The following is a 72,089-nucleotide window of genomic DNA, read 5'->3' as shown; positions in this document are numbered from 1 at the left end:
CGAGGTGGCTAAGAAAGGTCTCCCTAGAATGATTGGAATATGCTCATCTTCCTCAATCTCCTAAACCACAAAATCTACGGGAAAGACAAACTCTCCAATCTTTAGAGGGACATCATCAATTCTCCCCTTAGGAAGCTTAATAGAGCGATCGGCCAACTGAAGTGTTATATTAGATGGTTGAAGCTCACCTAGATCAAGCCTCTTGAAAACCGAAAAGGGCATAATACTCACACTAGCCCCTAGATCACACAAAGCATTCTCAAACACCATCTTCTTGATCTTGCAAGGAATCGAAAAATTTCCCAGATCCTCCATTTTCTCCGGAAGCTCACCATGGACAAGAGCACTAAAACACTTCCCTCCTTCCACCGAACTACCCTTATCAAAATCTTCCTTCTCCTCTAGTATCTCCCTAAGAAACTTGGAGTACTTAGGCATTTCGAGAAATGGCTCGGTAAAGGGTGTGAAATCATGGACTTCCTTAAGAACTTCAAGGAACTTCCCAAATTGCTCATCCATTTTGAATCTCAAGTATTTTTGGGGGTATGGTAGATCTGGAAATCTCTCTAGCTCACACATCTTTTCAACCATACTTTCTTCTTTTTCCTCATCCTCACAATAAACTTCCTTAGACTCAACCCTCTCATCTTCATTCTCCATAGCACCACTCTCATCTTCTCCCTCCATTGAACAAGAAACTCCCTCACTAAAGTCGTTCCCACCACTAGTGGCAATAGAGTACACGGGTTTCTTTGGTTCAACACCTTGGGAAGGTAAAGATGAAGGACTAGCATAATCCTTAAGAGTGTTTGCTAGTTGGGTTATTTGAGTCTCAAGCATCTTATTGTGAGTCATCATCTCATTGAACTTCTTATCACTAACCGCCATATAGGTGTTAATGATCTTGGTTTGATTATCAATCAATTCCTCCAATTTAGTCCTAGGAGAAGAAGGTTGTAAATAGGAATTTTCACCTTGAGTCTTTGGAACAAATCCGGGTGGGGGACCTCTTTGAGCATTGTTTTGAAAATTGCCCCTTTCTTGATTGTTCCAAGTACCCCTATTTTGATTTTGACCATAACCTTGATTATGGTTACCACCACCTTGATTATGGTTACCATTACCTTGGTTATGATTTCCATAACTTTGGTTTTGATTACCATAGCCTTGGTTTTGATTACCATAATTTTGGCTTTGATTTTGGCCACTATAACCTTGGTTATTATGGTTACCACGAGAACCTTGATTCCCTTGGTTCCTATAGCCACCACCATGATTATAGTTGTCAAAATTACCTTGGTTTTGGTAATTCCTATTCCATTGGCCTCTTTGATTATCAAACCTTTGAACATTGTTGTTTGACACAAAATTCACATGCTCACACTCATTGTTATCAAACTCATCAACACATTCATTATTGCAATTGCTAGAATCATGGTCATATGATCCACATGCATCACAAAACAAACATCCCATAGGCATATTATGTGTAGTACAAGGAGTTTGAGAGTTAGAAGAAGTACCTCTCCCCTTAAATTGGGAGAGAAGATTTGAAGCTTGAGAAGAGGAAGAAACACTCTCCAACTTGGCTTTGATTGCGGTCATCTTCTTTCCCAAGTTTGTCATTTGAGAGGAAAGATTGTTGATGGCATTGAGATGGTCCACCGAATACAACGAAGATTGCTTGCTTGAAGAATCTCTTTCCCCATCTTGCCAATATCTATAGTAAGTCACCACATCCTCTACTATGTCCACAACTTCTTCTTCGGTCTTGTTCATGATAGGACCACCGGCCCCTCCATCAAGACACGATTTGCCTTGAGGACTCAAACCACCATAGAAGATTTGGATCACTTGATATGTTGGAATTCCGTGGTGAGGACATTCTCTTTGATACTCCTTGAATCTTTCCCATGCTTCATAAAGACTCTCATTTGGCTTTTGCTTGAACCCTTAAATTAAAGCCCTTGCCTCCGCCGTTTTCTTTTGAGGATAGAAACGGGACAAGAAAGCTTTAGTGACATCATCCCACGTTCTCAATGAATTGGGCTTCACCTCTTTATCTAGCCATTCCAAAGACCTTCCTATGAGGGAGAAAGGGAACAACTTATGGCGGATAAACTCTTGAGACACTCCATTAACCTTGATTGTGTTACAATATTTTTCAAACTCCTTAAGATGGTTCAATGGGCTCTCATTCTTAGCCCCACTATATTGTCTCCTCTCAATTAGGGTGATCATTGCCGGCCTAATTTCAAAATCGTTTGCCGGTGTTGAAGGTGGAGCTATGCCGCTCTCGAACCTATATGCACCGGGCACTCCCAATTCTTTCAAGGCAACTCTTGGTTGTTCTCCCATGACTTGCTCTTGTTCAACCTCTTCTTCGCTTGAGGAACTATAATCCAATGTCTTGTTTGCTACTCTCCTCCTTGAGAGAGTTCTTTCAATCTCTAGATCAAAGGGAACAATTGAACGATCTCAGGACCTATGCATACAAAACTCAAAGAAAATATAAGTAGCACGGCTACAAGTGTAGCCTAAAGTGTAAAATCTTTTTGTATTTTGCAAATAAAGTGGAATAGACTCAACAATAACATGCACTCAAAGCACCATTCCCCGGCAATGGCGCCATTTTGATGGGATGAAGAACAGTAGGTCGTTGGGCTACCACCCCACCCAATCAAACAAAATTTGTAACTCAACAAACCCCTATAAAGTGTAGTGGTAAGTCAAGGTCGAACCCAAAGGAATGGAGGTCGAATGTATGTTGCCTAAGTCAAGCTATTCCGAAGTCAAATAAAGGGGTTTATGAAGGAAACTAGAGCTAGAGCTAAATGATGCAAGAACTTGTATGAAATCAATCTAAAAGACACTAGGGCAATGGATCCACATGTAATTGTAATGGAGAATGGTAATTTGGGAGGTCAAACCGAATAAGTCAAGTGATATGAAGGAAGATCAATCATGTATCCAAAAGAGCATACCAAGATAATTCTCTTAGAGGTCTAACTAGCGTCAACTACGCTAAACACTACCTAGGAAACGTCACAAGGCACCTCAATCGTGAAATTGCAAGTTACTAATCAATGGTCCGTATCATAGCAAGCTTACAATGCAATCTTGTGCAATAATCAAAGATGGCCAAACTTCAATCAATCACACACATGCACATGAATTATCAACCAAATTTAATCATATCATCAACTCCATCAATTATCCCCAAATTACTCTACTCCATCACTCAAACATGCTTCACCAATTCCCTAGCTAGAAAACTACTCACTAGCCATGGAAATCAAGATCAAAACTACACTAATCATCAATTTCATCATCAACATATTTGAAATCAAAGATCAAATCAACAATCAATCAAAAATCAATGAAACTTCAATCAAACATCAAACAAACTTCAATCAATCAACAATAATATGGAAAACAAATGAAATCAACTAAAATCAAACTTGTATTGAAATCAAGAAGAAGATCCTTACAAAACTTTGATCTAAAGATCAATTACAATGAAGAATTCTTGAACAATCAACCAAAAACCATGAGTTTCTCTCTCTTCAATCCTTGAGTTTCTCTCTCTAAAATTCTAATAAAAAACTAACTATATGAATTATAATCTAAAGCTTATCCAAAAATAGAAAGAAATAACTATATATACAAAGAGGAGGTCGGTATTGACGCCCAAAAATAGACCCACGTCGGTGCGGGCGCTTGGAGGAGAGAGAGTGGCGCGTACGGGAACACACCCAGAAAGGTGCGCCCGCACGCACCAGGTGTGCGGCCGCACTCGACTAATGTGCGGCCGCACACTCCCCGAGTGCGCCCGCACCAAACTGGGTATATCCCCCTTCTTCTCTTCGTCCTAGCTCAAGTGGTGCACACATCCTAGATGATGATGATGGAGGACAAGGTAGGCAGAAACTTCCTTGGAAATCTTGAAGAATATAAGCCATGAGAAAGGCATAAACAAGGCCTTGAAGCATGCTCCTTGGATCCCCCTTTGACTTGAAACTTCTTGCACAAGCTTTAGGCATGAAAAAAATGAAAGATCATGGAGAAGAAGCTCGGGAATTCTTGGACAATCAATCACAACCTACAAACAAAGGATAAATATCAAGTAAAAGAGAAAAATAACAAGTAAACTAGAAAATGCATAAAATGGAGAAACTAACTACAAAAGGCACAAAATGGAGAAAATAAGAATAAAACTAAGGGAAACTAAAGAAAAGAGTAATAAAATGAAATGAAATTCATCCAAAAAGGGATCAAATGAGTGCCATAAATGTCACTCATCAAAAGCATGTTTAGATTTGATTAATTCCTAGTTTCATGTTAGGATGTTTTTAATGCTTTCTAGTATCATGTTTAGGGTGCCTTTTACTCCTTTCTAATATCATGTTAGTACCATGTTAGGCTTAAAGCTTTGATTTTTATTTCTTAGTGACATGCTAGGGTTTGTTATTAATCTTGTTAGTATCATGCCTAGGATCTTGCTATCATATTTAAGCTTTATTATTAACATGATGATTATTATTGTTATTATGATTATTTATTGATTGTTATCATGTTGCTTGATATATATTATTGTTATTGCTTGATCACACCTTTTATGCTTGTTTAAAGGGAATTTGTACTTGAAATCACGCTTAATAAGATAATTAATAATTTGGTTTAGGCTAATGTGATTTTAACTCAAGTGATCACCAATAATAGTTTTATTTGTGCATTAATATTCAACCAACATAGATAAACAGGTTTAGGGTTAACCTAATGTTTGCATGTTAGTCAGAAAGCGCGCATGAATACGAGCAGAACAAAGTAGAGGCTTATCTTATAGGGCGGGTCCTTTCTTTTGTAGATTGGATTCGTACCCTCATCCCCGAACCCTGTTTGTTTCAAGTCCTTATGGAGTTAACGATCTCCTAGATTGTTTTTTGGGTTTACAAGTTCCTAAAACTTGTTGGCGACTCTTTTTGCTCTCTTTTCCTTCCCTTTGGAACGCCACCATACTTTAGTGTATGATCACAGTGGGGTTCAAGCTTGGGGTTATAGTGCTTGAAATATTCCCTACAAATAGGAAGATGCTCCACACTATTAAAAAACCAGGCGGAAATATTCTCTCTAATTTGCAAATAATATCAGGAATATTTTCTTCCAATCGCACCATGTTAGTAATTTTTAAGGTGGTGGAGCAAAGATCTCTAAAAAATTTGCTCAACTCAGTAATAACATTCCACACATTCAAGGGTAACAAGTCTTTAAATACCGCTGGTAGCAATCGTTGCATAAAAACATGACAATCATGACTTTTCATACCGAATAGCTTACACTCCTTTAAATCAACGCATCTACCTAAATTAGAAGCATATCCATCAGGAAACTTTAATTTCTTCACCCATTCACAAATAAGTTTCCTTTTCTCTTTAGGCAACACAAAAGGAGCATTCGGTTTTAAAGTCCGTTTTTCCCCTTTATTATTAACAACATCTTGCACCTCCAATTTTCGTTGTTTACAATACTCCCCCAAGTTTCTTCTTGCTTTCACATTGTCTTTAGTTTTACCCTTAACATCCATTACATTGTGAAACACATTATCAAATACATTTTTTTCAATGTGCATGACATCAAGATTGTGGCGTATCAAGAGCTTGCTCCAATATGGAAGCTCCCAAAAGACGCTTTGCTTTGTCCAATGGTGGAACTTTCCATATCCTTCTGCCTCGTTATCATCATCCCTTATTTGCTCAACAGTTTTTGGAAATAAAGATACTCGATTCCAAATGTCCTCACCACTCATTCGTGGTGGTGGGGAATCATTCTCAACTCTGTCTTTAAAAAAAACACTCTTATTTTTTCGAAAATTATGATCATGGGGTAAAAACTGACGGTGACAATCAAACCAACTTTGTTTTCCACCATTTTTAAGAGTGAAAGCCTTAGTGTTTTCCATACAATATGGGCAAGCTAATCTACCTGACGTGGTCCATCCTGAAAGCATGCCATAAGCCGGAAAATCACTAATCTTCCAAAGCAATGCAGCCTTCAATTGAAAATTTTGTTTTTGCGAGATGTCGTAAGTCGGTAACCCAACCTCCCGTAATTGCTTTAACTCTTCAATAAGAGGTTGCAAGTAAACGTCGAGATTCCCTTTAGGATTCTTCGGACCTGGAATTATCAAACTTAGAAACATAAAAGGTTTCTTCATGCACAATCCAGGTCGAAGATTATAAGAAGTTAAAATGACGGACCAACAAGAATATTGCCTTCATGTCTTTCCAAATGGTGAAAATCCGTCGGTACAAAGACCTAGTCGGACATTTCTAGGCTCTGCAGCAAAAGAAGGGTACTCTTCATCTAGGTCTTTCCACGCCTCTCCATCACTTGGATGAGACATAAGGCCATGAACTCGAGGATATCTTTATGCCACCTCATCTGCTCCGCAGTAGATCTTGTTGCATATAATCTTTGTAATCTTGGGCCTATAGGAAAGTAAATAAGAGCACTATGGGGAGAATTGTTGCCACTTTCTCTAAGTGTCTTATAACGACTTCCTTTGCAATACAGACATTCTTTGAGATCTTTGTGTTCCTTCCAAAATAACATACATCCATTTGGACATACATGAATCTTTTGGTGCGGAAGTTCTAGCCCTTCAAGCAATTTCTTAGTGTTGTAAAAACTATCTGTTTGGGGTATTTTCACCCATGACAAGTGGACCAGTGAGGAGGTGCCATGTGTCAGAGGCTGGCAGGTCACCCTTGACCAATCCCCAGCTGACACGTGGCCTCTCCAGATACTCTCTTAGAATTGCGGCCTTCATGGGCCCAATTCCCCAAAAATCCGCTATTTGGCGGCGCAGCCCATCAGTTCTAGGTTAAAATATCCTAGGAAGGGGCACTTTTCCCAAGGACCCTATAAATAGGGAGATACTCCCCCAAAATGGGGGACATTCAGAAATTCACAATCATTTATTGCACCCTACTTTCTCTCTCATCAGAGAACTCCTGAGCTTGGAATCCAAGCAGATCCCCACCTTAAATTCCGCACTTTTCCCTCTCCTTTAAGTTACTAACTTGAGCGTTGGAGGCGGAGCACCACCCAAACGGTGTCTTCGTTGATTTTGCAGGTACAGAAGCCAGCAGGACCAGTCTTCGAGTTGTAACTCTCCCAAGGGACAAAAACACCCAAAACATTTGGCGCCGTCTGTGGGGAGAGTACCTCAAGATGGTTCAAAATTCTGTACCAGTTTTCAATTCTACCTCTCTACGTCCGGGTACTCAGACGGGTAACCCGGAAGACTTGCAACCGGTTATTCAGCCGGAAGGATTTGAAATCCCACAGCCTCCACCTCAGCCTCAGCCAGAGGTATTCAATGAGGAGGAGGATGAAGAAGAAGACAATGATGTGGAGACCTACATATCTAAAGATGGTTCTCTCATCTCTAAATCCATCCGTTCCAGAGACCAGCTGGAACGAAATCTAGATCAGGCGGGCCCAAGCAGCTGGCCCACTGGGAGGTCAGACGGGGAAACCCGGAAGACCAGAGGAGAAGCTCCAGTCACCCGGAATGAGCTCATGAAATTCATGAACTCCTTCAAGGGTGAAATCAAGGAAATGATTAACAACAAGGCAGGCTCTTCCAAGAGTCAGCCGGCTAAAAAGACTCCCAATGATGGGAAGAAGAAGAAGCCGGTCAAGGACAGGCAGCCAACTCCTCATCCAAAGGAGAAGGCAGCCGCAAAACTTGACTGGTCTAAGATTCTGATGCCCCGGCGACCCCAGCCGGAGGCCAAAAAGACGTCTACCTTCGATGCTAGAGAAGTCATCAATCGAAGGAGGCAGCAGCAGTCTGAGTCAGCTTCTACCTCAAGCTTTCCAGACAGCTTCAAGGAAGCTTCTGCAAGGAACTCTATGTCTTTGCATGAGAGTCGGACAGGCGGTAAATCCGTCAACACCGAACCTCAGCTGATGATTGGGTCTATGCCATACGCACCCCAGGCGCAGTATGGGCAGTATGACCTCCAGTTCATGCAGCCACCTCCATTCGGAGGTCAGGCGGCATATACTAATGTCCAGCCACTGGACTGGCAGCTCCGGCTGATGAGGCTAGGCGAACAGCCGTCTGCCTTTGCGGCCAATATAACCGAGGCGGCTCAGCCGGCCAAGGTTAAAAACATTGTGGTTGGTGCTTATGATGGCACCACCAATCCTGAAGATCACCTGATGGCATACACTAACCTAATGTGTTTACAAGGTTGGGACGATGCCACCTGGTGTCGTTATTTTCCGGCTACACTGAAGGGCATTGCCCAGTAATGGTTTGGCAACTTGCCAGCCGGATCTATTGACTGCTTCAAGAAGCTAGCCTTCTTGTTTGCCACCAACTTCTCAATGAACATCCCTGCTAAGAAAACAAGTTTAGACTTGAGCACCATTAAGCAGGAAGAGAGAGAAGGGCTACGCTCATATGTCAAGCGATTCAACCTGGTCAGAATTCAGATCCAGGAGCTGTTTGACGAGGTAGCATTAAAGACTTTTTCAAGGGTCTGAGAGACAGGTCGACTTTTAAGTTCGACCTTGTCAGAAAAGGGGCATTTACGCTACAGGCGGCCCTGAGGGAGGCAGAAAGCTATATACAAGCAACCGACCTCTGTACGCCTGGTAGCCAGTCAGACTCCAAGAATTCTGACAAACAAAAAGTGAGCCGGTCTGCTCAGCCGGCAAAGAAAAAAGAAGAGAGCAAGAAAAGAAAAGAAGTCTAGGCGGTCAGTGATTCTGAGCAGCCGTCCCAGAAGAAGAAGAAAGAGTTTAAACCGTACGTTCCCCGGTACGAGTTTAACAAAGATTGTAACTCCATCCTCATGGAGGTAAAGGACCGGCTGTCCATTGAGAAGCCGAATCCAATGAAGAGTTCCGTCCAGTCTCGGAACAAGAACAAATATTGCCAATTCCATGAGGAGGTTGGCCATGACACCAACGACTGCTTCAGTTTACAGCGGACGTTGGACCGACTGGCTAACAAAGGGAATCTGAAGTCCTATATTTCTAAGTCCCCAGCCGGGGCAAAGAAGAAGAATAAGGGTCAGTCCTCTAAGGCTACCCCCCAGCCTGCTAGTAGTTCGGAAACCGACAGGGATCCGGTCTTCACCATAGTAGGCGGATTTTCTTGTGGTGGTCCTACCATCCGGGGCACCAAAAGCCATCTTCGAAAGATGGATAAGAATGATGAGGAGCAGGCGTTTGCCAGCTCCACTTTTCCGGATGTCCTCAATACTGAGAAGGACCGGGGCAGCGTCCGCCGCCCGCATGACGACCCGATTGTTATTGAATGCAAGGTCGCTAACCAGTTAGTTGGGCGCATCCTTATCGACACCGGCAGCTCGTCAGACATCATCAGCCTCCGGTGCTTGCAGAAGCTGAAATACAACTCCAGCAGCATGCATCCGGTCACCCACCCCTTGGTTGGTTTTGGGGGTGGGATGGTCTATCCAGCCGGTAGAATTGACCTACTCATCCGGTTGGGTGAGAAGGGCCAGGGACGACATATTGTCGTAAGATTCTTGGTCGTTGAGGAGTTGACTGCCTAAAACATCATTCTTGGGAGGCCAACCCTCAACGAAGCCAAGGCTGTAATCATCCCTTCTCTCATGCTCATCAAGTATGAGAGGGATGATGGTTCTGTTGGTTCCCTGAACGGGGATCAGAAGACGGCCAGGGAGTGTTACCTCTCAGCCGTCAAGGATACTGTGGCCGCAGACGGCCAAGGGAAGGAAACAATAGACCTCGACAACGTCAACAATGTTCCTTCACCTCCACCAGCAGCCAAAAAAAGAGAAAAGCTGCAGAGCTGGCGGTGGTGAAGAAGGAAAGGAAATAGCAAATCACTGACCAGTGAACGGTCAGAGGAGCTCCGTCCCCAACCGGCTGGTGAAAGTATTGATCTTGTTCTGGACGACAGCCGTCCAGAGCGAACTGTTAAGGTTGGGACGGTTGCTAATGCTGTTCTGGGTGCAGACTTGCACCTTCTGCTGAAAGAATTCAAAGATGTGTTTGCCTTTGAAGTGGAAGAGATGCCAAGCATCAGCCCGGATCTCGCTGTCCACAAACTTGCCGTGGATCCAAAAATGAAGCCCATCCGGCAAAAGAAGAGAAACCACGGTGAGGAAAGAAGTCAGACGGCAGCTGCCGAAGTAAAAAAGCTGTTGGATGCCAGGTTCATTCGGCCTTGTAATTTCCCCGACTGGGTGGCAAACGTTGTGCTTGTAAAGAAGCCGAATGGTACCTGGCAGATGTGTGTAGATTACACAGATCTCAACAAGGCATGCCCAAAGGATAGTTATCCACTTCCAAAAATTGACAGCCTGGTCGATTCAACAGCCGGCCATGCCTTGATGAGTTTTATGGATGCCTATTCCGGTTTCCATCAAATACCTCTGTGGAAAAAAGATCAAGAAAAGACGCCCTTCGTCACTGATCAGGGGTTATTCTGTTATACTGTGATGCCGTTTGGCTTGAAGAATGCGCCGGCTACGTTCCAACGGATGATTAATACAGTCTTCATTAATCAAATTGGGAGGAATGTAGAGGCGTATATTGATGACATGATAGTCAAATCCAAACAGCAGGCGGATCACCTTGCTGATCTCCGAGAAACCTTCACCACACTCAGGCGACATAAGGTTATGTTAAATCCTAAGAAATGCGTCTTTGGTGTTGAGTCTGGGAAGTTTCTCGGATTCCTGATTGATCAAAGGGGGATAGAGGCTAACCTTGAGAAGATACATGCGGTAATTGACATGAAGTCACCCCGCACTGTCAAGGAAGTTCAGAGACTCACCGGTTGCCTGGCCGCCTTGGGGAGGTTCCTCAGCCGGTCAGGTGACAAATGCCTTTACTTCTTCCAAGCAATCAGGAAGAAGACTAGATTTGAATGGGGGGATGATGCTGAGGCGGCATTCCAAAAATTGAAAGAACACTTGGACTCTTTGCCAAGGCTTGTTAGTCCTTTGCCAAGAGAGAAGTAGTACATGTACCTAGCCGTCTCAGACCATGCTCTCAGTGCCGTTCTCCTTGCTGAACGAGACGGTACGCAGCTCCCGGTATATTTCATTAGCCATGTGTTGAAAAATGCTGAACTTCGGTACCCCATGGTGGAAAAATTTGGTCTTGCTCTATATATGGCCTTCAAAAAGCTGAAGCCATACTTTCTGGCACATCCGGTGGTAATCTACACCGATCAGCCCCTCAAGCGGCCAATGTCCACTCTGGAGTCATCCGGCAGAATGTTGAAATGGGCTATTGAAATGCAAAGTCTTGAAATCTCCTACGAACCAAGGAAAGCAGTGAAAGGTCAGGCGTTTGCCGACTTCATTGTTGAAATGACCCGTCCGGTTCTCCCGGATAATGTGGATCAGGTTTGGAAGGTGTATGTAGATGGGAGCTCTACAAAGAACGGTTGTGGTGCAGGCAGAGTTTGTGAATCTCCAGAAGGAGATAGATATGAGTATGCACTACGGTTCAAGTTTCAGGCCTCGAATAACGAGGCGGAGTATGTAGCCCTGCTAGCCGGAATCCGTATGTGTAAGGCAGCAGGGGCAACAAGGATTGACGCCCATTCTGATTCTCTATTGGTTGTTAGCCAGTATGAGGGCACTTATGAAGCGACCCATTCGACAATGATCAAATATCTTCAGGCTGTCAAAGATGAGGCTGGGACACTTGAGGAATTCAGATTGAATCAAGTGCCCCGGTCAGATAACCACCCGGCGGATGCACTGTCAAAATTGGCATCATCCGCCTGCCATGATACGCCTCGGTCAGTCTTTTGGGAAGTTCTTGAAAAAAGAAGTATTTATGAAGAGCCCATTGGAATTCTGGATCGAAGTTCTACTTGGATGGATGGCATCCGGGCGTATCTTGCAGACGGCACGCTCCCTGATTCACCTCAGGAGGCAGTCGTCATGAAAAAGAGAGCAGCAAACTTCGAGTTGAGGAACGGAGAACTCTTCAAGGCTGGTTTTCTCAAGCCCTTGTTGAAATGTGTTACCCTAGAAAAGGGGAAAGAGGTACTCGAAGAGCTGCATGCGGGATTTTGCGCCTCCCACATAGGCGGCAAGTCCCTAGCCGTCAGAGCCAGGCGGCATTATTTTTGGCCTGCCCTTGAGGCAGACGCCAAGGAATTTGTGAAGAAATGTGATAAATGCCAGAGGTTTGGCAAGCTAATACATCGCCCGGCTACTGATTTGACGGCAATCCACAGCTCAGTCCCGTTTGCTAAGTGGGGCATGGACATATTGGGTCCTTATACGCCTGCTCTAGGCGGAAAGCGCTATATTTTGGTAGCTGTGGATTACTTCACCAAATGGGTGGAGGCGGAGGCAGTTAAGAATATCAAGACAAAGGATGTCATCTCTTTCATATGGAAGAATATTATCACCCGGTTTGGGGTACCTATGTCTATGGTATTTGACAATGGCCCTCTGTTTGAGACGCCTCAGCTCAAGACTTAGTTAGGAGATCAGGGCATCTCAAGTTACTTTGCCTCAGTCGGCCGTCCTCAAGCAAATGGTCAGGTTGAGGCATTCAACAAACTCATCTCAGACGGCATCAAAAAGAAAATTGAAAGAGCCGGTACTCCTAATTGGGAAGGCCCCTACCGGATCTATGAAGAAGTTAGGGATGGCACATACTGCCTGGAAACCCCAGAAGGTAGACGCCTGCCTAGAACTTGGAATGTAGACAACTTAAAAAAGTACTACTTTTGAGTATTGTAAAGTTTTTTGTAACAAGAAGTATTAATGACAAATGCTTTTGTTTCATTTATTGTCTTTTTATTTCTGTCTGGGTTTACCCATACTAATGTTGAAAAGTTCAGTAGCAAATTTAATATGAGAATAACTTGAGGCCAATGGATAGATAAAAACTAAGTTTGATACTTAGTATATGAAATCAAAAGTCCATAGTGGCAAGAGGCTAACAGCCGGATCCTTAAGCTAAGCACAAAATCGTTTAGTGCTATCAGCCGGTCTACAGCGAGACCTAAGGCCAAGGGCCAGATGGTTGTCCATTTTCTCAAATTCGTCTATTCCAATATGGCTATAGGCGTCCGGCAACACCCCTCCGGGTGCAATCGTCGCAGAGAACAGCCACCTTGCTTGTTCTATAAGCCCATGCAGGTGGCAAAGATTGAGTGGCTAAAACAGTCAACTCAAAGCTGTCTGCCCATGTTATTTCTCCTAAGTAATTTTTGGTTGTGAATTCTCCGGCTGTCTACAAGTATCAGCCGGAGTATCATCGTAAGTTTTTTACTTAGAGAAATTTTCTTCAAGTTGCGCACTTTTAGGGCAAACCCTTTTTTGCGTAATGGCTATAAAGAATACCCAGACAGTTTGATACCGACTGGGGCAGAGGTTGTATGTCTGTCATTCGTCCGGCGGTGTACTTGGTATGGGGAAATCACTATTGTAATTGATTGCCTTACAAACATCCCATACTCTTTGAAGTATGAGAAGTTTCCAAGGCAATCAATCCTATTTCAGATTAAACCAACCACACAACCGCCCAGGGGCAAGGATAGCCGGATTTGTACCTACCGCATGCTTTTCATAAGTTAGGCAAATCCACAAGTATATATATTAAGCATATGTGCAAAAGTGAAAAATTGAAAAAATTGAAAAATTATGCAAGTATAAGAAAACCGACTGGGTCGGTGTACTTCATAAAATAAACTGGCTCAAGGCTAGGAATAATTGTTAACCGGATCTATATCCGGAATACAGAGACAGAGAAAATAAAGTTACATAATTACTCGGTGCACAGGCCGAAAAAGCAAAAGGTTGGCATACAGCCGCTGAAAGAGTAAGGGTGGTTGGCATACTGTCGCAGAGAAGGAGGGGAGCTACGCTGCTGGCTGTTCCGGCTGGGCTGGAGTCGTTGAAGGAACATCATCCGGAACCACAGCCTCTTCAGGCTGGCTGTCCTTGTTCACTTCCTTTATAATCTCGTCCAGTTCCGGCTCCTCTGTGTCCGAAACCTCAGCACCGTTCTCCATGCCCCATTCCTTGAAGCGAGCCGGAGCAGGATCCTGGAGAACCTTGGCATCGTACACCTCAGTGGCGTAGTTGCACCTCAGCTTGTAGACTTCAAAGTCTACTTCAGGATAGAGAAGCCCCCAAGCGTATCGGAGGCGGATCTCATTGTCCCGCTCATTCTCTTTGATGAGCCGGGCCTGCTTAGCTTTGAGCTCCTCAGCATGTTTGCCCTTCAGAGTGGCAAGCTCAGCAGTCAGCCGGGACTTGTCTGCCCTGAGGGCAGTGCTCTCTTGATCAACCCCCTCCAAGGCCTTGAGGTTGGAGCCGGCAGTTTTCAGCTGAAGCTCCAAGTCGCTGATCTTGTTGTTGGCTTCATCATTAGCAGCCGTCAAAGTCCTAACCAGCTCCTCCTGTTTCAACTCGAGGGCTTTAATCTCAACATCAAAATTTATATAGGCATATTCAGCAGAGTTGAGATTGGCTTGAGCCCTTCTCTTGGCATCAGTTACCTCTTCCTGCTTCTTCCAGAAAGGCAACCGGAGCCCATCCACCCGAACCATAACCTGAACAAGGTCATCCGGGAAACTAAACACTTAGCAAAATTGAAAGACAAAATGAAATGAAAAGAAATGAAAAAGATAAGGGGCAAGTTTCACTTACCTCCGCCAGCTGCCCCAGAATCTGGTCGAAGTCGACCTCGTGGCGGTTGGGTATGGAGTTCTTCTCCGACTGGGTGAGAGTTCTCACCATCCGTTTGCCAAACCCCGCCAGGTCCGGGGCAGAAGTAGCATCTGCAGCATAAGAAGGACTTGGTGAGAGACTAGCAGCATATTTGGCATTCATTCTTTGCGGCTACTCACAGAACCCCCGGAAGGGTCAGTCATAGTCTTGACGCGCATAAAGTCAAGCGGCCAAGGAATTTCAATCTTACCTCTGGAGTCGACCCTCGCCGGCTCCTCTCCTACGGCTGCAGCACCACCTACAGCCTTCGATGGCTCGCCATCCTTCGATGCTTCATGAGCATCCGGCTTTTTCCTTGACTTCTCTGAGTTTTCACTCAGAGTTGCCATGGCTTCGGGGCCCTTACCCCCGGTTGTAGGAAAACCTTTGGCGTTAACGCCAGAGGACGTTGAGGTGGCCTTCCTCTCGGTTTTAGCAACCGGCTTTTGAAGGTTCTCATCCCCAGGTCTTTTCAAGACCTTTGTCACTGAACGGGGAAGAATGCCAGTTGAAGCCTGCAAAAACGCAAGGGAAACATAAGTCATCCGGAATCAGAAGAATTTGGAAAATTTCAAGGAAAGTTGGAGTTATCTTACCCCTCCTTTTTTGGCCTCTTTGGCCTCGATGGTGGCCTTCTTGGCCAAGATGGTTTCCTTGCAGAGCTGAGCCGCAGATTTTTTAGGGGTCTTAGCCGGATCGACCATTTTCCTTGCCTCCTCTGCAGAAAAACATAAAAGTGTTAGAACAAGAACAAGTTCAAAGCAATAAAATCTAAATTAAAGACGGAAGACCGCCGGGTGGGTAAGTGTATCTACCCTTTAGAAACATAGGGCTTAAACCGCAGGCGGACAAGAATCTTTCATCCGCAAAGAAATCCGGGTGGGGGATCCAGTTTCTTGGAACAACTATGTGAGTCCCATCCCCCAAGGGCTCAGTTGTTGTCTTGAAAAACTCCGGCTCCATTATTTGCTCCCGGGCTTTGACAGTAAGGGCTGTAGCGCCGGAGAATTCTGTTTATTCTTACTTGAGGGGAGGAGACCAAGTACCATTTGTCTTTCCAGCCTCCCCACTTGGACACCTTGTCCAGCGTCATCAGGTACTCCGGGAGCGTGGAAATAGTGTACCACGCTCCATATCCGCCTGGGGCACTTTTGAGATAGTGCACGTGGGCGAAGGCGGTGAAGTTGGGCTCAATATCCTGGAGCTCGCAGGCGGCGATATAGCTCAAGATGTTGACCCAAGAGTTAGGCGTTAATTGCCATACTCCCAGGTCATATCCCTTCAGGATCTTCCGGATGCCTCTGTGAAGGGGGAAGCGGAGGCCGGCTTCTATTACCGCCTCATAGCAGACAAAATAATTGTCTGCATTTTCAATATCATCCCCCCAGGCTAGAACAGCATGAGCCGGAGGGACGATGATGTCCCAGTCTTCCCCAAAGGGGTGTTGTTGTTTGAAAGCCTCAAAGCCGCTTTCAAGAAGGGCCCTGTCTCCAGGCTTCATCCGGGTCTTAGTAGGATCCGGGTTCACTTCTTTATTTGCTGTTTGGCGATAAGCCTCAGCAAGGTTCTCCCCCTCAGCCCCGGATCCTTCCTGCTCCTCAGCCGCTTCTTCAGCTGAGTTATTTTGGTCTGGGGAGGAGGCGGTCTCCTCACTGTCTCCCCTTGAGTCGCTGTTGCTGGAGGTAGACGGGGTGTTCTCAGCTGAGTTACTTTGATCAGCCGCCTCGTAGTCTTCCTCCCTCACAACTTCACTTGCGGGCACTTCCCTAGTGCGCCGCCTGCTGGGCTTGGCAGCCGTTTTCTTAGTTCTGGCCATTGTGTCCTGCACAGACACAGAGAGGGAAGAAGCCGGAGATGAGCAAAGCACTCCAGAAACTCCAAACAAGGCACCCCCGGTTCTAGACTTAGCTGTCCCTGGTGACCGGCTGAGCGTCCTAGGCAGTGCCGTGTGTGCAAATGGAGAGATCATTTTATTTTTGAAAAATTAATGTATACAGCCGGAATTCGATGTATACAGGCTCAGGAAAAAGAAAAGAAAAAGAAGGAAGCTTAGAGAAGGAAACGGATAGTTACCTTGCTTTGGGTTCTGAAAAATCTGAAAATAGCAAAAGCAACCGGTGACCGGGTGACTTCGAAAGAGCACACGGAAATCTTGAGTTGGCTTAAACGCAACCGGGATCAAAGCACCTCTCTCTAAAAAATTCTCTTTCTCTCTCTAGAAAAGTCAAGATTTGTAAAAGTGAAGAGGAGAGAGGGGGGGGGGGGTTAATCCCTATTTATAGGGGGTGAAACGGCACGAATCCCCGTCATCACTGTCAAAAAATAGCCGTTTTTTACTGTTCACCCTTCGTGGGTTGACACGTGTCACAGGCACCACGTGGCCTGCCACGTGGCACCTGTAAGGGGTAAATGTTTGGGGTATTTTCACCCATGACAAGTGGACCAGTGAGGAGGTGCCACGTGTCAGAGGCTGGCAGGTCACCCTTGACCAATCCCCAGCTGACACGTGGCCTCTCCAGATACTCTCTTAGAATTGCGGCCTTCAAGGGCCCAATTCCCCAAAAATCCGCTATTTGGCGGCGCAGCCCATCAGTTCTAGGTTAAAATATCCTAGGAAGGGGCACTTTTCCCAAGGACCCTATAAATAGGGAGATATTCCCCCAAAATGGGGGACATTCAGAAATTCACAATCATTTATTGCACCCTACTTTCTCTCTCATCAGAGAACTCCTGAGCTTGGAATCCAAGCAGATCCCCACCTTAAATTCCGCACTTTTCCCTCTCCTTCAAGTTACTAACTTGAGCGTTGGAGGCGGAGCACCACCCAAACGGTGTCTTCGTTGATTTTGCAGGTACAGAAGCCAGCAGGACCAGTCTTCGAGTTGTAACTCCCCCAAGGGACAAAAACACCCAAAACACTATCTGTCATCTTGTTTTCATATGGGAACATGTCTTTCATTAAGGAAGCAACACCATCTATAGCTTTATGTGGAATGTTATACTCGCACTTGATGTTTGCCATCCTTGCAGCAACAGACAATACAGATAACTTGGTGCCATCATACAATGGCTCTTCCGCTGCCTTCAACATGTCAAAGAACTTCTTGTAACTAGCATATGGCTCTTCTTCAATATTTTCTAAACCCCCTTCTAGTCCAAAGGCATCTAATACCATGTTTCTATATGGGTTCAATGCATCCTCGGTGGATATGGAGCTGCTACTTTGGGATTCTCTTTGGAAGTGCAGTTCACCATGAAAAACCCATTGGAAATAGTTAGGTAAAAAACCATGCCTATAGAGATGCTCCTTAATGGTATCAAGATCTTGATAAGGAATATTTCGACACTGTGCACATGGATATTTCATCACACCATCTATCACGACATTGTCTTGTGTGGTAGCAAATGTAATAAATTCATTGACCTTTTCAGCAAAGGTTGGATTAAGGAATTTTCCTTCTAACCGTTTATACATCCATTCTCGATCCTCCTTCATTATATAGCAGTTTCACTAAAAAATAAATGATACAAGAAGCATAGATAAAGTAAGTAAAGCACTTAGAAGAATGACATTCTTTTAGGTCATTTAACTATTTAAGGTCATCAAAATGAAAATTACTGTTACCAATTAACATCATATGTATTTATAACTTGCTCAGAAAATAAATCACAAAAAAAGCATGTTATAAGGTTTTAAGGTGTTGTAGAACCAAAATCAAGCAAATTTGACCGAAATGGAAAGAAGCGTTCCCGTTTTCTACATGCTCCTTCTAATGAAATTATAAAGGCTTGAATCATATCAAATATATGTATTTGTAACTGCCTAAGAAAATAAATAACAAAGAGAAAGCAATTTATAAGGTTTTATGGTCTGGTAGAACCGAAATCAAGCAAATTCAGGCAAAATGAGAAGAAGCGTTCCCATTTTCTACACGCTCTTTCTAATGAACTTGAAAAGGATTGATTCATGTCAAATATATGTATTTATAACTTCCTAAGAAAATAAATCACAAAAACAAAGCATGTATTAAGGTTTTAAGGTCTTGTAGAACCAATATCAAGCAAATTCGGGCAAAATAGTAATAAGCATTCCCACATTCTACATGTTCTTTCTAATGAAATTATAAATTCTTGAATCATGTCAATATACATATTTATAACTGCCTAAGAAAATAAATAACAAAGCAAAAGCAAGTTATAAGGTTTTAAGGTCTTGTAGAACCAAAATCAAACAAATTCGGGCAAAATGGGAAGAAACGTTCCCATTTTCTACATGCTCTTTCTAATGAACTTATAAATTCTTGGATCATGTCAAATATATGTATTTATAACTCCATAAGAAAATAAATCACAAAAACAAAGCAAGTTATGAGGTTTTAAGGTCTTGTAGAACCAAAATCAAGCAAATTCGGGCAAAATAGTAAGAAACATTCCCAAATTCTACATGCTCTTTCTAATGAACTTATAATTGTTTGAATCATGTGATATATATGTATTTATTAATGCATAAGCATAGAAATCACAAAAACAAAGCAAGTTATAAGGTTTTAAGTTGTTGTAGAACCAAAATCAAGCAAATTTGAGCAAAATGGGAAACAACGTACCCATTTTCAACATGCTCTTTCTAATGAACTTGAAAAGGCTTGATTCATGTCAAATATATGTATTTATAACTTCCTAAAAAAATAAATCACAAAAACAAAGCAAGTTATAAGGTTTTAAGGTCTTGTAGAACCAAAATCAAGCAAATTCGAGCAAAATAGTAAGAAGCCTTTCCATTTTCTACATGCTCTTTCTAATGAACTTATTAATTCTTGAATCATATCAAATATATGTATTTATAATTTTCTAAGCATATAAATCACAAAAACAAAGCAACTTATAAGGTTTTAAAGTGTTGTAGAACCAAAATCAAGCAAATTCGGGCAAAATGGGAAAAAGCGTACCCATTTTCAACATGCTCTTTCTAATGAAATTGAAAAAGCTTGATTTATGTCAAATATATTTATTTATAACTGCGTAACAAAAGAAATCACAAAAACAAAGCAAGGTATAAGGTTTTAAGGTCTTGTAGAACCAAAATCAAGTAAATTCGGACAAAGTTGTAAGAAGCATTCCCATTTTCTACATGCTCTTTCTAATGAACCAAAAAAAACTTGAATAATGTTAAATATATTTATTTATAATTCCTAATCATAGAAATAAAAAAAAGCAAGTTATAAGGTTTTGAGGACTGGTAGAACCGAAATCAAGCAAATTCGAGCAAAATAAGAAGAAGCCCCCATTATTTACATGCTCTTTCTAATGAACTTGAAAAGGCTTGATTCATGTCAAATATATGTTTTTATAACTTCCTAAGAAAATAAATCACAAAAACAAATCATGTTATAAGGTTTTAAGGTCTTGTAGAACCAAAATCAACCAAATTCGGCCCAAATGGTAAAAAGCGTTCCCATTTTCTACATGCTCTTTCTAATGAACTTATAAAGGCTTGAATCATGTCAAATATATATGTATTAGTAACTGCATAAGAATAGAAATCACTAAGACAAAGCAAGTTATAAGGTGTTTTGATTCAAAAAGTTTTGTGTAAATGTGTTTGACTTTCGTTTCACTCTATTAGCTATGTAGAAAGCATTTGACATTCATTTGACTCAATTAGCTTTTTATGAATGTGTTTGACTTTCATTTGACTCAATTAGCTTTGTTAATTGCATTTAAGTTGAATTTAATTCAAAAAGCTTTATTTGAATGTGTTTGACTTTCATTTGACTCAATTATCTTTGTTGAATGAATTTCACTTTCATTTGGTTCAAAAAGCTTTGATTGAATGTGTTTGACATTCATTTGATTCAAAAAGCTTTGTATGAATGTGTTTGACTTTCATTTGACTCAATTATCTTTCTTGAATGCATTTGGCTTTCATTTGATGTAAAAAGCTTTGTTTGAATGTGTTAGATTTTATTTGAGTCGAAAAGCTTTGTTGAATGCATTTGACTTTCATTTGGTTCAAAAAGCTTTTTTTGAATGTGTTTTACTTTCATTTGACTCAATTAGCTTTGCAGAATGCATTTGACATTCATTTGACTTAATTAGCTTTTTATGAATGTGTTTGACTTTCATTTGACTCAATTAGGTTTATTAATTGCATTTCACTTTCATTTAATTGAAAAAGCTTTGTTTGAATGTGTTTGACTTTCATTTGACTCTATAAGCATTGTTGAATGCATTTGACTTTCATTTGATTCAAAAAGCTTTGTTTGAATGTGTTTGACTTTCACTTGTCTTAATTAGCTTTGTTGAATGCATTTTACTTTATTTTGATTCAAAAAGTTTTGTTTGAATGTGTTTTACTTTCATTTGACTCAATTAGCTATGTCGAATGCATTTGACTTTCATTTGACTCAATTAGCTTTGCATGAATGTCTTTAACTTTCATTTGACTCAATTAGCTTTGTTAATTGCATTTCACTTTCATTTGATTCAAAAAGCTTCGTATGAATCTGTTTGACTTTCATTTGACTCAATTAGCTTTGTAGATTGCACTTGACTTTTATTTGATTCAAAAAGCTTTGTTTGAATGTGTTTGAATTTCATTTGACTCAATTATCTTTGTTGAATGCATTTGATTTTCATTTAATTTTAAAAGCTTTGTTTGAATGTGTTTGACTTTCATTTAACTCAATTAGATTTGTTGAATGCATTTGACTTTCATTTGATTCAAAAAGTTTTGTTTAAATGAGTTTTCCTTTCGTTTGACTCATTTAGCTATGTCGAATGCATTTAACTTTAATTTGACTCAATTAGCTTTGTTTGAATGTGTTTGACTTTCATTTTACTCAATTAGCTTTGTTAATTGCATTTCACTTTCATTTAATTCAAAAAGCTTTGTATGAATCTGTTTGACTTTCATTTGACTCTATTAGCTTTGTTGAATGCATTTTACTTTCATTTGATTCAAAACGCTTTGTTAATGTGTTTGACTTTCATTTGACTCAATTAGCTTTGTTCAATGCATTTGACTTTCATTTGATTCAAAAAGCTTTGTTTGAATGTGTTTGACTTTCATTTGACTCAATTAGCTTTGTTGAAGGCATTTGACTTTCATTTGATTCAAAAAGCTTTGTTTGAATGTGTTTAACTTTCATTTGACTCAATTAGCTTTGTAAATGCATTTGACTTTCATTTGATTCAAAAAGTTTGGTTTGAATGTTTTTAACTTTCATTTGACTCAATTATCAATGTAGAATGTATTTGCCTTTCATTTCACTCAATTAGCTTTGTACGAATGTGTTTGACTTTCATTTGACTCAATCATCTTTATTGAATGCATTTGACTTTCATTTGATTCAAAAAGCTTTGTTTGAATGTGTTTGACTTTCATTTGACTCAATTATCTTTATTGAATGTATTTGACTTTCATTTGATTCAAAAGGCTTTGTTTGAATGTGATTGACCTTTATTTTAGTCAAAAAGCTTTTTCTGAACGTGTTTGAATTCATTTGATTCAAAAAACTTTGTTTGAACGTGTTTGACTTTCATTTGACTCAATTAGCTTTATTGAATGCATTTGACTTTCATTTGATTGAAAAAGCTTTGTTTGAATGTGTTTGAATTTCATTTTACTCAATTACCTTTGTTGAATGCATTTGACTTTCATTTGATTCAAAAAGCTTTGTTTGAATGTGTTTGACTTTCATTTGACTTAATTATCTTTGTTGAATGCATTTGACTTTTATTTGATTCAAAAAGCTTTGTTTGAATGTGTTTGACTTTCATTTGACTCAATTAGATTTGCATAATGCATTTGACTTTCATTTGATTCAAAAAGATTTGTTTGAATGTGTTTGACTTTCATTTGACCCAATTATCTTTGTTGAATGCATTTGACTTTTATTTAATTCAAAAAGCTTTGTTTGAATGTGTTTGACTTTCATTTGACTCAATTAGATTTGCAGAATGCATTTGACTTTCATTTGATTCAAAAAGATTTGTTTGAATGTGTTTGACTTTCATTTGCCCCAATTATCTTTGTTGAATGCATTTGACTATCATTTGATTCAAAAAGCTTTGAATGAATGTGTTTGACTTTCATTTGACACAATTATCTTTATTGAATGCATTTGACTTTCATTTGATTCAAAAAGCTTTGTTTAAATCTGATTGACTTTCATTTGATTCAAAAAGCTTTGTTTGAATGTTTTTGACTTTCATTTGACTCAATTATCTTTGTTGAATGCATTTGACTTTCATTTGATTCAAAAAGCTTTATTTGAATGTGTTTGACTTTCACTTGAGTCAATTAGCTTTATTGAATGCATTTGACTTTTATTTGATTCAAAAACCTTTGTTTGAATGTTTTTTACTTTATTTGTGTCAAAAAGCTTTGTTGAATGCATTTTGTTGGGGTTTGGTGAGTCCGACTCACCGCGGAAACAACCCCACTCGAGGAGTCACTCGCAATAATTAAAATCATAAAGCATAAATAAATATTCACAAAGAAAACATAACGAATCTTACCCTCAGAGCGAGCTTCTCCCAAAAACCGGGGCTCTTACTTGAAAGCTACGAGCACGTCAAGCGCCGCGCCTCCGACGGATCCACCCACAAAAGGGCGAACACAACTTTATGGTCTACTACCTTGGGTTAGCAAGGTTCGACCAAAACCCGAGTGTTATATGAGTTTAAGAGTTTTCCCAAAAATTATGGAATGCTCTTTTTAACTCTCACTCAAGCACTTTACTCCAAATCCCAAGTTTGGTATTTATAGAGGAAAGTATGAGTGGGAATTTCTATCCCATCAATGTGGGATCATGAAATTCCACAAATTAATTTAAAGCTAAATTAAATTGAAATTGCAAACTAATAGTAAATCTACAAGTGGCATTACCAGGTGAGATGGGTTGGTTAGGACCACAGGGAGAGTAGGGGACCATACTTGCTCCCCACTCAATACTCTCCTTGTGCCACATGTCCTCACTCACTTACTCCCATTTTCCATGCTTCCCCTTAATCCACGCCCTATGGCCCGAGCCAAGCCACGAGCCAAGCCCGAGCCCGGCCCGAGACCAGCCCGCACCCAACTGCTGCTATGGTGCGGTGTGGCTGCTGCTGTGGCGCGGCGCAGCTGCTGCTGTTCCTAGCGGCGGCTGGCCGTGGCTGCTAGCAAGGTGCACTAGCTCACACCAGCCAGCCATGCTAGGCTCGGCTTGGTGCTTGCTAGCCACCTTTGCTAGGACATTTTTGCCCCTAGCATTCGGATGCTCGGGGCACTCCGATGCTAGGGTTATTTTGGGAATATGGTCGACTTATTATTATTTAGCGCGTCTCGTCATTTATTATTTTGACTCGACTTCCGACAATCAGTTTCGACGCTCTAAGCTCGAATTACCGACATCTAAATATTTAACACTCAGGCGACGAATTAATTTCTTCCGAACGAATTCGTCGAGTTGGTTCGTATATATTTGCTTGGGTGTGACCCGAAGGGTTCAGTCAAGATTAAGCTGTAATATTAATTATATTAATATTACTGATCGGAAGCGGCCTCCACCCAGGCATTTCGATCACTTGACCTTACTGAATATATTAGCTTTCTAATAATTCTGAACCCGCTATCAGAATAATACACTTGTTCGAAGGACACCATTCCTTTCAATCTCCCACTTGTCCTTCCGGACAAGTGTGCATTTAGTGTATAGCCCTTATCCTATGTCTCTTCATGAACTACAGAGTAAGATTACTAGTCATCTCTGTTACGTCCAGAAGTGTTTCTCGAAATCCGAGTTTGACTATCAATAAGCAGATGATTTCTAAAATCCATCTGAGCACGGCCATGCATTTTTCACAGTCTCGCTCTTCGAGAGGCCTTGTAAACAACAAGACATGTTCCCTATTGTTAGTAGGGGGACATTTCCATTCTTGTAATGTAGCTTCTCTTACTAAGAGGACTCACCCGCCTGATATCTGTCTTTATAATCCCCAGTTACGGCAGACGTTTGGCGGATACCAAAGCGGACCAGTACTCAAATAAGAGATCTCCCACTACTCATGGTCAAAGGAAAAGAGTTCCGATAGTAATAATGAGAAAATACTTATGACGATTTTTAAATCTCTTAAAGTATCCTCATAGGTCGATCCAGTATGGTTCTAAACCAATACCTGTGCAAATGATTTGTATCCTCATAGCACAAGAAACGGTGCTACAAATCATACTACACACTAATCTCTGATGGTCATTATTCGTCCACAAAATATGGCCTTGATTAGGGATAATTTTCGATTAAAATATTCAATGTTCACTTAATAGTTGTTTCTTTATCCAAGCCATTGACTTGATACCCTATTTTACTCTAAACGTTTTTTCTCATAAAGTTAATAATCGAATGGGCTCATTATTTAATTCTAAACCACAATTAAATAGTTTTGTGGAATATTTAGAAATATTTTATTCCACTATGAAACTTCACAATGTTTCATCTTATGATAAATGGTTTTTCCCAAATGTTTAAAGAGTAATACTCTTCATAAAACATTCATAGAAATCACACCCATATTTGATATGCTTGATTTCTTTCATGCAATTATGAATGTTGTCGTTCACTTATTGCAAAGGTTTAGTTCAAATTACTTTGCAAACCTTAGCATCTTCATTATCCACCATTTCCATAATAAGATGATAAAATTTTGAGAGTGTTAATGGATTACATGTGGTTCAGGAGTTATTGTCCAAGCAATGGCTCCCACTCATTTTCATGATTTGAGACCTTCTACTTGACAACCTACAATCATCAACGTTCAACAACGAACTTTTCCATTTAACATCTTTCCTTATTATTGCCTTTAAGGCAACAATATTCTCAACCTATATTTTAGTAGATTCCCTGATGATGCCTTGCTTGGGTTTCACTCCATGCGACTCACAACGATTTGGGATACCCTAATCACTTGTGAGCATGGAAATTTTCCTCAAATTCCCGCACATTATACATGGATGCACGTCCATTTTACCATTCTCAAGCCACGACACTTCTTGCCTCGTGCTTATAAATGGCTTCCTTTCTAAGGATCTAGTCCTCGTTAAGGTTTGTGCTTGCAACATCAAAACTCAAATTATATTTGTTTCCATGCGTCAAGAACTTCATCCTATTACTTATCTAAGTTCTATGGATGTTCTTGACTATAATCTAATGATCTAATACTTAGATTAATGTCGATTGGTATTATATACGTACTTCACATGCTCTAAGCATTTAAGTCAACTGACGATTCCATATCATAGCCTTACATGATGGATTTAATTCTAGAATGATTCTCAATTTTATTCCATCCATGTGACATATAGCTCATACAGTTACACTGAGTCTTGCCAAATTGTTCGCTATATGATATGATTGAAAGTCTCTTACTAGAGTCTTTCTTGTTTGATTTAGTACTTATCCTAGTTTATACTTAGTTCAAACATTTACTTAGCTTCATACATATGGGTCGAAAGCCTTTCAAAGTCCTTCATGTTTAACATGGTAATTTCCTTTACCCATTTAAACATTTTAATTAAGTCCATACCATAGAACTTAATTCCCAACATGTACTAAGTATCGTCTTTAGCTCGGTCCATTGTCGAAAATACTTTCAAATCTAAGCATTTAGCATTTGATAGTTGTTTCACAATAGAGTTCGTAAGCATCTTGTTGGACCATTACTTTTGCTCCCACTAAACTTCTTGTTCATAAGAATTTCTATGTTTCTCCATAAGTCAACCCTCTTATTAACTTTATGAGAAAACACGTTCCAATTCCTTCATGCAATGCTTCCTTTAATCCCATGACGGATTCCATGTGCTTGCTTTCAAATCTATCATTATTTAGATTTTCAAAACACTTAGACTATTTCATAGTCACTTCCAAAATTCCATTTTGGGAAGGCGGTTTTGGTATCTAATTTGCCATATTTCATATACGCAATTTTTCTAGATCAATCAGGAAAAGACTTGAGCATTCCGATTGGTGAACGGGATTTTATTAAAATCAACTCATTGAAATTAATTATATCCTTTACAACCAATCTAGCTATGTATGCATATACATTTCCACATTGGTTAGTTTTCTCCTTGAAAACTTATTTGCAATCGATGGGTCTTTCACCTTTCATGTAAATTAATCAAGTTTCAAACATGATTTTCAAACATAGAGTCTATTTCGGATTTTCATGGCTTTTAACCATTATTCGGAATTTGGATTTGTCGTAGCTATCTTACAAGACATTATTCCTTTACTATCTAATAGTAAATAGTATGCTTGTAAGTCTTAGGTTTGTTTCTAACTTAATAGAAAATTTATAGGATTCAATCCAAGCCTTTGGTGAATTCTATACCTATACGGGGCAATTGCATCAAACACCGAGTTTTAAGGCGCTTTCAAAGCCCTTTTATTATGTTGATCTTACTCCAACATCTTTAATGTTTTGTGAGTAATGAATTCACTTTTAAGGCACTTGTAAAGTCCTTTTGAGTATTCTTGATCAAACATTATCACGAAGTCCTTTAAGGTCTTCCGAGATTCTTAGTTCTAGTTTGTTGCTAAGCTCGATGGTCATCGAGTTCATTTTCCTCCCACTTGTCGTTTTGGAAACGTGTTACTTTCCAGAAAGACACTATTTAGAGCAACAAACAATTTTTGTTCTCAATTAGGATGTGGAGGTAATACCCGTAGTCTCACTTGAATGCTTACAAAGAGACATGTATATTGTCTTTGGGTAAAAGTTCGTTGTGAAACAAATAGTTAGCTCCTACTTGAGCTATCTTAGTCTTTATTGAGCCATTCAACTCCCACTGAGTCACCTAGCTCCCACTGAGCCACTTTGCTCCCACTGAGCTAGTGAACTCCCACTGAGACTAAGAGCCTTAGACATATACTTGAAAAGACTTTTAGAAGTTATTTCTATCCATAACTAAATATGGCGTCCTTTCTTAGCTTCGACATTTTGTTTAGTGTAACATTAGTCATTTGTGCAAATCTTTAAGAACTTTATAGGAAGGGTTGTGAACCATCATCATCCGAGTCATTTTCAAATGACACCGAGGTCTTTGTAAAGACACACCATGTTCTTTGTGGAGTTATTTATGAAAATTTCCATTCATAACTTTGAGATAGTCATGCTTGGCTCAAGCAAGCATCGCTCAATCTAATCTAGACGTTTTGCTATCTTGCCAAGTCGATTCTGTACTTCACTGAACTCTTGAGCTACTCAAGTCAAGTTTGTTCACATTTGATGAATATAGCCATATCCTTTCAAATTCTTCGTGAAACGTTGAAGTAATTGAATCCTCTTTAGCCTTCGGAGTCAACTATCTATACCAAGAACAATAGCTCTCTGTTTTGTCGGTTTCAACAAGTAAGACTTGCTTGTCTTAGAACGATTCCAATTCGAGCAACTATCAAGAGCCTATCTAATAGAGCCTTGAGTACGTTCTTGTTGATGTGACATTGCTAAAGATGTTTGGAACGCAAATCAAGCCCATGACTTGAACTTAAAGAGTTTATCATGTTAGAGAAATGTTTATTTATAATCAAGCATTCTTAACTCAACGCTTAGATAACCATCCCATTCAAATAAATCTCGCAACCATTGCTCATTGCTTTGAATGTGAGTCTTTCCGTGTGTAAACGGATCAATTGCTGATTATGGAACATAATAACCATTACTTGTTCCAGCCTTTAGCTTAAAAGGTCTTTAAACAAAGCATACGACCTTACAACTGATGTAGCTCTTCTTGCTTCATTCTAAGCTTGTAAGTCGATAACTTAGCTTAACTTCAATAGTTTGAGGTCACTATCATAGTGGAACACTCAAGCAGTATCCGATACTTGTGAAGATAACGAATTGCTAAGTAAACTACAATAACATGAACTCATGAGTTGAAATGAAATCTAATTCCTTTTCTTCGTTCCTTCTTTCCTATATTTCTTATTATACAATATCTCATAATCTTACTTTTAGAATCATTTCTTTAAGTAACTTGACTCTTATACTTTGTTAGGCATAATCAAGCACCTAGTGCGCCGTTAAACAAAGTTCCATCTTTTCCATTAATTCTTACTCGAATTACTACATCAATGAGTCCTACTCAATTGTGATGCGAAAAGATACGTTGGTTGTCAAACATTGACAATCTTGAGTTTGCAACTCAATACCTCATGTTTTATCAAAACTACCTATTATTTTAAATACATGATGTCCAACCGTCCTTTCGGACTTAGTTATAAAAGTCATTTATGAGAATTGTATTTTAGAAATGCTTTTCCTTTCTTTGAGAACTATTCTCAAGGATTTCCTTTACCAATCATCGAAACAATATTATTTGATTTAGAATACTATAAATATAAGTGCAAAGTATAACCATTTATCAAGAACATAATAAGTTTGAAATTTAATAGCATTCATGCAAACTTCAACCTTATTAAACGACTTATTTACGCATAAGAAAATGTCCCTATTTGGCGAAAATAAGGCGATTCCAAGATCCGAAGAAACAAAGAGTGGTTAAGCATGCTTTGGCTTGTCTTAAACAATCAATCTTCTAGGGTAAGCATTGCCTTGATAATGGCTCTAAGCCACTCTTGGTTAGACAATCGTCGCATCTAATGCATCTTTAACGATGTATCTCTTTTGCCACGGTATGTGAGGACTCCTCACTCATACCGATGAGTTAAACCAAAACCAACGTGCACACCCGGTGTGCCTTACGCCCCTTGGAGAAGTGATGGCACCTCGCTTTGGCGTAGCCTACCATCACCATCGTCCGGTTAGTAAGTGTTGTTTTGGAAAGGCAAGTTTGACTCAATATTATTAGGGACCTAGGATTTCTATGTTGGTTGATTTAAGTGAACTTAACTAATCATCACAACATCAAGAAAACCTAAACATGCATCTAACGAATAATTCACATATATATAAGCATAAAATATAAAACGAAATTATAGATGCATATTGGCAACTAGCATGACCCCTTGAATTCTTCATATCTTCAAAGGGTCTTCATTTGCAATTCAAGGCTTTGTCTTCCAAGATACGCCGTCTTCAAGACTTAACCAAACTATGCAAATACTAGTGTCTACAACTAGGAATAATCTAAACATTAAAGTACAAAAATACTTAACGGTGCGTAGACCGTATTTAGATTTACAAAAATCTATAACAGCACGTAGTCCGTATTTCTATCCTAGTCGGGTCCCAGTAGTTGCCATTTCATAAAACCTGTGAGAGAGAATATATATATTCCATTCATCCATTAACTATTTGTGAATGGCCCATGCAATTTACAAAATTAAAACAAAGTAAAATGCATTTAAACAACGCGCGCACTAGTAACTAATCTAGGTGGTTAATCCGATTAACACGCCTAATTAAAACTAGTCAAAGTTGTTTAACCGATTATATAATTTACGTCATTAATAATTGAAGCTCCCACTAAATTCCGCATTTCCTTAATTAATCTAATTAATTAAGTCGGTAGCACCCAAACTTGTCAAAATGAAATATTGCCAATGCAGCACAAAACCGAGGCCTAGCCTCCCAAAATTTTAATTAAAATAAACAAAATTAATTAAAATAAATAAAACGGCAAAATCATTTAGCCTACCACGGCTAGTCACCTCACCGCACCAAGCATACGCAAACGCCAAAAACGAACACACGGCCCACGGCCGCGAGCTGCTGCCGCGCGTGTGGCCACAAGCGAGGCGGCGCAACCACCTTGGCAGCCACATACGGGCTGTTGTGCAGCCCGGCTTGCCATGGTGGTGCATTGCCTCGTTTTGCGTGCCACGGCCTCAGGATTTGATCCCTTTTTCGCGAGACAAAAATAATTAATTCTAAATTAATTTTAGAACTAATTTAGAGAGCAAAATAAAATTTTAAACAAGTCTAACTTAATAAAATTTCCAAAGTGCAATAACCAAAATAATTCCAAGAACCATATTTATTTAAATTGCTTTAGCTTGGTGCAAAATAAAATTGAGGCAATTTCTCACTTTCAATTTAATCAATTTAAATTAAACTTGAGAATTTGACAAAGTAAAGGGAAGTTGGAAAAATATGAACTTTAATGTTCAAAGGAAAATTCCAACATCTAAAATTTGTGAATCCTTGAAAATTATATCTTCCAACATGAAGATAACCAAATTTCTAACACAAAAATCGAAACTTTATGTTTCCAATCAACTCAAAATGATTAAAACAACAAAGTTCAACACAAAATAACATGGAATTTAGTGGTTTTTAAAATTTCAATCACTTCTCACAAATAAAGATTGAATCTTTAACACTTAGGAAGCTTCAAAATTAAAACTTTCACACTAAAAAGCAATTAGTTTGCAATTATGTGAAAATAAATCAACATTTAAGCATCAAATACTACCAAGTAAGTGTGCTTTAAGGGGCATAAAAATGCAGAAAATAATGCAAATAATCAACCATATAATCAACAATTTATGCCATTAATTTAAAGGTTAGAAAAGACTTAAAATTTTTCGTCAAAAACGAAAAACCCCTCGAAAAAGGCATTTCTGGTCAGAATTTGGCTAAAATCACATTCCCTAAGGGAAAAAACCTTTACAGAACACGTTTTCCACCCAAAATTCACTAGTCTTGGGCGAAAATCTGGGTTCTGGGCCAAACTCGACATTAAAAACGGGATTAAAATAAATAAAACCGAGCTACTAATCTAATTACTTACATAAACTAGAAAAATAAGCCAAAATAAACCTTGAAAAAAACATGATTATAAAAATAACCGAGCGGGGCTCCGATACTGCTGTTGGGGTTTGGTGAGTCCGACTCACCGCGGAAACAACCCCACCAGAGGAACCACTCGCAATAATTAAAATTAAAATCATAAAGAATAAATAAATAATCACAAAGAAAAGATAACGAATCTTACCCTCGAAGTGAGCTTCGCCCAAAAACCGGGGCTCTTACTTGAAAACTACGAGCACGTCAAGCGCCGCGCCTCCGACGGTATCCACCCACAAAAGGGCCAACACAACTTTAAGGTCTACTACCTTGGGTTAGCAAGGTCCGACCAAAACCCGAGTGTTATATGAGTTTAAGAGTTTTCCCAAAAATTATGGAATGCTCTTTTTAACTCCCACTCAAGCACTTTACTCCAAATCCCAAGGTTGGTATTTATAGAAGAAAGTATGAGTGGGAATTTCTATCCCATCAATGTGGGATCATGAAATTCCACAAATTAATTTAAAGCTAAGTTTTAATTAAAATTGCAAACTAATAATAAATCTACAAGTGGCATTACCATGTGAGATGGGTTGGTGAGGACCACATGGAGAGTAGGGGACCATACTTGCTCACCACTCAATACTCTCCTTGTGCCACATGTCCTCACTCACTTACTCCCATTTTCCATGCTTCCCCTTAATCCACGGCCCTATGGCCCGACCCAAGCCACGAGCCAAGCCCGAGCCCGGCCAGAGCCCAGCCCGCACCCAGCTGCTGCTGTGGCGCGGTGCGGCTGCTGCTATGGTGCGGCGCGGCTACTGCTGTGCCTAGCCGCGGCTGGCCGTGGCTGCTAGCACGATGCGCTAGCTCGCACCAGCCAGCCATGCTAGGCTCGGCTTGGTGCTTGCTAGCCACCTTTGCTAGGACATTTTTGCCCCTAGCATTCGGATGCTCGGGGCACTCCGATGCTAGGGGTATTTTGGGAATATGGTCGATTTATTATTATTTTGCGCGTCTCGTCATTTATTATTTTGACTCGACTTCCGACGATCGGTTTCGACACTCTAAGCTCGACATACCGACGTCTAAATATTTAACACTCAGGCGACGAATTAATTTCTTCCGAATTAATTCGTCGAGTTAGTTCGTATATATTTGCTTGGGTGTGACCCGAAGGGTTAAGTCAAGATTAAGCTGTAACATTAATTATATTAATATTACTGATCGGAAGCGGCCTCCACCCAGGCATTCCGATCACTTGACCTTACTGAATATATAAGCTTTCTAATAATTCTGAACCCGCTATCAGAATAATACAATTGTTCGAAGGACACCATTCCTTTCACATTTTACTTTCATTTGATTCAAAAAGCTTTGTTTGAAAGTGTTTCACTTTTATTTGACTCAATTATCTTTGTTGAATGCATTTGACTTTCATTTGATTCAAAAAGCTTTGTTTGAATGTGTTTGATAAGTGACTTTTATGTCACTTTTAGGGTGTTTATTGAGTCGTATTCCGACTTATTTTCCAAAAATTTCACACTTTTTATCCTTTATTTCTATTATTTTATTATTCTCGTCTTTTATCTTTATTTTGGTGTATTTTTGCCCTTTTTATTAGTTTTTAGTTTATTTTTGTAGTTTTAGTTAATACTTTCCCTCTTCACTCTTTTTATTTATTTTATTTTAGTTTCTAGTTTGTTTCATTTTATTTTATTTTATTTCTTTTAATTTTATTATTTCTTTAGTTTTAGCAATTTATTTTACTTTATTTATCTTGTGTTATTTTATTTTATTTTAGTCTTTGTCCCAATTTCCCCTCGTGTTTTGGGTTGTAGGTGTTCTGGGTTTCAAGTTCAAATCGTGTTCGGGGTCCGAAAGGTTCAAGGCAAATGCACAATGCTCCCTGCTCTTCCCCTGCTGCCACCTTAACCATCACCACCCCACACCTTATCCTCTACCACACACACACCAACAACACAAGCAGCTCAATTCCCCTGCTCCCCTAAACAACACCAATTTCAACAACACCAGCATCTCACAGCAACGCATCTCCACCTCACACCTTCACCACCAATCCCAGCCACGCACTTCACCCCGCAACACCACCAACTGTAACAGCAACTACGCTCCACAACCACCTCCAATCTCACCATTAAAACCAACAGCAACTGCAGCAACAACACGCAGCAGCACCACTTACCAGCCTCACCTCCCATTTCGCCACCAAAATCACCACGCACAGCGCTCTTGCTCACCTCACACCAAGAACCACTATAACACCTCCAATCACCACCCACCAATAACCGCAATCACCCATTTGAGCCACCTGACCTCAATTAACAGCAACCCGCAAAACCCACACTCCTAAATTTGCACCAGTCACACACTGAAATTCACCCCACGCAAACCACCAACACCAACAGCAACCAGCAACCAGCAACCAGCAACACCATCAGCCATCGCAACCTGTAGGCGTCGTTTGAAGTACGCCTACGTAAAAGCATATTGTGAATATTCTTGGCACTCATAGGAAGTGGGAATTGACATAACGATTAGGGACAAGGAAAGTAAGAGCTGCCAACAAGTTTTTAAGGAACTTGTAAACCGTTCACGGATCATTTAAGGCAACCACGATTAAGGGACAACGATAGGCAACAACGATCGACCCGTGAAGGTTACACCCCATTCATAATTCATGAGATTACTAACTCCATATGGTTCGGAACCACGAAATGAGGATCGGGGATGATGGTACGAAGTGAGTCATGGAGTCATATTCGCCCGTATTGGCCTCTACTCGATTCTTATTGTGAAAAGTATTCCTGCAATCTCAAAGGCATACAAATAAAATATTCAATTTGCTCCAAACTATTATTATGCTAAATTGGTTGAATATTAATGCAACACATTATTCTAAAATATCGTGATCACATGATAAAATAACAAGATTAAAGGAACCTAAACCGGTTGTCCAAATTATCTTATTAGGCGTGATTTTCAATTACATATTCCCTTTAACATGCAATACGGTGATCATAAATAATAATAATAGAATCAACATTAACATTGGAAGCAATTTAACAATAATAGCATTAGTAAAATCAAATAATAATAATAATAATCATGATACTAGCAATATAAAATAATATAAGTAATTAAATTAATTACTCACACTCCACGCGTTCCTTTAAATTGCTACATCATGAATAAATTGTTAGTAACTTCAATAAAAATAAATCAAATTGAAATTAAATTAAATAAAAAGTAGAATTGATTTGGTCCAAACCCTCAGTCAATTATACCTTTCACGCCTTGGTTTAAGTATAGAACTTCGGGTATTGTATGGACTCCTTAGAGTGCTTAAGGGATATAAAATGAGATAATATGGTTGCTAGAATTTAGGCTAGAGCAAGAAAATGATTTTTGGTGTAGGAAGAGAGAATAATTTTGGTGTAGAATAGAGGAAGAGAGAATGATTTGATGATCAAGCTTGTTGATGATTGAAAAAGGGAAGATATGACCTCTATTTATAGGGAAAAAGGAGGGGTCGAATCAAGAAAAGATAAGAATTCGAATCGGATAAAACTCTTGCGATAGACAGCAGTTTTTACGGTTTTTGTTTTTATCATATCTTTTGATCCAACAATTGGAATAAGATGAATAAGATATCGTTGGAAAGCTCTTGAAGTCTACTTTCTAACCCAATTAGAATCCGATTAAAATATTTTGGAGAATAAAAGATATGGCCGAAATAGTGGGACGGTGTAAGTTTTAGATAGAGTTTCGTATTTCTTTTATATCTTTTTTGTTATAGCTCGGAATTAATATTATAATATATCATTGGAAAGATAATTTCAAGAGCTATCCAACCATATAATAATTAGATAAAAACAGTTAGGCACGAAAATAATATCTGTCAATCTTTGAACGTCTTTCAATTTGAATAGAATTAGGACTTTCAAAAAGAAAAGTTTTATTCAATTTCAAATGCTTTAATCTTATCTTTTCAAAAAGGATAATTAAGATCTTTTAGAAAATCATAGAAGCTTCCAATTAATCCTAATTGGATTAGGAGTGAGATTAAATCCTTTGGACCCTCCACATGATCATTGGGTCGTAGGTAAGGTGGGCTTAAGTTCGGTTTAGATCCAGTTTAGTGTTTTAGCCGTAACTTATTCGTTATAACTCGGATTTGGGCTTATAATATATCGTTGGAAATATCTTTTCAAGCTCCATCCAACTATTTAACAATTGGACCCAGAATATGGACCAAAATAAACTGGTCTAAACGTTTTTATAAAAAGGACACGAAATGAATTATTTTGGGTTTAAAGGCACAAAAAAGAGGAAAATAAGTTATGGTTTGGTGAAATGGGTTAGTAATTGGGTTGGTTTATGAAATGTATTGGGAATGAACATGGATTTAAGCACTCTAAAGATTACATACTCAACCCGACCAATAATGGCGGTAAAAGGTTGTTCATCATCGAGTTTGGTTTTGGGGAGACATTTTTAGGTGTCTACACAACCAACACAACAACCTGCAACAATAAAGCATCGAAACCACCAGCAGCAACCCGTAACAATTGCAACAACAGCAACCAGAAAAACCACTTCAATCGAACCTCCAAATTCGCCCAACCCAGACCACGCGGCCGTGCAGCCCTGTCAGAAGCCGCACACAATTGGAGTCCAAATTTAGAGTCGAGGCAGTAAGTTTGCACGACCTCTGCGCGACGTCTTTGCGGGCGCACAAATGAGGGTCAATCACGAGCTTTTCACGTGATTTTTAATGAGATTGAATGGTGGCGATTAAGTGATCGTTGCTGATGATGATTGATGATGGAGTATGAACGGTGAAGATGATGGTTGATGATGCGTGATGGTTGGCGATTGAATCAGGGGAGCCACGAAGAGAAGAGAATGATGGGGGTCTGATTGTTTCGTGGGTTTATGAGGGAATTTGGGGATTTTTTTTGGGTTTTAATTTCTTTTAGTTTTATTTTTATTTTCCTTTTCTATTTCCTTTTTCTTTTGTTTCTTTTATTTTATTTTCTATTTTATTTTCTCTTTTCTTTTATTTTATTTTAGCTTGTATTATAAATACCCATTTTGGGGTAATTAGGGAGGGGGATCTATTATGCTATTTTCTTAGTTAGTTTAGGGGAGCTTCTCTCTCTTATGTTTAGAATAGATAATTTTAGAGAGATAAAGTAGTTTATTGCTCAATCTTCTTTATTGTTTTCAATTTTGGTTAAGTTCATTTCAATCAAGCAATACTTTTAAGTTTTCATCTTTAATCAAGTTTTCTTCTTTAATCAAGTTCATCTTTAGTAATCTGTAATCCCTTCTTTTAGCTTTATTTATTTACTTTATTGTTGCTTATTTTCATTATCCTTTTAGTTTATCTATTTATTTATTGTTTTCATTATTCTTAATCATGTTTTGTTTTGTGTTTATTGAGTTTATTTTTGGTTTTGCTACTATGTTTAATCTCCCTTCTTTAGGCTAATTTCTTAGCTAGGGGAAGGGGGTGAAATATATGTGTTGAATATTGGATGAATGATGATAGTGGATTGATTACATGCCTTAAATTGATGAAAGATATGATTTTTATTGACTTGAGATTATTGTAGCACTTTATTTGATTGCCTTCTAGTTTAAATGCATAAAAATGATTTGAACTAGATTTAGATCACCTTTATTTTAGTGATTGCATGAGAATGAGTTGTTAAAATGGAGTTCCATGTATTGTGCCCCTTTATTCTTTTGTTAGCTTGTGCCTAATGGGATGCATGAGAATGATCCTAATTAGCATAGACCTCTTTCATTGATTTTCCTAGACTATTGCATGAGAATGAATTGTTTAGGTAGGATCTTGTGTTCTTTGGCATGTTCATTATGATAACTATGATTATTCCCCTCTTTCTAATCATGTTTTACACCCCCGTATCCATAGCGTTGTTCTCTCTTGATTCTATTCATCTTTATCTTTGCTTATTCGTAGTTTTAGTGCTTTTTATCCAAAGAAAAAAAAAACCAACAAAATATTCCCCTTTTGACTTTTGCATTAGTGATATTGATGTTGGACGAGTGAGCTTCCTTTTGGGTTCGACCCTTTACTTACCCCTATACTTGTATTAGGGTAGTTTAGGATTATAAATTATTAATTTGATTAGGGTTAGTAGACCAACGACCTACTTAATCCCGATCAAATTTTGGCGTCGTTGCCTGAAAGCGGCTTGTTTAACATTTACTTTTGCTATTGTTAGAGTCATTTTATTTGCTTTCTTTTTTTTTTATTTTGCTTGTTTAATCGTACTTGTCATTGCTAATCGTGTGCTTAGTTTTGTTGTATTCAAAGAGAGATATGGCAAGGCAAGAGGATAACCTTCTTTTTAGGGAGTTTGGAAATCCAGAAATCTATGAGCTCACGAGTGGTATACTTCTCCCAACCACCGAGTCTAATTTTACAATCCATCCGCAATATGCTAAGATGGTTCAAATTGAGCAATTTTCCGGAAATACAAGTGAAGACCCCATTGAGCATTTGGAACGATTCCTTGAGTTGTGTGCAATGATGCAAACAAATGAAGTGAGCCAAGATTACATTCGTATGCATCTCTTTCGGCAATCTCTCACCGGAAGAGCAAAGAAATGGCTCAAGCTTTTGAAGCCCAACTCTCTCACCACATGGAAAGATGTTGCGAAGGCCTTTTTTAAGAGGTTCATTTCCGATGAGAAAACCGCAAAAATGAGGAGGAATATAGCTTCTTTTGAGCAAGAATTGGATGAAACTCTTGGGGAAGCATGGGAAAGGTTTAAGGATTTGATTAGAGCATGTCCTAACCATGGATTCAACCATAATTTGCTCATGAGATTATTTTATGATGGCTTGGAGCCAATGTCAAGAACCAATCTAGATGCGGGTGCTGGTGGCCAATTGATTAAGATCCCTCGAAGCCAAGTTGAAGCTACAATTGAAGAGGTGGCTACTAGCTATTCTTGGGGAGGTCAAAGAAGGTCCTAAGGAAAGCAAGGTGATCTTTATGAGTTGGAGAAAGTCGGTCAACTTAAGCACATAGTTGAGCTCTTGAACGAAGGTCTTTCCAAGTTGAACTCAAGTGTTGGTTTGGGTTCAAAACCGTCACAAATCATTGATTTCTCATGTGCTTGTTGTGGTGGGACGGATCATAATGCATCGTATTGTAGAGAGTTCAATCTCGAGCAAGGTGAGGCTTTGACTTTGAGGGAAGAAGAGTTTGTAACCCAAGCTCAATCTCAACAACTTCAACAACCTCCAAAACAAGAAAACTCCTACCTCCAAGATGAACCTCTTTTCAATCCTCTAACCCAAAATTTTTCTTACCCTTCCATCCAAATGGGGAACTTTCAAGATCAACATCATGACCAAAATCCTCAAGCGTATGAAGAACAATCCCCACCCGACCACACACAAACCCAAATTCTTCAATAACGTCAAATTCTCACTCAACAATTCCAAGAGATCAAATCTTACAATGAAGTTGTTGATTCCCAACTAGCCAAAATTACTTCTCTCCATTTAACCACAAAATTCTCCTTACAATCATCTACTAACCCTTCATACACTTATCAACCCGAAACTTGCAAGGAGGATGAAAGTAAGGAAGACAAGGTTGTGGAGGATGTGGTTGAGAAGAAGGTTCAAGAACAAAATGAGGGGCCATTTGATTTTAGTGAACCAAGCAAGTTTGAAGGCCCGGTTCCCTTCCCTTGTAGGCTAGTTGAGAATGTTGTTTTGAAGAGACCTATGGCAGTGAGCGTATGTAGAGTTGATGTGGTCGATGGTGTGATGGATAATGAGAGTGTACCTCCATGTCATGATAAGGTGACAATGAGGTATGATGACATCCTTGAAGTTCCCGCTTGGTTTGAAGGCTCTGTTGAGGAAGGTGAGGTTGCCCTTCCTAATATCGAGGATTCCAAGCTTCATCGCCCTTTTAGAAGGAAAAGAAAGAAGAAAGAAAAAAGAAGAAGAAACGACAAGAAGAAAAGAAAAAGAAATGATGAGCCACCATTGGCTCTTGATTCATTCCCTCCTTTCCCTTGTGGTGATTTGAGACCTCAAGGAGTGCTAGTACTCAAGCTTGGGGGCATCTATGATTCAATCCTCAAGTTGATGAGAGTGATGTTCTTTATTCCACCTTGAATGAGGTGAAGGGTCAAGCTAGAGACCATAAAGAAGCGCTTCCCGGGAGGCAACCCGGAGGATTTCTAACCCTTTTTCTCCCCCTCCTTTCTTTTTCTTTTTGTCTTCTTTCTTTGTTTTCTTTTAATGTTTTCTTTTATGTCTTGTCTTGCCTTGTAGGTTGCTTTTTGGAAGCTTGGAGCGGAGTGACATTTGGTGAACTCGATTTTATGCTCCTTTATTCTTTTAAGCCAACCTCTCGGTGAGACCTTTCCCGTTTTCACTCTTTTTATTTTTCTTTGAGTGCTTAGTTTAAGGTTAGTTTAGGAAGAAGTTGAATGGTTCGAGGTTGTTTGCATTGGTTCTAAGGAACCTGGGATCGTTGATGTTGTTATCGAACGATCAATTGTTTGACGATTTGGACTTACTTGAATTACATGCCTCATTTGTGAACCTTTTTTATTTCTTCCTCTTGCTTTTGTGTTGTTTTTCCCTTTTGTGTGACAAACATGACTATGAGAAGTTGAAATGATTTTGATTTGGAATTCGCTCATTCATTAGGATTTGTGTGCCTTTCATGATGATGTGTCTTTGAATGCTTGTCTTCCTATTTGATGAGGGTTTACACGGTTTGAGAGTGCTTAGGGTTGAATTAGACACATTGTAAGCTAAGGTAGCCCGGTTTAGAACTTTTGAGGACGTTTGAACCCCTAGTTCACTGGAAAGTGGTAAGATGGTGTTGCTCTCCGTAGTGAATAGGATTCCCTTGGTTAGTATTTCCTTACTTTCATATCCCGTGTGAGCGTCAATTGTTCGAGCCTCCATCACCTTTGCAAGCGGCATTTTGGATCCTTAACTATGCGTGTCTTAATCCTTGTGTTGTCCTCTAGCTCCCAAGATCATGACCAAGCAACTCTAGGGGAGGAAAAGGGCACCACTTTTCTCATTTTTCTCTATCTTCTTTTTGTTTTGTTACTTATTTTGTTTTTATTTTGCATTTGCTCCTCTTGCCAACCCTTTGAGCCTATTCCCTTTCTTGATTATGAGCCACATTACAAGCCTTATGACCTTTCGTTTCCCTAACCCTTAGTTTGTGAAGCATTTCGGTTTGACAGTTTGTTTTTTGTTGTAATGAAAATGAGAAAGTATTATGCTCTTTGTACAAGCAAGAAAGTAAATTGTATATATTGTGTGAAATAAAGCAAATGCTAAGAAAAAGCCGTCCAAAGTTAAAAAAAGGCAAGGACAACAAAAAAATTAAAAAAAAAATAGTTTGGTTTCGTTTTCTTCCCTATTTTAAGCATTGAGGACAATGCTTTGTTCAAGCTTGGGGGGGAGCGTTACTTCGTTTTTGTTTTTATTGAGTGTCGTTGTCGAATAAGCTTTGGGGAGATGGCATTATTGGTATTTTTGTTTGATGTTTGGTGATTTCTTGAGTTTGTTTTTGAGGTTTGATCCCCCTTTTGCTTCACTTAGGAAATATCACCAAAATTTTCAAATTTTTGCCCCGCCTTGACCCTTAGCCTTACGTTACAACCCCAGTAAAGACCCTTTGACTTTAGAGGGGTGAGGTCAATGATCGGTGGAGGGAGATAGATTTCAACCCTATGGAGAGAGTATGCATAGTTGAGATGTCGGGATGACCTTATGATTCCACATAAAAATTTCTTTTTTCGGTTCCCTCGAGGAATCATGAGGAGCTAACTAAGGGATGATTTGAAGCTAGTGGAGAGAACGTGGACCGTCTTGGTTGGGGCTAGGGCGGAGAATGAAATCATTAGTTCTCTATACTTAGCTTAGGTTTGTCTCTTTCAACCATGAGCGTCTTAGAACGTGTATTCCCTCGTTTAATTAAGAAAGGTGAGCATTCTTTGGTGCATGTCTCTATGTTTTGAGTCCAAATGGAGCATTTTCTATTTAAAAGCTTGTTTGGTTTTCTTAAGCCTTGTCATGTCATGTTGGTTGTGGTTGTGCTTGCTTTTTGTTTTTGCTTTTCTTTTTCTTTTTGTTTTGCCTTGGTTTTGTTTAGAGTTGTGGGTTAAACTCTTAGGACACCCTCACGAGAGCACACTCGTCCTCTAAGGCGATCTAGGGGTTTAAAGGGCTTGTTTTTAGTTGCTAAAATTGACTGTGATTCCTACGAAAGTGAGTTAGTGTACACTCTTGTCTCCTTTAGTGTCTTAGTTTTTCTTGAATAAATCATTCTCCTTATCTTGTATTTCATGTTAAATTGCTCGAGGACAAGCAAAAGGTAAGCTTGGGGGAGTTTGATAAGTGACTTTTATGTCACTTTTAGGGTGTTTATTGAGTCGTATTCCGACTTATTTTACAATAATTTCACCCTTTTTATCCTTTATTTCTATTATTTTATTATTCTTGTCTTTTATCTTTATTTTGTGTATTTTTGCTCTTTTTAATAGTTTTTAGTTTATTTTTGTAGTTTTAGTTAATAATTTCCCTCTTCTCTCTTTTTATTTATTTTATTTTAGTTTCTAGTTTGTTTCATTTTATTTTATTTTATTTCTTTTAATTTTATTATTTCTTTAGTTTTAGCAATTTATTTTACTTTATTTATCTTGTGTTATTTTATTTTATTTTAGTCTTTGTCCCAATTTCCCCTCGTGTTTTGGGTTGTAGGTGTTCCGGGTTTCAAGTTCAAATCGTGTTCAGGGTCCGAGGTTCGAGGCAAATGCACAATGCTCCCTGCTCTTCCCCTGCTGCCACCTTAACCATCACCACCCCACACCTTATCCTCTACCACACACACATCAACAACACAAGCAGCTCAATTCCCCTGCTCCCCTCAACAACACCAGCATCTCACAGCAACGCATCTCCACTTCACACCTTCACCATTCACCACCAATCCCAGCCACGCACTTCACCCCGCAACACCACCAACTGTAACAGCAACTACGCTCCACAACCACCTCCAATCACACCATTAAAACCAACAGCAACTGCAGCAACAACACGCAGCAGCACTACTTACCAGCCTCACCTCCCATTTCGCCACCAAAATCACCACCCACAGCGCCCTGCTCACCTCACACCAAGAACCACTAAAACACCTCTAATCACCACCCACCAATAACCGCAATCACCCATTTCAGCCACCTCACCTCAATTAACACCAACCCGCAAAACACACACTCCTAAATTCGCACCAGTCACACACTCAAATTCACCCCACGCAAACCACCAACACCAACAGCAACCAGCAACACCATCAGCCATTGCAACCAACACAACAACCTGCAACAATAAAGCATCGAAACCACCAGAAACAACTCGCAACAATTGCAACAACAGCAACCAGAAAAACCGCTTCAATCGAACCTCCAAATTCGCCCAACCAGACCACGCGGCCGTGCAGCCCTGTCAGATGCCGCACACAATTGGAGTCCAAATTTAGAGTCGACACAGTAAGTTTGCGCGACCTCTGCGCGACGTCTTCGCGGGCGCACAAATGAGGGTCAATCACGAGCTTTTCACGTGATTTTTAATGAGATTGAACGGTGGCGATTAAGTGATCGTTGCTGATGATGATTGATGATGGAGTATGAACGGTGAAGATAATGGTTGATGATGCGTGATGGTTGGCGATTGAATCTGGGGAGCCACGAAGAGAAGAGAATGATGGGGGTCTGATTGTTTTGTGGGTTTATGAGGGAATTTGGGGATTTTTTTTGGGTTTTAATTTCTTTTATTTTTATTTTTATTTTCCTTTTTCTTTTATTTGTTTTATTTTATTTTCTATTTTATTTTCTCTTTTCTTTTATTTTATTTTAGCTTGTATTATAAATACCCATTTTTGGGTAATTAGGGAGGGGGATCTATTATGCTATTTTCTTAGTTAGTTTAGGGGAGCTTCTCTCTCTTAGGTTTAGAATAGATAATTTTTAGAGAGATAAAGTAGTTTATTGCTCAATCTTCTTTATTGTTTTCAATTTTGGTTAAGTTCATTTCAATCAAGCAATACTTTCAAGTTTTCATCTTTAATCATGTTTTCTTCTTTAATCAAGTTCATCTTCAGTAATCTCTAATCCCTTCTTTTAGCTTTATTTATTTACTTTATTGTTGCTTATTTTCATTATCCTTTTAGTTTATCTATTTATTATTGTTTTCATTGTTCTTAATCATGTTTTGTTTTGTGTTTATTGAGTTTATTTTTGGTTTTGCTACTATGTTTAATTTCCCTTCTTTAGGCTAATTTCTTAGCTAGGGGAGGGGGGTGAAAAATATGTGTTGAATATTGGATGAATGATGATAGTGGATTGATTACATGCCTTAAATTGATGAAAGATATGATTTTTATTGACTTGAGATTATTGTAGCACTTTATTTGATTGCCTTCTAGTTTAAATGCATGAAAATGATTTGAACTAGATTTAGATCACCTCTATTTTAATGATTGCATGAGAATGAGTTGTTAAAATGGAGTTCCATGTATTGTACCCCTTTATTCTTTGGTTACCTTGTGCCTAATGGGATGCATTAGAATGATCCTAATTAGCATAGACCTCTTTCATTGATTTGCCTAGACTATTGTATGAGAATGAATTGTTTAGGCAGGATCTTGTGTTCTTTGGCATGTTCATCATGATAACTATGATTATTCCCCTCTTTCTAATCATGTTTTACACCCCCGTATCCATAGCGTTGTTCTCTCTTGATTCTATTCATCTTTATCTTTGCTTATTCGTAGTTTTAGTGCTTTTTATCCAAAGAAAAAAAAAACCAACAAAATATTCCCCTTTTGACTTTTGCATTAGTGATATTGATGTTGGACGAGTGAGCTTCCTTTTGGGTACGACCCTTTACTTACCCCTATATTTGTAATAGGGTAGTTTAGGATTATAAATAATTAATTTGATTAGGGTTAGTAGACCAACGACCTACTTAATCCCGATCAGTGTTTCACTTTCATTTGACTCAATTAGCTTCGTTGAATGCATTTAACTTTCATTTGATTTTAAAAGCTTTGTTTGAATGTGTTTGACTTTCATTTGACTCAATATGCTTTGCAGAATGCATTGACTTTCATTTGATTCAAAAAGCTTTGTTTGAATGTGTTTGACTTTTATTTGTCTCAACTAGCGTTGCAGAATGCATTTGACTTTCATTTGACTCAATTGGCTTTGTATGTTAGTGTTTGACTCTCATTTGACTCAATTAGCTTTGCAGAATGCATTTGACTTTCATTTGACTCAATTAGCTTTGTATGAATGTGTTGACTATAATTTGACTCAATTAGCGTTGTTAATTGCGTTTCACTTTCATTTAATTCAAAAAGCTTTGTTTGAATGTTTGAATGTGTTTGACTTTCATTTGACTCAATTAGCTTTGTTGAATGCATTTAACTTTCATTTGATTCAAAAAGCATTGTTTAAATATGTTTGACTTTCATTTGACTCAATTAGCTTTGTTGAATGCATTTGACTTTCTTTTAATTCAAAAAGCTTTGTTTGAATGTATTAGATTTTCATTTTACTCAATTAGCTTTTCAGAATGCATTTGACTTTCATTTGACTCAATTAGCTTTGTATGAACGTGTTTGACTTTCATTTGACTCAATTAGCTTTGTTAATTGCATTTCACTTTCATTTAATTCAAAAAAATTCATTTGAATGTGTTCGACTTTCATTTGACTCAATTAGTTTTGTTGAATGCATTTGTTTTTCATTTGATTCAAAAAGCTTTGTTTGAATGTGTTTGACTTTCATTTGACTCAATTATTTTTGTTGAATGCATTTGACTTTCATTTGATTCAAAAAGCATTGTTCGAATGTGTTTGACTTTCATTTGACTCAATTAGATTTGTTGAATGCATTTGACTTTTATTTGATTCAAAAAGCTTTGTTTGAATGTGTTTGACTTTCATTTGACTCAATTATCTTTGTTGAATGCATTTAACTTTCATTTGATTCATAAAGCTTTGTATGAATGTGTTTGACTTTCATTTGACTTAATTATCTTTATTGAATGCATTTGAATTTCATTTGATTTAAAAAGCTTTGTTTGAATGTGTTTGACTTTCATTTGACTCAATTATCATTGTTGAACGTATTTGACTTTCATTTGATTTTAAAAGCTTTGTATGAATGTGTTTGACTTTCATTTGACTCAATTATCTTTATTCAATGCATTTGACTTTCATTTGATTAAAAAAGCTTTGTTTGAATGTGTTTGACTTTCATTTGAGTCAAAAAGCTTTGTTGAATGCATTTGACTTTCATTTGATACAAAAAGCAATGCTTGAATGTGTTTGACATTCATGTAAATCAATTATCTTTGTTGAATGCATTTGACTTTCATTTGATTCAAAAAGCTTTGTTTGAATGTGTTTGACTCACATTTGACTTAATTATTTTTATTGAATGCATTTGTCTTTCATATGATTCAAAGAGCTTTGCATGAATGTGTTTGACTTTCATTTGACTCAATTATCTTTATTGAATGCATTTGACTTTCATTTGATTTAAAAAGCTTTATTTGAATGTTTTTGATTTTCATTTGAGTCAAAAAGCTTTGTTGAATGCCTTTGAATTTCATTTGATTAAAAAAGCTTTGTTTGAATGTGTTTGACTTTCATTTAACTCAATTAGCTTTGCAGAATGCATTTGACTTTCATTTGAATCAATTAGGTTTGTATGAATGTGCTTGACTTTCATTTTACTCAATTAGCTTTGTTAATTGCATTTCACTTTCATTTAATTCAAAAAGCTTTGTTTGAATGTGTTTGACTTTCATTTGACTCAATCATCTTTGTTGAATGCATTTAACTTTCATTTGATTTAAAAAGCTTTGTTTGAATGTGTTTGAATTTCATTTGACTATATTTGCTTTATTAAATGCATTTGACATTCATTTGATTCAAAAAGCTTTGTATGAATGTGTTAAACTTTCATTTGACTCAATTATCTTTATTGAATGCTTTTGACTTTGATTTGATTCAAAAAACTTTGTTTGAATGTGTTAGACTTTGAATGTGTTTGACTTTCATTCGAGTAAAAAAACTTTGTTGAATGCATTTGACTTTCATTTGACTCAAAAAGCTTTGTTTGAATGTGTTTGACTTTCATTTGACTCAATTATCTTTGTTGAATGCATTTGACTTTCTTTTGGTTAAAAAAGCTTTGTTTGAATGTGTTTGACATTCATTTGATTTAAAAAGCTTTGTATGAATGTGTTTGACTTTCATTTGACTCAATTGGCTTTATTGAATGTATTTTAATTTCATTTAATTCAAAAAGCATTATTTAAATGTGTTTGACTTTCATTTGACTTTGTTAGATTTGTTGAATGCATTTGACTTTCTTTTGATTCAAAAAGCTTTGTTTGAATGTATTTGACTTTCATTTGACTCAATTAGTTTTGTTGAATACATTTGTTTTTCATTTGATTTAAAAAGCTTTGTTTGAATGTGTTTCACTTTCATTTAAATCAATTATCTTTGTCGAATGCATTTTACTTTCATTTGATTAAAAAATCTTTGTTTGAATGTGTTTGACTTTCATTTGACTCAATAAGCTTTGTTGAATGCATTTGATTTTCATTTGATTCAAACTGATTTGTATGAATGTGTTTGACTTTCATTTGACTCAATTATCTTTATTGAATGCATTTGACTTTCATTTGATTCAAAAAGCTTTGTCAGAATGTATTTGACTTTCATTTCACTCAAAAAGCTTTGTTTGAATGTGTTTGACTTTCATTTGACTCGATCATCTTTGTTGAATGCATTTGACTTTCATTTGGTTCAAAAAGTTTTGTTTGAATGTGTTTGACATTCATTTGATTTAAAAAGCTTTGTATGAATGTGTTTGACTTTCGTTTGACTCAATTAGCTTTGTTGAACGCATTTTACTTTGATTTGATTCAAAAAGCTTTGTTTGAATGAGTTTGACTTTCATTTGACTCAATTATCTTTATTTAATGCATTAGACTTTCAATTGATTCAAAAAGCTTTGTATGAATGTGTTTGACTTTCATTTGACTCTATTAGCTTCGTTGAATGCATTTGAATTTCATTTGATTTAAAAAGCTTTGTTTGAATGTGTTTGACTTTCATTCGACTCAATTAGCTTTGCAAAATGCATCTGACTTTCCTTGGATTCAAAAAGCTTTGTTTGAATGTGTTTGACTTTCATTTGATTCAATTATCTTTATTCAATGCATTTGTCTTTCATATGATTCAAAGAGCTTTGCATGAATGTGTTTGACTTTCATTTGACTCAATTATCTTTATTAAATGCATTTGACTTTCATTTGATTCAAAAAGCTTTGTTTGAATGTGATTGACTTTCATTTCAGTCAAAAAGCTTTCTCTGAATGTGTTTGACTTTCATTTGATTCAAAAATCTTTGTTTGAATTTGTTTGACTTTCATTTGACTCAAATAGCTTTGTTGAATGCATTTGACTTTCATTTTAGTCAAAAGCTTTGTTTGAATGTGTTTGAATTTCATTTGACTCGATTATCTTTGTTCAATGCATTTGACTTTCATTTGATTCAAAAAGCTTTGTTTGAATATGTTTGACTTTCATTTTACTCAATTATCTTTGTTGAGTGCATTTAACTTTCATTTGATTCAAAAAACTTTGTATGAATGTGTATGACTTTCTTTTGACTCAATTAGTTTTGCAGAATGCATTTGATTTTCATTTGATTCAAAAAGCTTTGTTTGAATGTGTTTGACTTTCATTTGACTCAATTATCTTTGTTGAATGCATTTGAATATCATTTGATTCAAAGAGCTTTGTATGAATGTGTTTGACTTTCATTTGACTCAATTATCTTTATTGAATGCATTTGAATTTCATTTGATTTAAAGAGCTTTGTTTGAATGTGATTGACTTTCATTTGACTAAATTGGCTTTGTTGAATACATTTGACTTTCATTTGATTCAAAAAGCTTTGTATGAATGTGTTTGACTTTCATTTGACTCAATAATCTTTGTTGAACGCATTTGATTTTCATTTGGTTCAAAAAGCTTTTTTTGAATGTGTTTGTCTTTCACTTGACTCAATTAGCTTTATGGAATGCATTTGACTTTCATTTGATTCAAGAACCTTTGTTTTAATGTGTTTTACTTCATTTGAATCAAAACGCTTTTTTTGAATGCATTTGACTTTCATTTGACTCAATTAGCTTTATTTGAATGTGTTTGACTTTTATTTGAGTCAAAAAGTTTTGTGAATGCATTTGACTTTCATTTTACTCAAAAAACTTTGTTTGTATGTGTTTGACTTTCATTTCACTCAATTATCTTTGTTGAATGCATTTGATTTTTATTTGGTTCATAAAGTTTTGTATGAATGTATTTAACATTATTTTGATTCAAAAAGATTTGTATGAATGTGTTTGACTTTCATTTGACTCAATTATCTTTGTTGAATGCATTTGACTTTTATTCGAATCCAAAAGCATTGTTTGAATGTGTTTGACTTTCATTTGACTCAAATAGCTTTGTTTTATGCATTTTACTTTCATTTGATTAAAAAAGCTTTGTTTTAATGTGTTTGACTTGCATTTGATTCAATTAGCCTTTTTGAATGCATTTGACTTTCATTTGATTCAAAAAGCTTTGTTTGAATGTGTTTGACTTTCATTTGACTCAATTATCTTTTTTGAATGAATTTCACTTTCATTTGGTTCAAAAAGCTTTGTATGAATGTGTTTGACTTTTATTTAACTCAATTATCTTTATTCAATGCATTTGACTTTCATTTGATTAAAAAAGCTTTGTTTGAATGTGTTTGACTTTCATTTGATTCAATTATCTTTATTCAATGCATTTGTCTTTCATATGATTCAAAGAGCTTTGCATGAATGTGTTTGACTTTCATTTGACTCAATTATCTTTATTAAATGCATTTGACTTTCATTTGATTCAAAAAGCTTTGTTTGAATGTGATTGACTTTCATTTCAGTCAAAAAGCTTTCTCTGAATGTGTTTGACTTTCATTTGATTCAAAAATCTTTGTTTGAATTTGTTTGACTTTCATTTGACTCAAATAGCTTTGTTGAATGCATTTGACTTTCATTTTAGTCAAAAGCTTTGTTTGAATGTGTTTGAATTTCATTTGACTCGATTATCTTTGTTCAATGCATTTGACTTTCATTTGATTCAAAAAGCTTTGTTTGAATATGTTTGACTTTCATTTTACTCAATTATCTTTGTTGAGTGCATTTAACTTTCATTTGATTCAAAAAACTTTGTATGAATGTGTATGACTTTCTTTTGACTCAATTAGTTTTGCAGAATGCATTTGATTTTCATTTGATTCAAAAAGCTTTGTTTGAATGTGTTTGACTTTCATTTGACTCAATTATCTTTGTTGAATGCATTTGAATATCATTTGATTCAAAGAGCTTTGTATGAATGTGTTTGACTTTCATTTGACTCAATTATCTTTATTGAATGCATTTGAATTTCATTTGATTTAAAGAGCTTTGTTTGAATGTGATTGACTTTCATTTGACTAAATTGGCTTTGTTGAATACATTTGACTTTCATTTGATTCAAAAAGCTTTGTATGAATGTGTTTGACTTTCATTTGACTCAATAATCTTTGTTGAACGCATTTGATTTTCATTTGGTTCAAAAAGCTTTTTTTGAATGTGTTTGTCTTTCACTTGACTCAATTAGCTTTATGGAATGCATTTGACTTTCATTTGATTCAAGAACCTTTGTTTTAATGTGTTTTACTTCATTTGAATCAAAACGCTTTTTTTGAATGCATTTGACTTTCATTTGACTCAATTAGCTTTATTTGAATGTGTTTGACTTTTATTTGAGTCAAAAAGTTTTGTGAATGCATTTGACTTTCATTTTACTCAAAAAACTTTGTTTGTATGTGTTTGACTTTCATTTCACTCAATTATCTTTGTTGAATGCATTTGATTTTTATTTGGTTCATAAAGTTTTGTATGAATGTATTTAACATTATTTTGATTCAAAAAGATTTGTATGAATGTGTTTGACTTTCATTTGACTCAATTATCTTTGTTGAATGCATTTGACTTTTATTCGAATCCAAAAGCATTGTTTGAATGTGTTTGACTTTCATTTGACTCAAATAGCTTTGTTTTATGCATTTTACTTTCATTTGATTAAAAAAGCTTTGTTTTAATGTGTTTGACTTGCATTTGATTCAATTAGCCTTTTTGAATGCATTTGACTTTCATTTGATTCAAAAAGCTTTGTTTGAATGTGTTTGACTTTCATTTGACTCAATTATCTTTTTTGAATGAATTTCACTTTCATTTGGTTCAAAAAGCTTTGTATGAATGTGTTTGACTTTTATTTAACTCAATTATCTTTATTGATTACATTTGACCTTCATTTGATTCAAAAAGCTTTGTTTGAATGTGTTTAACTTTCATTTGAGTCAAAAGCTTTATTGAATGCATTTGACTTTCATTTAATTTTAAAAGCTTTATTTACTTGCATTATACTCAATTATCTTTGTTGAATGTATTTTACTTTCATTTGACTCAAAAAGCAATGCTTGAATGTGTTTGACTTTCATTTGACTTAATTAGCTTTGTTGAATGTATTTGACTTTCATTGGATTCAAACAGCTTTGTTTGAATGTGATTGACTTTCATTTGACTCAATTAGCTTTGTTGAATGCATTTGATATTCATTTGATTTAAAAAACTTTGTATGAATGTGTTTGACATTCATTTGACTCATTTATCTTTATTGATTACATTTGACTTTCATTTGATTCAAAAAGCTTTGTTTGAATGTGTTTAACTTTCATTTGAGTCAAAAGCTTTATTGAATGCATTTGACTTTCATTTGATTTTAAAAGCTTTTTTTACTATCATTAGACTCAATTATCTTTGTTGAATGTATTTTACTTTCATTTGACTCAAAAAGCATTGTTTGAATGTGTTTGAATTTCATTTGACTTAATTAGCTTTGTTGAATGCATTTGCCTTTCATTGGATTCAAACAGCTTTGTTTGAATGTGATTGACTTTCAATTGACTCAATTAGCTTTGTTGAATGCATTTGATTTTCATTTGATGTAAAAAACTTTTTATGAATGTGTTTGACTTTCATTTGACTCAATTATCTTTATTGATTACAATTGAATTTCATTTGATTCAAAAAGCTTTGTTTGAATGTGTTTGACTTTCATTTGAGTAAAAAGCTTTATTGAATGCATTTGACTATCATTTGATTTTAAAAGGTTTTTTTACTGTCATTTGACTCAATTATCTTTGTTGATTGTATTTTACTTTCATTTGACTCAAAAAGCATTGTTTGAATGTGTTTGACTTTCATTTGACTTAATTAGCTTTGTTGAATGCTTTTGACTTTCATTTGATTCAAACAGCTTTGTTTCAATGTGTTTGACTTTCATTTGACTCAATTAGGTTTGCAGAATGCATTTTACTTTAATTTGACTCAATTAGCTTTGTATGAATTTGTTTGACTTTCATTTGACTCAATTAGGTTTGTTAATTGCATTTCACTTACATTTAACTCAAAAAGCTTTTGTATGAATGTGTTTGACTTTCATTTGACTCCATTATCTTTGTTGAATGCATTTGACTTTTATTAGATTCAAAAACCATTGTTTGAATGAGTTTGACTTTCGTTTGACTCAAGTAGCTTTGTTGAATGAATTTTACTTTCATTTAATTCAAAAAGCTTTATTTGAATGTGTTTGACTTTCATTTGAATCAATTAGCTCTGTTGAATGCATTTGACTTTCATTTGATTCAAAAAACATTGTTTAAATATGTTTGACTTTAATTTGACTCAATTAGCTTTGCAGAATGTGTTTGACATTCTTTTGATTCAAAAAGCTTTTTATGAATGTGTTTGACTTTCATTTGACTCAATTATCTTTGTTGAATGCATTTGACTTTCAATTGATTCAAAAAGCGTTGTTTGAATGTGTTTGGCTTCCATTTGACTCAATTATCTTTGTTGAATGCATTTGACTTTCATTTGATTCAAAAAGCTTTGTGTGAATGTTTTTGACTTTCATTTGACTCAATTAGCTTTATTGAATGCATTTAACTTTCATTTGATTCAAAAAGCTTTGTTTGAATGTGTTTGACTTTCATTTGACTCAATTATCTTTGTTGAATGCATTTGACTTTCATTTGATTCAAAAAGCTTTGTTTTATTGTGTTTGACTTTCATTTGACTCAATTATCTTTGTTGAATGCATTTGACTTTCATTTGATTCAAAAACTTTGTTTGAATGCGTTAGACTTTCTTTTTACTCAATTAGCTTTGTTGAATGCATTTGAATTTCATTTGATTCAAAAAGCTTTATATGATGTGTTTGACTTTCATTTGAATCAGTTATCTTTATTGAATGCAATTGACATCCATTTAATTTAAAAAGCTTTGTTTGAATGTGTTTGACATTCATTTAAGTCAGAAAACTTTGTTAAATGCATTTGACTTTCATTTGACTTAAAAAGATTTGTATGAATATATTTGACTTTCATTTGACCTAATTATCTTTGTTAAATGCATTTGACTTTTATTAGATTAAAAAAGCATTGTTTGAATGTGTTTGACTTTTATTTGACTCAATTATCTTTGTTGAATGCATTTGACTTTCATTTGATTCAAAAAGCTTTGTTTGAATGTGTTTGGCTTTCATTAGACTCAATTATCTTTTTTGAATGCATTTGATTTTCATTTGTTTCAAAAAGCTTTGTGTGAATGTTTTTGACTTTCATTTGACTCAATTAGCTTTATTGAATGCATTTGACTTTCATTTGATTCAAAAAGCTTTGTTTGAATGTGTTTGACTTTCATTTGACTAAATTATCTTTGTTGAATGCATTTGACTTTCATTTGATTCAAAAAGCTTGGTTTGATTGTGTTAGACTTACATTTGACTCAATTATCTTTGTTGAATGCATTTGACTTTCATTTGATTCAAAAAGCTTTGTTTGAATGCGTTAGATTTTCATTTTACTCAATTAGCTTTGTTGAACGCATTTGACTTTCATTTGATTTAAAAAGCTTTATATGATGTGTTTGACTTTCATTTGACTCAGTTATCTTTATTGAATGCAATTGACATTCATTTAATTTAAAAAGCTTTGTTTGAATGTGTTTGACATTCATTTAAGTCAGAAAACTTTGTTAAATGCATTTGACTTTCATTTGATTTAAAAAGCTTTGTATGAATGTGTTTGACTTTCATTTGACCTAATTATATTTGTTGAATGCATTTGACTTTTATTAGATTCAAAAAGCATTGTTTGAATGTGTTTGACTTTCATTTGACTTAATTATCTTTGTTGAATGCATTTGACTTTCATTTGATTCAAAAAGCTTTGTTTGAATGTGTTTGGCTTTCTTTTGACTCAATTATTATTTGTTGAATGTATTTGACTTTCATTTGATTCAAAAAGCTTTATGTGAATGTTTTTGCTTTCATTTGACTCAATTAGCTTTATTGAAGGCATTTGACTTTCATTTGATTCAAAAAGTTTTGTTTTAATGCGTTAGACTTTCATTTTACTCAATTAGCTTTGTTGAATGCATTTGACTTTCATTTGATTCAAAAAGCTTTATATGATGTGTTTGACTTTCATTTGACTTAGTTATCTTTATTCAATGCAATTGACATTCATTTAATTTAAAAAGCTTTGTTTGAATGTGTTTGACATTCATTTAAGTCAAAAAACTTTGTTAAATGCATTTTACTTTCATTTGATTTAAAAAGCTTTGTTTGAATGTGTTTGACTTTCATTTGACCAAATTATCTTTGTTGAATGCATTTGACTTTTATTAGATTCAAAAAGCATTGTTTGAATGTGTTTGACTTTCTTTTGACTCTATTAGCTTTGTTAAATACATTTTACTTTCATTTGATTCCAAAAGCATTGTTTCAATGTGTTTGACTTTCATTTGACTCAATTAGCTTTGTTGAATGCATTTGATTTTCATTTGATTTAAAAAGTTTTGTTTTAATGTGTTTGACTTCATTTGACTCAATTAGCTTTGTTGAATGCATTTGAATCTCATTTAATTTATAAAGCTTTGTTTGAATGTGTTTGACTTTAATTTGACTCAATTATCTTTGTTGAATACATTTGACTTTCATTTAATTCAAAAAGCTTTGTATGAATATTTTGACTTTCATTTGACTCAGTTATCTTTGTTGAATGCATTTGACTTTCATTTGATTCAAAAAGCTTTGTATGAATGTGTTTGACCTTATATGAGTCAAAAAGCTTTGTTGAATGCATTTGACTTTCATTTGATTCAAAAAGCTTTGTTTGAATGTGTTTGACTTTCATTTAACTCAATTATCTTTGTTGAATGCATTTGACTTTCATTTGATTCAAAAAACTTTGTTTGAATGTGTTTGGTTTTCATTTGACTGAATAACCTTTGTTGAATGCATTGGACTTTCATTTGATTCAAAAAGCGTTGTTTGAATGTGTTTTACTTTCATTCGACTCAATTATCTTTGCATTTGACTTTAATTTGATTCCAAAAGCTTTGTATGAATGTGTTTGACTTTCATTTGATTCTATTATCTTTATTGAATGCGTTTGACTTTCATTTGATTCAAAAAGCTATGTTCTAATGTGTTTGACTTTATTTGAGTAAAAAAGCTTTGTTGAATGCATTTGACTTTCATTTGATTCAAAAAGCATTGTTTGAATGTGTTTGACTTTCATTTGACTCAACTTTCTTTGTTGAATGCATTTGTCTTTCATTTGGTTTAAAAAGCTTTGTTTGAATGTGTTTGACATTCATTTGATTTAAAAAGCTTAGTACGAATGCGTTTGACTTTCATTTGACTCAATTAGCTTTTTTGAATGCATCTGACTTTCATTTGATTCAAAAAGCTTTGTTTGAATGTGTTTAACTGTCATTTGACTCAATTATCTTTGTTGAATGCATTTAACATTCGTTTGATTTAAAAAGCATTTTTTGAATGTGTTTGACTTTTATTTGACTCAATTATCTTTGTTGAATGCATTTGACTTTCATTCGATTCAAAAAGCTTTGTTTGATTGTGTTTGACTTTCATTTGACTCAATTAACTTTGTTGAATGCATTTGTCTTTCATTTGATTCAAAAAGCTTTGTATGAATGTGATTGACTTTCATTAGACTCAATTATCTTTATTAAATGCATTTGACTTTCATTAGATTCAAAAATATTTGATTAAATCTGTTTGACTTTCATACGAGTCAAAAACCTTTGTTTAATGGATTTGACTTTCATTTGACTCAAAAAGCTTTGTTTTAATGTGTTTAACTTTCATTTGACTCAATTATATTAGTTGAATGCATTTTTCTTTTATTTGGTTCAAAAAGCTTTGTTTGAATGTGTTTGACATTCATTTGATACAACATGCTTTGTATGAATGTGTTTGACTTTCATTTAACTCAATTATTTTTGTTGAATGCATTTGACTTTCATTTGATTCAAAAAGCATTGTTTGAATGTGTTTGACTTTCATTTGACTCTATTAGCTTTGTTGAATGCATTTGACTTTCAGGTTATTCAAAATATTTTGTTTGAATATGTTTGACATTCATTTGACTCAATTAGCTTTGTTGAATGCATTTGACTTTCATTTTGTTCAAAAAGCTTTTTTTTTGGAAAATAAGATTTTATTACCGAAGAGAAAGTTACAACTTACAAAAGCTAAGTTATAACTACCACCAGAACACCAAAAGACCTGAAACAATAGGCCAACCCCACTACCAGTTCTAGATCCAAACCTAGCCACCTTCTAGGAAGGGTTCTAGGAAGGGCCTAGAACAACTGGACTCAGATTTCCAGCCACCTTCTAGGAAGGGTTCTAGAAACCAGGACCAGACAACAAAAGAAGCAAAAAAACAACAAAGCCAAACACCCAAAAATCACCAAAACAGCAATCAGGAGCAGACATGCCTGCAAACTGACCAAAAAAAACCAACAAAACAAAAGACAGGCAATAACAAAAGCAACAAAGCTTGCACCAACAGCAGACAGCAGGGCACAGAGCCACGAACAGCAGACAACATTGCACAGACCAGCAGCAAGCATAGCAGATCAGCAGCAACAACAAGCAGCAGGCACAGCAACAGCAGCACAACAACACCAACAGCAAGGCACAGAGCACCAGAGCACAGACAGCAAGGCATAGCAGTGCACAGCAGCACCAACAGCAGTGCACAGCACCAGACAGCAAAGACAGCACAGCAGTGCAGCAGCAGCAAATCAGCAGAACAGCAGTAGCAGACAGCAGTGCAGCAGCAACCAAACAACAGCAAAAACCAGCAGCAACAAACAGCAACAACACACCAGCAGTGCAGCAGCACAAACAGCAGGCAACAACAACAACTAGCAGACAGCAGCTCAGCAGTGCACAGCAGCACAACACCAACAGAACAACCAGCAAACAGCAAATAGAAACAGCCTGCAGAAAAGGAAAAACAATACAAAAAGAAGCAACGGGAACCCCAGCATCAGAACCCAACACCTGAGAGCAGAACGCAAACACTAGGAGCCAGAGACAAGCCCTAAACAATCAAATATTTTCTTCCCGCCGGGATTCTACAAACTGAGTGAAAGACAATATCCCGAACAAGGGCATCAATTGATTTGCAACAACCAGTAAAGAGAACTGCATTCCTTTGAATCCAAATACCATAAACTGTTTTAGTGAAGGTCACCTAGATCACTTTATTCTTCAATTTGGAACTTCTGCAGATTTTCTTCATCCAATCGATCTCATCAATAAACTGCTGAACAGGCTTGGAAACACATAAGATCCCGAAAACCTTACTCCAAACCTTCCTAGAGAAATCACAATCAAAAAATAGATGTTGAACACTTTCATTGCCATTCAGACAAAGGAAACACTTTGGATCACAAGAGATGTGCCATTGAAGCAACCTATCCTTAGTGACAAGCCTATTCCACAAAGCTAGCCACAAGATGAAAACACTTTTGGGAGTTGCTAAGTTATGGCAAGTAACTCTCTTCCAAGGAACTTTAGGCACTTGAGGCCTAATAGCAGCATAAAGCTTCTTGATTTTCAACTTGTTGCCCTGAACGAACCCATCCCATCCCCCTTGAACATTCACAATATCTCTACAACTCAAAATCTCTTTAAGAACCAAGAGCATCTAGCAGGGGTAGGGGTGGTCCAACAATCTTTATGCTTGAAATAGTAGATATGAACCCACTTAACCCAAAGATTATCAGCCTTGTGAGCAATATCCCAAAGTAACTTAGTGGCAGCTGCTTTATTCCACTCAGGAAGAGAAAGCAGGTTCTAGCCACCACAAACTTTAGGAAGACAGACATTATTCCAAGCAACCAAAGACTTCTTAGCAGGAGCAGAGGATCCAGTCCAAAGAAAGTACCTGAATCTAGCCTCAATCTCTTTCAGAATTTTCTTCGGAAGAATAAAAATTTGAGCCCAATAAGTTTGGATACCAAACAACACACTCTTCACAATTGAAGCCTCCCAGCATAGGATAAGTGTTTAGCCATCCATCCTTGAATTCTAGCAGTGACTCTCTCCACCAAAGGCCTACATTGAGCAATAGTAAGCTTCTTTGAAGAGAGAGGGACCCCTAGATACCTAAAAGGAATGGAGCCTTGAGAAACACCAAGAAGCTCCCTCAACTCTTTCTGGACATCAACAGAGACTCCTCCAAAGTAGACTTCACTTTTATCAAGATTAGCAGAAAGCCTAGAGGCACCCGAGAATTTCAAGAAGGCTTGGAAGAGAAGCTTAACAGAAACACTATCAGCTCGAGAAAACATCAATAAGTCATCAGCAAACATCATGTGAGTTAGGTTTAACTTTTCACATCTAGGGTGAAAGTTAAAATCAGGAGATAACCTAAGCTCATCAAGGCATCTGGAGAGGTATTCCATACCAATAGCAAAAAGAAAGGGAGACATAGGGTCACCTTGTCTTAACCCTTTCTTAGCTTCAAGGGGGGGGGGGGGGGCAGGAAAACCATTAATAAGAATAGAGTAAGAGACAGAAGTAAGACAAATCCAGATCCAATCAACAAATCTCTGAGGGAAACCAAGCTCCTACATGACAGTGATCAAGAATCCCCACTCAACTGAATCATAAGCTTTCTTCAAATCCACCTTAACCATACACCTGGGAGAGATAAATTTGTGATCATAGCCTTTGATCAATTCAGTTGCAAGAAGAATATTGTCACCAATGTGCTTGCTAGGAATGAACCCTGCCTGAGCATCATCAATCACCTCACCAATGATAGCAGCAAGCCTAGCAGTTATCACTTTAGAAATGAGCTTATAGACCACAGTACAACAGGCTATAGGTCTAAAATCCTTAACATGAGAAGCAGAAAGGACTTTAGGGACCAAAGTAATAGTTGTGCAATTCCATTGCCTAGGCAAGATCCCATTATTAAAGAAATCAATAAAACTTGCATAAATATCATCTTTCACAATATGCCAAGCTCTCTTAAAGAAAAATAAGTTAAAGCCATCAATACCAAGAGCTTTAGTGTTATCAATTCCCTTAAGGGCGACATCAATTTCAGCATGAGAAATAGGCCTAATGAGGTAGCTCTGAGCAGCAGAGCTAAGCTGCTTACCCCTCCGCATAGTAACAAGGTCAACAGCAGGGAGCCAATGAGCCTGAGTTCCTAAAAGAGACTTATAGAAAGAGATAATTTCATGAGAAATAGCATCTGGATCCTTGAGCAACACCTGATTAGAATAAAAAATGGAGTCAATTCTATTCCTTGCTTGCCTAGTCTTCATCATAGAGAAGAAGTAGTGAGAATTTCCATCTCCAAGCTTAACCCAATTAATCCTAGATTTTTGCTTGAAGATGCTTTCCTGAATATCATTCCAGTGCTTGACAACCTTAATAGCATCAGATTCTTTAGCATATAAATCCAAATCATCAAGGTTCTGAGCCATTAAGGTTTGAATTCTAGAAAGCTCAACATTAGCCTGGTCAATCTTTTCCTCAATGTTACCAAACTGCTTGCTAGTAAGAGATTTGATACTAGACTTCACAGAATTGAGCTTCTGCCAAACAGAATTACTAGAGCCCCAAGCCTGCGAAACAGTATCAAGAAAATCAGGGTGATCAGCAATACAATTTAGAAATTGGAAAGGTCTACCTTTCCCAACAAGGCCAGAGCAAATATCCAACAAAACTGGACTATGATCAGATAAAGAAGGAGGGAGATAAACAGTCTCCACATGCCCATGAGAAGCTAACCAAGCTTGATTACCAAAGGCTCTATCAAGTCTAGAGAGCGTTCTAGGGCCAGTATGAGCCTTATTAGACCAAGAGTAGAAGGACCCTTTGCTTTTGAGCTCAGTGAGGCCCAAATCATCAACCAAATTCTGAAAGTCTCTAGTCTCATAATCATTAACATCAGCACCATGAAGCCTATCAGAAGCATGAAGAGCAGAGTTATAGTCACCAACACAAAGCCAAGGAGAATGCTGGATAGAGATGCTTCTGAGCCCCTCCCACAAAGAAAGCCTATCATGAATGGAGTGAAGACCATAGACAACAGTGAGATAAATTTGAGTAGAGAGATCCTTAGAAGAAACAGTACAATGAATGAACTGTTCATGAATCTTCAAGACATTAACAGTTACTCTATCCACATTCCAACCAAGCCAAATCCTCCCTTTGGGAGAATGATCATAATTACACAACCAAAGCCAAGAAGAGCCAAACTTCCTCTGATAAGTGAGAACATTTTTCAATTTGATTTTTGTTTCAAGCAATCCAATAACATCAACTAAATGAGAGTGAAGCAACCTCCTTACAGAGGCAACTTTGCCAGGGTCATTCAGGCCCTGACATTCCAAATAGAGTAAATCATGACACCAAAGGGGGATTAACCTCACCCCCGCTTGGATTTATAGTGAAACCACCTGCACCATCCATTTCATTTGCAAACAAAGCAACAAAGGCATTAGAGGTAGAAGCAGGCTGATGAACTCTAGTTTGCTGGCTTTTTGTTTTCCTCCCTACTATTCTCCAACCCTCATCTGAATTCTTAGAGGTATGAACCTGTGGAGTAATAATAGATTGACCATGAACAGAAACCCCAACATCAACAGCAGCAGTAGAAGCAGGAACATGGGTAGGCTTAGGAGCCCAAACATGCTTTTGCTTAGGAGGAACAGGAGCCGGTTGCTTAGAAGCCTGCTTAGGCAAAGGAGGCTTAATAGAGCAATCATGACCAATCTTGTTACACTTAGAGCAAAAAGAAGGAGCCCACTCATACACCACCCTGATCTCCAGTAATTCCTTCGAAGGACTCTCAACCCACACAGAGGTTGGCATAAGCTTTGTAACATCAATTTCAATCAGAATCCTAGCAAAAGACACTCTAAGCTGTCTAGTAGTACACTCATCAGCACAAATTGGTACTCCAAGCAAACTACCAAGGCGGCTAAGAGTGTGAGATCCCCAACAATTAAGTGGGAGATTAGGGAATTTAACCCAAAGAGGAATAGTTCTAAGAATTTCAGCATGAAAATCAAAATTGGGGCACCAAGGCTTCACTATTGCAGGCTTTCCAAAGAACATATGAGAACCAGAACAAATATAGTAACTCTATCATCACTAGATCACATATTGATAATAAAGTACCCATCATCATGCCAATACACATCTGGTTTTTGCATATCATTCCATTGTTGAGCAAAGAAATGAAGAACAGCAGCAATTGTAAAGCCAACCACATAAAAAACAAGAGCATTAGCCCATTTTCGATTACCTTCCTCAAGCTCGGCTGCTTGTAGCTCAGCAATTAGTTTTCCATCTTGCACTTTCGGAGCAACAAAGGATAATGTAGCTCCTTTTGCAGCCAATTTCCCAGTAAAAGATGAAGCTCGAGTCACATTCTGCTCCAGAACAAGGGAAGAAGCAGCACGGATTTCATCAGAATTGCGCGAGTTCAACTCCAAGGCAGAAAGAGAAGCAGCTCGATCTTCATTAACTTTGTGCACAATATGCTCCATAGAGGGTGAGGAAGAAAGTACAGAATGTCCTAGTTCACCACCGTGCCCAGATCCACCAGCATCCAATGGAACAGTAAACCCAGAAACCTTAGGTATTGTTCCATTGGACTGACTCGGTCTAGCAGCAGCTTTAGCAACGAAAGTAGCTTCAGCATCCAATGGAACACCGGAAATAGCACCACAAGCTAACTGAACTACCGCCGGCACCGGAGTAAGCAGTTCATCCCCCACTAGAATCGGGCTAGGAACGAAAGGGGTACTTGAAATTCCCAAATTCTGCAAAATCGAACCAACAACTTCATGAGCAGCCTTTTGTTGCACTACTTGAGGTGTAGAAATAGCTTGCTTCTTCTTCTTCGCCATTGATACCCAGATTTGATGAAGACAACCAATCAAAATGAAGAACCATGAAGAACAGAGAGAAGAGAGAAAGTCAACGAAAGTCAAACCTCAATGTTGACACGACTCTTGTTCAAAAAGCTTTGTTTGAATGAGTTTGACTTTATTTGAGTCAAAAATCTTTGTTGAATGCATTTGACTTTCATTTGATTCAAAAAGCTTTGTTTGAATGTGTTTGACTTTTATTTGACTCAATTAACTTTGTATGAATGTGTTTGACTTTCATTTGACTCTATTAGCTATGTTAACTGCATTTCACTTTTATTTAATTCAAAAAGCTTTGTATGAATCCGTTTGACTTTCATTTGACTCAATTAGCTTTGTAGAATGCATTTTACTTTCATTTGAATCAAAAAGCTTTGTATGAATGTGTTTGACTTTCATTTAACTCAATTATCTTTGTTGAATGCATTTGACTTTCATTTGATTTAAAAGCTTTGTTTGAATGTGTTTGACTTTCATTTGACTCAATTATCTTTGTTGAATGCATTTGACTTTCATTTGATTCAAAAAGCTTTGTTTGAATGTATTTGACTTTCATTTGATTCAATTATCTTTGTTGAATGCATTTGACTTTCATTTGCTTCAAAAAGCTTTGTTTGAATGTGCTTGACTTTCATTTGACTCAATTATCTTTGTTGAATGCATTTGACTTTCATTAGATACAAAAAGCTTTGTATGAATGTGTTTGACTTTCATTTAACTCAATTATCTTTGTTGAATGCATTTGACTTTCATTTGATTCAAAAGCTTTGTTTGAATGTGTTTGACTTTCAATTGACTTTATTATCTTTGTTGAATGCATTTGACTTTCATTAGATTCAAAAAGCTTTGTTTAAATGTGTTTGACTTTCATTTGACTCAATTACTTTGTTGAATGCATTTGACTTTCATTTGATTCAAAAAGCTTTGTTTGAATGTGTTTGACTTTCATTTGACTCAATTAGCTTCGTTGAATGCATTTAACTTTCATTGTATTTTAAAAGCTTTGTTTGAATGTGTTTGATTTCATTTGACTCAATTAACTTTGCAGAATGTATTTGACTTTCATTTGATTCAAAAAGCTTTGTTTGAATGTGTTTGACTTACATTTGACACAATTAGCGTTGCAGAATGCATTTGACTTTCATTTGAGTCAAATAGCTTTATATGATTGTGTTTGACTTTCGTTTGACTCAGTTAGCTTTGCAGAATGCATTTGACTTTCATTTCACTCAATTAGCTTTGTATAAATGTGTTTGACTTTCATTTGACTCAATTAGCTTTGTTAATTGCGTTTCACTTTCATTTAATTGAAAAATCTTTGTTTGAAAGTGTTTGACTTTCATTTAACTCAATTAGCTTTGTTGAACGCATTTTACTTTAATTGGATTAAAAAATCTTTGTTAGAATGTGTTTGTCTTTCATTTGACTCAATTAGCTTTGTTGAATGCATTTGACTATCATTTAATTTAAAAGCATTGTTTGAATGTGTTTGACTTTTATTTGACTCAATTAACTTTGTATGAATGTGTTTGACTTTCATTTGACTCTATTAGCTATGTTAATTGCATTTCACTTTTATTTAATTCAAAAAGCTTTGTATGAATTTGTTTGACTTTCATTTGACTCAATTAGCTTTGTAGAATGCATTTTACTTTCATTTGAATCAAAAAGCTTTGTATGAATGTGTTTGACTTTCATTTAACTCAATTATCTTTGTTAAATGCATTTGACTTTCATTTGATTCAAAAGCTTTGTTTGGATGTGTTTGACTTTCATTTTACTCAATTATCTTTGTTGAATGCATTTGACTTTCATTTGATTCAAAAAGCTTTGTTTGAATGTATTTGACTTTCATTTGATTCAATTATCTTTGTTGAATGCATTTGACTTTCATCTGATTCAAAAAGCTTTGTTTGAATGTGTTTGACTTTCATTTGACTCAATTATCTTTGTTGAATGCATTTGACTTTCATTAGATACAAAAAGCTTTGTATGAATGTGTTTGACTTTCATTTAACTCAATTATCTTTGTTGAATGCATTTGACTTTCATTTGATTCAAAAGCTTTGTTTGAATGTGTTTGACTTTCATTTGACTTTATTATCTTTGTTGAATGCATTTGACTTTCATGAGATTCAAAAAGCTTTGTTTAAATGAGTTTGACTTTCATTTGACTCAATTACTTTGTTGAATGCATTTGACTTTCATTTGATTCAAAAAGCTTTGTTTGAATGTGTTTGACTTTCATTTGACTCAATTACTTTGTTGAATGCATTTGACTTTCATTTGATTCAAAAAGCTTTGTTTGAATGTGTTTGACTTTCATTTGACTCAATTAGCTTCGTTGAATGCATTTAACTTTCATTGTATTTTAAAAGTTTTGCTTGAATGTGTTTGATTTCATTTGACTCAATTAACTTTGCAGAATGTATTTGACTTTCATTTGATTCAAAAAGCTTTGTTTGAATATGTTTGACTTACATTTGACACAATTAGCGTTGCAGAATGCATTTGACTTTCATTGGAGTCAAATAGCTTTATATGATTGTGTTTGACTTTCGTTTGACTCAGTTAGCTTTGCAGAATGCATTTGACTTTCATTTCACTCAATTAGCTTTCCATAAATGTGTTTGACTTTCTTTTGACTCAATTAGCTTTGTTAATTGCGTTTCACTTTCATTTAATTCAAAAAACTTTGTTTGAAAGTTTGAATGTGTTTGACTTTCATTTGACTCAATTGGCTTTGTTGAATGCAATTTACTTTCATTTGATTTAAAAAGCTTTGTTTGAATGTGTTTGACTTTCATTTGACTCAATTGGCTTTATTGAATGTATTTGACTTTCTTTTGATTCAAAAAGCATTGTTTGAATGTATTTGACTTTCATTTGACTCAATTAGCTATGCAGAATGCATTTGACTTTCATTTGACTCAATTAGCTTTGTATGAATGTGTTTCACTTTCATTTGACTCAATTAGCTTTGTTAGTTGCATTTCACTTTCATTTAATTCAAAAAGCTTTGTTTGAATGTGTTTGACTTTCATTTGACTCAATCATCTTTGTTCAATGCATTTGACTTTCATTTGATTTAAAACGCTTTGTTTGAATGTGTTTGACTTTCATTTGACTACATTTGCTTTATTGAATGCATTTGACTTTCATTTGATTCAAAAAGCTTTGTATGAATATGTTAGACTTTCATTTGAATCAATTATCTTTATTGAATGCATTTGACTTTCATTTGATTCAAAAAGCTTTGTTAGAATGTGTTTGACTTTCATTCGAGTCAAAAACCTTTGTTGAATGCATTTCACTTTCATTTGATTCAAAAAGCTTTGTTTGAATGTGTTTGACTTTCATTTGACTCCATTATCTTTGTTTAATTCATTTGACTTTCATTTGTTTAAAAAAAGCTTTGTTTGAATGTGTTTGACATTCATTTGATTTAAAAAGCTTTGTATGAATATATTTGACTTTCATTTGACTCAATTAGCTTTATTGAATGCATTTTACTTTCATTTGATTCAAATAGCATTGTTTAAATGTGTTTGACTTTCATTTGACTCAGTTAGCTTTGTTGAATGCATTTGACTTTCTTTTGGTTCAAAAAGCGTTGTTTGAATGTGTTTGTCTTTCATTTGACTCAATTAGCTTTGTTGAATGCATTTGACTTTCATTTGATTTAAAAAGCTTTGTTTGAATGTGTTTGACTTTCATTTGATGACTCAATTATCTTGGTTGAATGCATTTGACTTTCATTTGATTCAAAAAACATTGTTTGAATATGTTTGGCTTTCATTTGACTCAATTAGCTTTGTTGAATGCATTTGACTTTCATTTGACTCAAAAAGCTTTGTTTGAATGTGTTTGACATTTATTCGACTCAATTATCTTTGTTGAATGCATTTGACTTTCATTTGACTCAATTAGCTTTGTTAATTGCATTTCACGTTCATTTAATTCAAAAAGCTTTGTTTGAAAGTGTTTGACTTTCATTTAACTCAATTAGCTTTGTTGAACGCATTTTACTTTAATTTGATTAAAAAATCTTTGTTAGAATGTGTTTGTCTTTCATTTGACTCAATTAGCTTTGTTGAATGCATTTGACTATCATTTGATTTAAAAGCATTGTTTGAATGTGTTTGACTTTCATTTGACTCAATTATCATTGTTGTATGCATTTGACTTTCATTTGATTTAAAAAGCTTTGTTTGAATGTGTTTGACTTTCTTTCGAGTCAAAAAACTTTGTTCAATGCATTTAACTTTCATTTGATTCAAAAAGTTTTGTTTGAATATGTTTGACTTTCATTTGACTCAATTATCTTTGTTGAATGCATTTGACTTTCATTTGGTTAAAAAAGCTTTGTTTGAATGTGTTTGACATTCATTTGATTTAAAAAGCTTTGTATGAATGTGTTTGACTTTCATTTGACTCAATTAGCTTTATTGAATGCATTTTACTTTCATTTGATTCAAAAAGCATTGTTTAAATGTGTTTGACTTTCATTTGACTCGGTGAGCTTTGTTGAATGCATTTGACTCTCTTTTGATTCAAAAAGCTTTGTTTGAATGTGTTTGTCTTTAATTTGACTCAATTAGTTTTGTTGAATGCATTTGACTTTCATTTGATTCAAAAATCTTTGTTTGAATGTGTTTGGCTTTCATTTGACTTAATTAGCTTTGTTGAATGCATTTGACTTTCATTTGATTCAAAAAGCTTTGTTTGAATGTGTTTGACTTTTATTTGACTCAATTATCTTTGTTGAATGCATTTAACTTTCATTTCACTTAATTAGTGATGGGCGCGGAAACGATAGGTCGTTGGGCTACCTCCCCATCTAATCAAACAATATTTATAACTCAACAAACCCCTATGGAAGTATAGTAGTAAGTCGAGGTCGAACCCAAAGGAATGGAAATTGAATGCATATTGCCTAAAGTCAAGCTACTCCGAAGTCAAATGCGGGGTTTATGGTAAGAACTAGAGCTAGAGCTAATCAATGCAATGAACTTGTATAAAATCAATATAAAAGACACTAGGGGAATGGATCCACATGTAATTGGAATGGAGAAGGGTAATTTGGGAGGTCAAACCAACTAAGTCAAGTGATATGAAGGAAGATCAAACATGTATCCAAAAGAGCATACCAAGTTATTTCTCCTAGAGGTCTAACTAGCGCCAACTACGCTAAACACTAACTAGGAAACGTCACAAGATACCTCAATCGAGAAATTGCAAGTCACTAATCAATGGTCCATATCATAGCGAGCTTACAATGCAATCTAGTGCAACAATTAAAGATGGCCAAGCTTCAATCAATTACACACATGCACATGAATCATCAACCAAGTTTAATCACATCATCAACTCCATCAATTATCCTCAAATTACTCTAATCCATCACTCATACAAGCTTCACCATTATCCTAGCAAGTAAATTACTCACTAGCCATAGAAATTAAGATCAAAACTACACTACTCATCAATTTCATCATCAACATATTACAAATCAAAAGATCAAATCCAAAATCAATCAAACTTCAATCAAACATCAAACAATCAACAATCATATGAAAAACAAATGAAATCAACTAAAAACAAACTTATATTGAAATCAAAGATGAAAGATCCTTACAAACTTGATCAAAAGATCAATTACAATGGAGAATTCTTGAACAATCAACCAAAAACCATGAGTTTCTCTCTCTTCAACCATGAGTTTCTCTCTCTAAAATTCTAATAAAAAACTAAGCAAAATGAAATCTAATGTGAAACTTAGCCAAAAATAGAAGGAAATAACTATATATACAAAAGAGAAGTCGGTTATGACGCCCAAAAATAAACCCACGCCGGTGCGGTCGCACGTAGGAGAGAGAAAGGCGAGCACGGAAATCATACCCTGCTGGGTGCGCCCGCACGCGCCTGATGTGCGGCCGCACGCGCCACCTGTGCGGCCACACATCCCTCGTGTGCGCCCGCACCTTGCTGGGTGAACTTCCTCCCTTTCTTCGTCCTAGCTCATGCGGTGCACACACCATAGGTGATGGTGATAGGGGACGAAGTAGGCAGCAACTTTTCTTGATATTTTTGGTGAACACAAGTCATGAAAGGTGCTCACACAAGGTCTTGAAGCTTGCTCTTCGGGTCCCTCTTGACTTGGAGCTCTTTACACTATCATAAGGCATCAAAAGCGATGAAAACCATGGAAAGGAAGCTCAGGAATTCCTGGACAATCGATCATAACCTACAAATAAAAGAGAAAAAGCAAATAAAAGGGAAAAACAACAAATAATCTAGAAAATGCACAACATAGAGAAACTAACTAAGAAAAGCATAAAATGAAGAAATCAAGAATAAAACTAAGGAAAACTAAAGAAAAGAGGTATAAAATGAAATGAAATTCATCAAAAAAAAGATCAAATGAGTGCCATAAATGTCACTTATCAGTATTAAGGTCTGGTAGAACCGAAATCAAGCAATTTAAGGCAAAATGAGAAGAAGGGATCCCATTTTCTACACGCTCTTTCTAATGAAATTGAAAAGGATTGATTCATGTCAAATATATGTATTTATAACTGCCTAAGAAAATAAATCACAAAAACAAAGCATGTATTAAGGTTTTAAGGTCTTGTAGAACCAATATCAAGCAAATTCGGGCAAAATAGTAAGAAGCATTCTCATTTTTTACATGTTCTTTCTAATGAAATTATAATTTCTTGAATCATGTCAAATATACATATTTATAACTGCGTAAGCAAATATTAACAAAGCAAAAGCAAGTTATAAGGTTTTAAGGTCTTGTAGAACCAAAATCAAACAAATTCGGGCAAAATGGGAAGAAACGTTCCCATTTTCTACATGCTCTTTCTACTGAACTTATAAATTCTTGGATCATGTCAAATATATGTATTTATCACTGCATAAGAAAATAAATCACAAAAACAAAGCAAGTTATGAGGTTTTAAGGTCTTGTAAAACCAAAATCAAGCAAATTTGGGCAAAATAGTAAGAAGCATTCCAAAATTCAACATGCTCTTTCTAATGAACTTATAATTGTTTGAATCATGTGAAATATATGTATTTATAAATGCATCAGCATAGAAATCACAAAAAAAAAAGCAAGTTATAAGGTTTTAAGGTGTTGTAGAACCAAAATCAAGCAAATTCGAGCAAAATGGGAAAAAGCGTACCCATTTTCAACATGCTCTTTCTAATGAACTTGAAAAGGCTTGCTTGATGTCAAATATATGTATTTATAACTTCCTAACAAAATAAATCACAAAAACAAAGCAAGTTATAAGGTTTTAAGGTCTTGTATAACCAAAATCAAGCAAATTCGAGAAAAATAGTAAGAAGGCTTCCATTTTATATATGCTCTTTCTAATGAACTTATAAAATCTTGAATCATATCAAATATATGTATTTATTATTTTCTAAGCATATAAATCACAAAAAAAAAGCAAGTTATAAGGTTTTAAGGTGTTGTAGAACCAAAATCAAGCAAATTCGGGCAAAATGGGAAAAAACGTACCCATTTTCAACATGCTCTTTCTAATGAACTTGAAAAGTCTTGATTCATGTCAAATTTATGTATTTATAACTGCGTAACAAAAATAATCACAAAAACAACGCAAGTTATAAGGTTTTAAGGTGTTGTAGAACCAAAATCAAGCAAATTCGGGCAAAATAGTAAGAAGCCTTTCCATTTTCTACATGCTCTTTCTAATGAACTTATAAATTCTTGAATCATATCAAATATATGTATTTATAATTTTCTAAGCATATAAATCAAATAAACAAACCAAGTTATAAGGTTTTAAGGTGTTGAAGAACCAAAATCGAGCAAATTCGGGCAAAATGGGAAAAAGCGTACCCATTTTCAACATGCTCTTTCTAAAGAACTTGAAAATGCTTGATTCACGTCAAATATATGTATTTATAACTGCCTAAGAAAATAAATCACAAAAACAAAGCAAGTTATAAGGTTTTAAGGTCTTGTAGAACCAAAATCAAGCAAATTCGGGCAAAATAGTAAGACGCATTCCCATTTTCTACATACTCTGACTAATGAACTAAAAAAAACTTGAATAATGTTAAATATATGTATTTATAATTCCTAATCATAGATTTAACAAAAACAAATCAAGTTATAAGGTTTTAAGGACCGGTAGAACCGAAATCCAGCAAATTCGAGCAACATATGAATAAGCACCCATTTTTTAAATGCTCTTTCTAATGAACTTGAAAAGGGTTGATTCATGTCAAATATATGTATTTATAACTTCCTAACAAAAGAAATCACAAAAACTAAGGATGTGAAACGGCTATAAGGTCTTGTAGAACCAAAATCAACCAAATTCGGCCCAAATGGTATAAAGCCTTCCCATTTTCTACATGCTCTTTCTAATGAACTTAAAAATGCTTGAATCATGTCAGATATATGTATTAGTAACTGCCTAAGCATATAAATCACTAAGACAAAGTAAGTTATAAGGTTTTAAGGTCTAGTAGAACCAAAATCAAGCAAATTCGGGCAAAATGGGAAGAAGCGTTCCCATTTTCTACATGCTCTTTCTAATGAACTTGAAAAGGCTTGATTGATGTCAAATATATGTTTTTATAACTTCCTAAGAAAATAAACCACAAAAACAAATCATGTTATAAGGTTTTAAGGTCTTGTAGAACCAAAATCAAGCAAATTCGGCCCAAATGGGAAGAAGCGTTCCCATTTTCTACATGGTCTTTCTAATGAACTTATAAATGCTTGAATCATGTCAAATATATGTATTTGTAACTGCCTAAGCATAGAAATCACAAAGACAAAGAAATTTATAAGGTTTTAAGGTCTGGTGGAACCGAAATCAAGTAAACTCGGGCAAAATGAGAAGAAGCGTTCCCATTTTCTACATGCTCTTTCTAATGAACTTGAAAAGGCTTGATTCATGTCAAATATATGTTTTTATAACTTCCTAAGAAAATAAATCACAAAAATAAATCATGTTATAAGGTTTTAAGGTCTTGTAGAACCAAAATCAAGCAAATTCGGCCCAAATGGGAAGAAGCGTTCCTATTTTCTACATGCTCTTTCTAATGAACTTATAAAGGCTTGAATAATGTCAAATATATGTATTTGTAACTTCCTAAGCATAGAAATCACTAAGACAAAGAAATTTATAAGGTTTTAGGGTCTGGGAGAACCGAAATCAAGCAAATTCGGGCAAAATGAGAAGAAGCGTACCCATTTTAAACATGCTGTTTCTAATGAACTTGAAAAGGCTTGATTCACGTCAAATATATGTATTTATAACTTCATAACAAAAGAAATCACAAAAACAAAGCAAGTTATAAGGTTTTAAGGTCTTGTAGAACCAAAATTAAGCAAATTCGGGCAAAATAGTAAGACGCATTCCCATTTTCTACATGCTCTGTCTAATGAACTAAAAAAACTTGAATAATGTTAAATATATGAATTTATAATTCTCAATCATAGATTTAACAAAAACAAAGCAAGTTATAAGGTTTTAAGGACTGGTAGAACTGAAATCCAGCAAATTCGAGTAAAATAGGAAGAAGCACCCAATTTTTACATGCTCTTTGTAATGAACTTGAAAAGGCTTGAATCATGTCAAATATATTTAATTATAACATCCTAAAAAAAGGAATCACAAAAACAAAGGATGTTATAAGGTTTTAAGGTCTTGTAGAACCAAAATCAACCAAATTCGGCCCAAATGGTAGTAAAAAGCGTTCCCATTTTCTACATGCTCTTTATAGTGAACTTATAAAGGCTTGAATCATGTCAAATATATGTATTAGTAACTTCCTAAGCATATAAATCACTAGGACAAAGCAAGTTATAAGGTTTTAAGGTCTAGTAGAACCGAAATAAAGCAAATTCGGGTAAAATGAGAAGAAGCATTCCCATTTTCTACATGCTCTTTCTAATGAACTTGAAAAGGCTTGAATAATGTTAAATGTATGAATTTATAATTCCTAATCATAGAAATAACAAAAAGAAAGCAAGTTATAAGGAT

The 72,089-nt window shown here is 36.3% G+C and overlaps 1 protein-coding gene and 2 non-coding genes across 3 annotated transcripts; 1 reads left to right on the top strand and 2 right to left on the bottom strand.

The window, feature by feature from the left end:
• The first annotated feature begins 1,867 nt into the window (after positions 1-1,867).
• Positions 1,868-1,973, top strand: LOC145603198 (small nucleolar RNA R71). Its single transcript, XR_014104730.1, has one exon. It is a non-coding gene; the product is annotated as a small nucleolar RNA R71 (small nucleolar RNA).
• Positions 1,974-38,247: 36,274 nt separating this feature from the next.
• Positions 38,248-38,354, bottom strand: LOC145603218 (small nucleolar RNA R71). The gene has a single exon (XR_014104748.1). It is a non-coding gene; the product is annotated as a small nucleolar RNA R71 (small nucleolar RNA).
• A 4,296-nt stretch (positions 38,355-42,650) lies between these two features.
• Positions 42,651-61,234, bottom strand: LOC145600564 (uncharacterized). The gene is made up of 8 exons (XM_081656446.1): positions 60,580-61,234; positions 59,265-60,323; positions 58,886-59,108; positions 58,290-58,426; positions 57,234-57,325; positions 56,792-57,151; positions 42,805-43,044; positions 42,651-42,704 (listed from the first exon to the last, which is right to left on the bottom strand). The coding sequence occupies exons 1-8, from the start codon at positions 61,232-61,234 to the stop codon at positions 42,651-42,653; spliced, it is 2,820 nt and encodes a 939-aa protein (XP_081512572.1).
• Positions 61,235-72,089: the final 10,855 nt, after the last annotated feature.

This window comes from Chenopodium album, chromosome 21, assembly GCF_948465745.1.
Source record: "Chenopodium album chromosome 21, dcCheAlbu1.1, whole genome shotgun sequence".
NCBI lineage: Eukaryota > Viridiplantae > Streptophyta > Magnoliopsida > Caryophyllales > Amaranthaceae > Chenopodium > Chenopodium album.
The sequence above is the reverse complement of the archived record's forward strand: the minus strand, read 5'-3'. Positions and strand labels throughout refer to the sequence as shown.

Bases quoted from the DNA above. Each gene is read 5' to 3' on its own strand.
- LOC145600564 (XM_081656446.1), bottom strand. From the start codon at position 61,234: ATGTTCTTTGGAAAGCCTGCAATAGTGAAGCCTTGGTGCCCCAATTTT. The intron at 60,324-60,579 runs GTGCAGGTGGTT...ATTCTCCCAAAG, and splicing joins GTTTGCAAATGAAATGGATG to GGAGGATTTGGCTTGGTTGG. The intron at 57,152-57,233 runs GTTTGTAGAATC...TTCTGCTCTCAG, and splicing joins GGGATATTGTCTTTCACTCA to GTGTTGGGTTCTGATGCTGG.